The 72,089-nt window shown below is 35.9% G+C and overlaps 1 long non-coding RNA gene across 1 annotated transcript; it reads left to right on the top strand.

Annotated features, from left to right (window-relative positions):
• Positions 1-11,472: 11,472 nt before the first annotated feature.
• LOC129480420 (uncharacterized) lies at positions 11,473-56,085 on the top strand. The gene is made up of 3 exons (XR_008657035.2): positions 11,473-11,570; positions 36,259-36,337; positions 55,568-56,085. It is a non-coding gene; the product is annotated as an uncharacterized lncRNA (long non-coding RNA).
• Positions 56,086-72,089: the final 16,004 nt, after the last annotated feature.

The following is a 72,089-nucleotide window of genomic DNA, read 5'->3' as shown; positions in this document are numbered from 1 at the left end:
TGTGCTTGGAGCATCTTATGATGCCAGAAATAAAGTACTCTGAAAAAATCAAAGAAAGAAAGAAAAGAAAAAGGGTAGGTAATGAAAAGACACAGGAAACAACCTGAACCAGCTTCCAATGGTCAAGATCATTAAAACAAAAAGCAAGGATAGAATGAGAAACTATCACGAAATTATCACAGGTTGTACAAGCCCAAGAAGATATGAAAATGAAATGCAATGTACTATCCTAGATTTGTATTAAATCCTAGATAGATAAGGAACTTAACTTAGAAAACATTGTGAAATCTGAGTAAAGTCTGTAGTTTAGTCAATAATTTTGTACTAATGTTAAATTTTTAGTTTTAACAAATGTACTGAGGCTATGTAAAATGTTAACTTTAGGGGAAGCTGGATGAAGGGCATGTGGAAATTCGATTCCATTTTTACAATTTTTCCATAAACATAACATTGTTCCAAAATAAAAAGTTAAAAATCATTCAGCTTTTTTTTCTTGCTTATTTCTGCCTAAATGACGCATGATTCTAATCAACAGATTATCCACACTCTCATTCAATGGAAGACTGTGCCCTCACATTGGAGAATTTTATTGCCCACCATCCTGAAAACACAATCTCAAATACTCTGAGTGTTTAACCTAATGTTGGTTTATGGAACTGGTGGAAAAAAGATATAGGTTGTTTCCTGAATGCTATGTGGACTGAGTCTACGGAATTTTAAACATAGGTATTTCTAGCTTCCCTAAGGCATCCGTCAAACATAACATCCTGCTGTAGAGGAACTCATTGTAATAGTACATAAAATAAAAGAAAGTCAAATTTTAAATACTTAAATTTCTCACACAATTAATATTTATGAAGCATTTGTTATGTTCCAGGTACTCTACTAGAGAGTAGGAATATAGTGTTAAGTGAAGCAGACATTGTTTCTATCTTTAAGCAGTTTACTGTAAATAGAATGACTGTGAAATACCCTTCCCTTTAGTCTCCAAGGCCAGAAGCTATTTTGTTTATGACTGTTGCACTCCTCTTATCTTTAACTGAGAGTCCAAAATCTATTTAATATTAATCAATTTAAAGGCAGAACTAGAAATGTGAGGGACCTACCTGCAAGGTTGAGTCAATCTTTTCTTCATTACCTTTCCCATAATATTGCTGATTCACTGTTTACTAATGCCAACCCAGCTAATTTCGTTAAAAATGTTACTCCTGCTGCTGCTTCAAAAAGTATGGGGAGCAAAGTTCATGAGACTGTAGAAAAAATTTAAATGTTAAAAGTTAGGTTTCACTTTCAAGGAGAAAGTTCAATAAGAGGAAAATCTGATGCCAAGTATAGAATTTCTTTAATAAAGTTTCATTTAAACTACATACTTCTTTCTAAGATAATAATTTCAGTGGTTATTAAACATATATAATTGGCTTAATTCTAAAAAGTTTAGCTTGTATAGCCATGCTATTATTTCTATATGATTGTATATGCCTTTTACAATCTTCTGGTTTTTATAAAAAGTTAAATTTTTAATTATTTTGGGTACATATAGTTGCATTTATGAGGTAGGTGTGATGTTTAGATACAGGCATGTAAATAAGGATAATTGGGTTATTCATCATTTCAAGCATTTATCATATCTTTGTGTTACAAACATTCCAATTCCACTATTAGTTATTTTACAATACACAATAAATTATTGTTAACTATAGTCACCCTATTCTGCTGCCAAATACTAGATCTTATTTATTCTAACTATATTTTTCTACCCATTAACCATCCCTGCTGTATTTCCCCATCTCCCTACAATTCTCAGCCTCTGGTAACTGTCATTCTATTCTCTATCTCCACAAGTTCAATTTTTAAAACTTTTCATTGCCACACATGAGTGAGAACATGTGAAATTTCTCTTTCTGTGCCTTCCTTATTTGACTTAATGTCTTCCAGTTCCATCCAGGTTGCAAATGATAAAATTTTATTCTTTTTAGGGCTAAATAATAGTTTTTTGTGTATATGCACCACATTTTCTTTATCCATTCATCTGTTAATGGATATTTAGGTTGATCCTATACACGGACTATTGTGAATAGTGCTGAAATATTAAGGAAATGCAGATATCTCTACAATAAACTGAATTTTTTCTTTTGAATTTCTTTTGGCCCAGCAGTGGGATTGCTGGATCATATGGTAGTTCTATTTTTAGTTGTTTTAGAAACCTTGATGCTGTCCTCCATGGTGGCTGTACAAATTTAATTCCTACCAACAGTATACAAGGGATCCACTTTCTCCACATTCTCATCAGCATTAATTACTTGTCTTTTGGATAAAAGCCATTTTAAATGGGGTGAGAGGATATGTCATTGTAGTTTTGATTTGCATATCTCTGGTGATAAGTTATGTTGAACATTTTCTAATATACCTGTTCGCCATTTTGAGAAATATCTATTCAAATCTATTGCCCATTTTAAAATATGATTATTAGATTGTTTTCCTATTGAGTTGTTTGAGTTCCTTTTATTTTCTGGTTATTAATCTTTTGACACATGGGTGGTTTACAAATAATTTATCACATTCTCTAGGTTGTTTCTTCATTCTATTGGGTTTTTTTCCTTATTATGTGAAGCATTTTAGCTTGATGTGATCCCATTTGTCCATTTTTACTTTGATTGCCAAGGCTTTTGAAGTCTTACTTAAGAAACATTTGCCCAGACCGATGTGCTGGAGTGTTTCCCCAGGGTTTTCTTCTAGTAGTTTAATAGTTTAGGTGTTAGACAGTATTAGATTTAAGTCTTTAATCCATTTTGTTTTATATATATATATATAATATTGTATATATTATATATAACATATATTATATAATATTGTATATATTATATATAACATATATTATATATAAAATATATATTTAATCCATTTTGTTTTATATATATAACAAAATGGATTAAAGATATATATATATATATAATATACATATTTCAAGAGATAGAGATCTAGTTTCGTTATTGTACATTTGGATATCCAGTTTTCCCAGCACCATTTATCGAAAAGACCGTCCTTTTCCCAATTTATGTTCTTGGCATCATTGTCAAAAATGAGTTCACTGCAAATGTGTGGATTTATGTATGTGTTCTCTATTGTGTTTCATTGGTCTATGTGTCTTGGTTTTTTTTTTGGCAGTACCATGCTATTTTTGTGACTACAGTTTTATAGTATGATTCGATGTCAGGTAATGTGACTCTTCCAGTTTTGTTCTTTTTGCTCAGGATGGCTTTGGCTAATTCTGGCTCCTTTGTGATTTCATATAAGTTTTAGGATTTTTTTTATTTGAAGAATGTAATAGGTATTTTCATAGGGATTGCATTGAATGTGTAGATTGATTTGGGTCATATGGACATTTTGACAATATTGATTCCTCCAATCCATAAACATAGACCATCTTTTCATTTATCGTATGTATCCTCTTAAATTTCTTTCATCAGTATTGTATAGTCTTCATTATAGAGATATTTTACTACTTTCTTAAGTTTATTTCTAGATATTTTATTTTATCGCTATTGTAAATGGGATTATTGTGGGGGTCAGATTGTTTGCAGTTTGGATATAGAAATACTATTTTTTGTATGTTTATTTTGTAGCCTGCAACTTTACTAAATTTATTTAACATTTCAAATTGTTTTTTGAAGGAGTCTTTAGGTTTTCCTAAATGTAAGATCACACTGCCTGCAAACAAGAATAATTTGAGTTTTTTTTTTCTTTCCAATTTGGATTCTGTTTATTTCTTTCTCATGTCTAATTGCTTCATCTAGGACTTTCTGTACCATGTTGAATAACAGGGGTTAAAGTGTCCATCCTTGTCATGTTTCAGTTCTTAGAGGAAAGGCTTTCAGTTTTCCCCCATTTTGTATGATATTAGCTGTGGATCTGAGGTATATGGTTTTTATCATGATGAGGTATGTTTCTTCTGTACTCAGTTTTTCGAGAGCTTTTAACCATAAAGAGATATTGAATTTTATTGAGTGCTTTTTTAGCATCAGTTGAAATGATCTTATGGTTTTTGCCCATCATTCTGTTGACGTTATGTTTTATGTATCACATTTGCTGATCTGCATGTGTTGAGCCATGCTTGCATTCCTGGGATAAATCTGACTTGTTCATGATGAATTATTGTTTTAATGTTTGTTGAATTAAGTTTGCTAGTATTTTGATGGAGATTTTTTGTCTATGTGGACTCAGTTGCCGTTAATAAAAGCATAGGTTAGATGTCTCACATTTAAGCCCAATTTTTAAAAAAAGAGGGAGGGTGGAATTTGTCATAATAATATTTGAATGTCTCATATAATCAAGTAATAATATCTGGTCTTCAGGACCTCTATACCTTTCTGCATGTCTTCTTTATCACTCTCTCTAATCATGGCTACCAGTGGCTTCAAACTTGGGTTTGAACATGGTGCTGCCATTTATCAGCTTTTTCCCCTCGAAAAAGTTATTTAATTTCTCAGTACTTAATTTTGTTAATGTATAAAACGGGTTTGAAAATAGTAGCACTTACTTGATTGGGTTATTGCAAAGACTGAATCGGTTGCTGTATATAAAACACATAGAACAGTTGCCTGGCATAGCAAGCATTCTAGAAGTGTTAGTAATTGTTATTTGTATTCCAAGATCGCCACCAAAATTTTACTCATAGCCATTAACTTTTAAAATAAGAAAAATAATGATTTTCCTGAAATAGTTCACTAAAGGATGAAGATTACCACAATAATTTTTACTATCTAATTTAATTAGCAAATTAAAGCAACATTTTATTTTTAAAAAAATTGATGAAGGCTCTAGAATGTGGACAGAGTCATTCTACATTGTTAGGTCAATGTTTTGCCATACTAAACATCTTCATACAGCTGTCTGGATCACAGTAACCTTGGGACAACCTTGAGTGGCTATGAAAAATCGGTGCTACAGCATACACTAGAAGTTAACTAAGTGAATGAGAACAAATAGAAGGCAAGAACAGGAATGTAATAGATGCCTCACCTGCCACCTATGTGCAAACTATGGCCACAAATTCTAAAATGGGGCATCAGGAAATATGGAAAAACAAAAATTGATATTTTGTTCTGCTTTTTGTCCTTGTTTTCTTCCCAGGGTTCTGTCTTACTGAATTTGATCCTTTACTTAGCCCATTAAATAACTCTGAAGGAGAGGCAATAGGGCCTCTTAGATTATCTTATGTCCAGTCTTATGTACATTGTCAAACCTTGCATTTTACTGTATTTCTTGACCATTAGTTTAAATGTGAATATTTCAAGTATAGCAAAAATAATGAACAAGCAAAATAAAGAGGCTGAATGAACAAGTCAAAAAAAAAGGGATTTCAATAGTGGGTACATTAAGGAATGACAGAGTTAAAAGAAAAATTCAGGTTGAGAAAAGGAGACAAAAAGAGAACATTATAGTGGTTGAAGGATGCTTGCTACTTAATTCAAATGTTTTATAGGGTTTGATACACCTAGGATTTGGAGGGAAAGTTATAAAGCTAGCCACATGTACTGGCACTTACAATGTCAAAGTACTCTTCTACCAGCTTCATATGTACCAATTTATTTTATTCTCATTACTTTATGCATAATAACTCATTCCCACTACAATTGAGGAAGATAAGCCCAGAATAGCTAGGTAAGTTTTATAAAGTCACACAGCTAGTAAGAAACAGAGCCAGGACTTGAAAATTTGATAATATATAGGAAGCCCAAGGCCTTTAAATCTATCTTTTATTATTCTACTTTGAAAAATAACTAGATTGGAAGCTGAATACTATCAAGCAAAACTCAAGAGCTAAACTAAAAGCATGAGAATAAAGGGAGCCAAAAATTGCTCGTATTTATGGCCAATAATTACGAAACGGAGGGTGAGGAGATATTAATAAACAAAAGCTTATATTTTGTTCTATTTTGTTTTTGTCCTTATATTCTTCCAAGGACACATTTAAATGAATGCTATTGAGGTTTTTAAAGAAAGTCCTATATGAGAATGAGAGTATGACCTCTATGATTACATTTGCCAGCATAAGAAAAGACATAACTAGGTATTATTATAGTACTATTTTACAAGGTCTTGGATTTAAAAATAGAATTCTCTTAAAAAGAACAGAATTTTTTCTTATCTTGTTTAGAAAAACACTATGGAATATTTTTAGCTTTTGAGAATCATGGATTCAACTAAACAGAAAACTCAGAGACAATTGAATAAATGAAAACAAGATATTTGCATGATTCATTTCAAGTTTCAATTTTAAATAAAAACAGCAAAGACTTAAGGAGAAAAATAACATTATATTACCAATAGGCAGAATTTACCCCCTGGTATAGAAATATGGATTAAAATTCGAAGGTACAGAATATTAATATGTGAAAGTATTTTTAAAAATCATATGATAGTCATAATATATGCCACAAGTTATTTGGTAAGATCCAATATTCATGACTAAAAACAATTGCTAAATATTATAAATGAAAACATATTTTAGCATGTTAAGAATTCATGTTTAAAACCAATAATCAGCATTCTTCCTAATAAAGAAAATACTAAGAATGTGATGAAGCACTTAATATTGTTTTAAAATCAGGAAGAACAACAAAATGCCCATGGTGTTGTGAAATAGAAACTAGTCATATGATTGTTGATAACTGATATGGTTTGGATTTGTGTTCCCACACAAATCTCATTGAATTGTAGGAGGGGCCCTGATTAGATCATAGGTATGAATTTCCCCCTTGCTCTTCTCATTATAATGAGTGAGTTCTCATGAAATCTGATGGTTTAAAAGTGTGCAGCACTTCCCTCTTAGCATTCTCATTATCCTGATGCCATGTGAACAAAGTGCTAGCTTACGCTTCACCTTCCAACATGATTGTTAAGTTTCCTGAGGACTCCCAGCCATGCTTCCTGTTAAGTCTATGGAACTGTGAGTCAATCAAACCTCTTTTCTTCGTAAATTACCCAGCTTCAGGTAACTCTTTATAGCAGTGTGAGAATAGACTAATTCAGAAAATTGACACCAGAAGAATGGGGCACTGCTATAAAGATACCTGAAGATGTGGAAGGGACTTTGGAACTGAGTATTGGGCAGAGCTTGGAACAGTTTGGAGGGCTCAGAAGAAGACAGGAAGATATGGGAAAGTCTGGAACTTCCTAGAGACTTGTTGAATGGTTTTGATCAAAATGCTGATAGTGATATGGACAACGAAGTCTAGGGTGAGGTGATCTCAGATAGAGATGAGGAACTTATTGGGAAATGGAGTAAAGGTCACTCTTCCTATGCTTTTTAGCAAAGAGATGGGTGGCATTTTGTCCCTGCCCTAGAGATCTGTGGAAACTTGAACTTAAGAAATATGATTTAGAGTACCTGGTGGAAGAAATTTCTAAGCACCAAAGCACTCAAGATGTGACCTGGCTGTTTCTAAAAGTGTTCACTTATATGTGTGGACGAAGAGAGGATCTAAAACTGAAACCTACATTTAAAAGGGAAGCAGAGCATAGAAGTTTAGAAAATGTGCAGCCTTGTCATGTTGTGGAAAAGAAAAACTTGTTTTCTGGAAAGAAATTCAAGCCTGCTGCAGAGATTTGCATAAGTAAGGAGGAGAGGAATATTAACAGCCATGACAATAGGGAAAATGTCTCCAGGCCATTTGAGAGACCAGCAGCCCCTACCATCACAGATCCAGAGGCCTATGAGAAAAAAATAGTTTTATGGGCCAGGCCCAGGACCCAGCAGCTCTATGCAGCCTCAGGACATGGCACCCTGCATCCCTGCCATTCCAGGTCTAGCCTTGGCTAAAAAGGGGCCAAGGTACACCTTGGGTCCCAAGGCTTGGCAGCTTTGGGTGTTGGGTGTTGGGTGTTGGTGCAAGGTTTGGGAGCCTCCTCTTAAATTTCAGAGGATGTATGGAAATGCCTGGATGTCCAGGCAGAAGTTTTCTGCAGGGACAGAGCCGTCATGGAGAACCTCTAGTAGGCCAGTGTGGAGGAGAAATGTGGGGTTGGAGGTACCACACAGAGCCTCCACTGGGATACTTCCTAATGGAGCTGTCAGAAGAGGGCCACCATCCTCCAGACCCCAGAATGGTAGAATCACTGAGAGCTTACACTGTGCCCCTGGAAATGACTCAGGCACTCAATGTCAACCCATGAAAGCAGCCACATAGGCTATATTCTGCAGAGTAACAGGGACAGAGATGCGCAAGGCCTTGGGAGCCCATCTCTTGCATCAGTGTGCCCTGGATGTGACACCTGGAGTCAAAGGAGATTGTTTTGTAATTTTAAGATTTAATTACTACCCTGAGGGTTTTCAGACTTGTACAGGAACTGTAGCCCCTTTGTTTTAGTGGATTTCTCCTATTTGGAATAGGGGCATTTACCCAATTCCTGTACCTTCCTTGTATTTTGGAAGCTACTAAATTGTTTTTTATTTTGCAGGCTCATAGGTGGAAGGGACTTACTTTGTCTCAGAAGAGACTTTGGACTATGGAGTTAATTTTTTGAGTTAATGCTGAAATGAGTCAAGACTGGGGGACTGTTGAGAAGAGATATTTGTATTTTGCAATATGATGACATGAGCTTTGAGAGGGTCCAGGGGCAGAATGATATAGTTTGGATCTGTGTCCCTGCCCAATTCTCATGTCGAATTTGAGGAGAGGCCTGGTGGAGGGTGATTGGATCATGGGGGTAATTTCCCCCTTTCTGTTCCCATGATAGTGACTGAGTTCTCATGAGATCTGCTGGCTTAAGAGTGTGTAACACTTCCCACTTCGTGATCTCTCTCTCTCTCCTTCCACCACATGAAGAAGGTGTTAGCTTCTCCTTCACCTTCCACCATGAAATTTTTTATAGCAGTGTGGGAACAAACTAATACAATAACTATAGACATAAATACACTAGAACTTCACCATTGCCCACTAAACCTCATTAAAATGTTTAGAGCTAATAAAATAATTTGGTAAATTATCTGGTTATAATATACAAATATCAATAGCTATCTTCTGTATCAACAACAATTGATACGACCTATTTCGCATTGGCAACCATAATCCTAAATCATCTAAAAATTAGCTTTCCTTAGAGGCTGGTAGGGAGAAAACTATAAAAGTCTACTGCAAGAGATAGAGCACTTTAATAATTGGAGGCATATGCCAAGATCCTAGAGAGTAAGTTTGAATATTTTGAAGATATTATTTTACCAAATTAATTTTATGTTTAATATGAGTCTAATAAAAATTCCAATGGGATTGTTTTCGGTCTTGATGAAATGCTTCAAAAGTTCCTATGCCACAAGAATGGACAAGATTTTCTAAAATATTTTTAAAAGATAAGTAACTAGGGGGAACTAGCTTATAGCTATTAAAGATACTGGAAATCTACATTGTCTTTGATGGCTGCTCTGTTTTTGATATTTAGTGATAATTCACATATTTTATAGTAAAGTTTTGTTCATAAAAATAATACTGTGTATACAATTTTGTCTAAATTACTTACATATATTAAAATAAAGTGACCAAAGAGTTAACACACAGAAAATTAGTATTTCAGGCATTATAGACTCCCATTGATTTGAAATATATGCCACTTAGGAATAGTATATAGAAATGCGTCATAGCTGTTTTTGCTACTGCCCAAATTCAGGTACCTTTCATCTCTCCCCTGACTATTGAAATAATTTTTTACCTGCTCTACTCAGTTTCTGCAATACATCATTCACAGAGCTGAGAAAGTTACCTGTACAAAAATAAATAACACACTTCTTCCAACCATTGGTGTTTCCCTGTTAGCCACTCAGCTTACATCTGTCAGTATGGCTCATTGCACAGCTCTAACCGCATTCCCTCCACCTTTCTGCTATGAACTTATGTCCCAGCTGCCCAGAACATCTTATCCACATTCTTTTATTTATATCATGGTCACTGTTCTTTGCACATAACTTTCCTTCTGACTAGAATGCTATTGCAATATTCTATTCAAACACATCCCAATACTGTGAGTCTTAATTTAGATATCCAATTTTTCATTATTTTTATTTTTGCTATTTCATGGAAGGTCTATGAAGGCAGTGGCTAGGTGGCCTCCCTCTCCATCTCCAATACCTAGACCAGGGCCTGCCACATAGTAGAAGCTCAATAAATATCTGTTACGTGAATGAACATCTACTACAGCTGTATCACATTTTTTATAATTATTTGCTTAATTTTTTTACGCTATTTGAGAATAAGAATGTGTTTGGAGGGTTTCTTCTTTTAAGTTTGTTCTCAATGCCTGAGCACATGGTCAACTATTGCTGAAGTGGAGCAGGTAGTCTTAAAAAAAGGTTAAATGACTAAATAAATAAATTTAAAAATATAATAGTACAACAAAGAATACAGGCATTACAACTAGCACAAACTAAATGGTAACTATTTGTTAAAAGAGCCAGTGAATATGAATATATATGTATATATATACATATATATCAGTAATATATAGTTATATATATAGTTATTTATATATTATTTTATAATTACTTGATATTTGTTGCTACTGCAGGCAAATATGCTTAGATATTTTCACAGTCAGCATTCTTTTTATATATTACATTATAACAAAATGACAATTATGACTCTTCAGCAGTCATTTTCTACTGTACTGCAAGTGTTAAGCACTGATGCTGTTTCATCACTTGCATTACCCATTTTAACCTAATAAGGACTTTCTGGAGAGCAGCCTTTCTTAAGGGTCCCTTTATTGTACAGAATCTTGAGCTTCAGTGCTAATTTTGTAATATCTTTTTGTCAAACACTTAGCATTACTTGTATATCACTCCCCAGGGAATTGTTTTCTGAGTAAACAAAAATGCAAATTAACACTCAAGAAAAATGCTAAAAATAACATTTTTGAGCACTCTCAACAATATCTCATATATATGTGTGTATATATATATATCAGTCTAATTACAAACCCCACATATATCTTTTATAAAAATTTTATTAAGATATCTCTGTACAGAAAAATAAATATATTCGCTTTCTATCTGTATAGTTATTTGGGGGCAATAAGTCTGACAGTTTTTTAAAGAATTCTGTCATTAAAAAAACCAAACACCACATGTTCTCACTCATAGGTGGGAATTGAACAATGAGAACTCATGGACACAAGAAGGGGAACATCACACTCCGGGGACTGTTATGGGGTGGGGGGAGGGGGGAGGGACAGCATTAGGAGATATACCTAATGCTAAACGACGAGTTAATGGGTGCAGCACACCAACATGGCACATGGATACATATGTAACAAACCTGCACATTGCGCACATGTACCCTAAAACCTAAAGTATAATAAAAAAAATTGTCTTTAATTCAGATTATTCAAATCAGCCTAAATTACCAATATTTGTTTTATAGACATACCTTGTTTTATTGTGCTTTGCTTTATTGTACTTTGCAGATATTGTGTTTTTTACAAATTGAAGGTTTGTCACAATCCTGTGTCAGCAAGACTTTCCTGTCTAAGTGCCATTCTTCCAACAGCATGTGTTCATTTCATGACTCTGTCATATTTTGGTAAGTCTTGTAATATTTTAAACTTTTTCACTATTACTGTATCTGTTATAATGATATGTGATCAGCGATCTTTGAAGTTACTATTGTAATTGTAATTTTGGTGCACCACAAACCGTGCCCATATAATCAATAAATGTATGTGTTCTGAGTACTCCATTGACCAGCCTTTCCTCTATCTCTCTCCCACTACTCATGCCTCCTTATTCCCTCTAAAACAACAGTATTGAACTTAGCCCAATAAATAATTCTACCACGGCCTCTAAGTGTTCAAGTGAAAGGAAGAGTTGCATATCATTTACTTAAAATAAAAAGCTAGAAATAATTAAGCTTAGTGAGGAGCACATGTTGAAAACCAAGATAGCCAAGAGACTCTTGAAGGAAATTAAAAGTGCTACTCCAGTGAAGCCATGAATGATAAAAAAAAAAATTGAAATAGCCTATTACCAATATGGAGAAAGTTTTAGCAGTCTTGGTAGAAGATCAAACCAGCTGCAACATGTCCTTAAGCCATAGTTTAATCCACTGCAAGACTCTAACTCTCTTCGATTCTATGAAAGCAAAAAGAGGTGAGGAAACTGAAGAAAAGTTTCAAGCTAGCAGAGGTTAGTATATGAGGTTGAAGAAAAGAAGCCATCTCCATAACATAAAAATGCAAGGTGAAGCAGCAAAGTTGCAGCAAGTTATGAAGAAGATCTAGTTAAGATAATTGATCATTGAAGTTGGGTACACTAAACAACAAATTTCCCATTGCAGATGAAACAGTGTTATATTAGAAAAAGGTGTTATCTAGGATTTTCATGGCTCAAGAGGAGAAGTCAATGCTTGGCTTCATAGCTTCAAAGGACAGCCTGACTTTCTTGTTATAGGCTAATGTATCTAATGACTTGAAGTTGAAGCCAATGCTCATTTATCATTCTGAAAACTCTAAGAGCCTTAAGAATTATGCTAAAACTACTCTGCCTATGCCCTAGAAATGAAACAACAATGCTTGGATAACAGAGCATCTGTTTACAGCATGGTTTACTGAATAGTTACAGCTCATTGTTGAAACCTAATGCTAAAAAACAAAGATTCCTTTCAAAATACTACTGTTCATTGAAAATGTACTAGGTCACCCAAGAGCTCTGATGAAGATGTACATAGAGATTAATGTTGTTTCCAAGCCTGCAAACACAAGGTCCATTCTGAAGCCCATAGATCAAGAAATAATTTTAACTTTCAAATCCTATTATTTAAGAATTACATTTTGCCAGGCTAGAGCTGCCATAGACAATGATTCCTCTGATGTAGCTGGACAAAGGAAATTGGAAATCTTCTGGAAAAGATTTGCTATTCTAGATGCCATTAAGAACATGTGTGATTCATGGGAGGAGATCAAAATATCATTACAGGAGTTTGGAAGAACTGGATTCCAACCTTCATGAATGACTTTGAGGGGTCCAAGACTTCAGTGGAGGAAAATAACTGCAGATGTGGTAGGAACAGTAAGACAAGTAGAATTAGAAGTGGAGCTTTGAAGATGTGACTGAATTGATGCAATCTCATGATACAGCTTGAATGATGAGGTGTTGCCTCTTACAGATGAGCAAAGAAAGTGGTTTATTGAAATAGAATCTATTCCTGGTAAAGATGCTATGAATGTTGTTGAAATGACAACGAAAGATTTAGAATATCACATAAAGTTAGTTTACAAAGCAATGGCAGTGTTTGGGGGGACTGACCCCAACTTTAAAAAAAGTTCTACTGTGGATAAAATGCTGCCAAACATCCTTACATGCTACAGAGAACACTTCTGAGAAAGAGTCAATCAATGCAGAAAAGTTCATCGTTATCTTATTTTAAGAAATCGTCATTACCACCTCAATCTTCAGCAACCACCATTCTGATCAGTTAGCTGGCAGCCATCAACATCAAAGCAAGACCCTCCATAAGCAACAAGATTATGACTCTCTGAAGTGTCAGACATTCATTAGCATATTTAGCAATAAATAATTTTTAACTCAAGGTATGCACACAGTTTTTTAAGATATAATACTATTGCACGCTTAATAAACTATAAACGTAACTTATGTATGTACTAAGAGACCAAACAATTTGTATGATTTTCTTTATAATGATACTTACTTTATTGCAGTTGTCTGGAACCAAACCCACAATATCTCCAAGGTTTGCCTGTATTTACAGGATTCAGGTAGCTTATCACTCTTTGTTACAAATTGTTTTTTCATGTGGCAAACTGTTCTGTTAATGAGCAGATTTATACATCTAGATTTTCTTTTTTTTTTCTTTGAGACGTTGTCTCGCTCTGTTGCCCAGGCTGGAGTGCAGTGGCGCGATCTCAGCTCACTGCAAGCCCTGCCTCCCGGGTTCATGCCATTCTCGTGTCTCAGCCTCCCCAGTAACTGGGACTACAGGCGCCCACCACCACGCCAGTTTAATTTTTTGTATTTTTAGTAGAGACGGGGTTTCACCGTGTTAGTCAGGATGGTATTGATCTCCTGACCTTGTGATCCACCTGCCTTGGCCTCCCAAAGTGCTGGGATTACAGGCGTGAGCCACCGCACCCGGCCTAGATTTTTTTTACTTAAAAAAATATTTTAAAGAGAGACACGACTATAACACGAGTTTGAATTTGGGATTAAGTTTGCTCATACTGAAGTAAATAGAAAGCAAATAAACAGAAAACGTCACACAACATTCAAATAAAAATAGAATGAGAGTATACATTTGGATATTTACCTTCCTTTATCTCAGATTAATATGGAATCTCATTTGACAGTTCTCTGATTATAATCAGTAAAACATTCCCAAATCATTACCATCAATTTATACCACTTTCTCACGTAAAGCCTAAGAAGGTGGTGCTTAGTAAAATGAAGAGAGAGAGAGAGAGAGAGAAAAAGACTTTCTAAAAGTAGCTCATATATAAGAAAATATATAAAGGAATGTAGCATGGTATCCAGCAAAACTCTTTGAGAACACAAATTATTTATTTATATATCCTTATATTTATTTAGTTTTATTAATTTATAAAATATTTACTTGGTTTAAAATGTGAATTAAACAACTAGAGGATCGAACTTACCTATATTCATTACAGTAACACAAACCAATTTTGTCCTTTTTTCTAGTCATATAATTAGATTTAGCATGAGCACACACACTTAAACAGACACCAGTGGCTACAGAAAATGCTTAAACTGAGAACAATTTCACTCAAGGCCCCTGTTTTCTTTTTAAAAGTACAAAATGTCACAGAAATTGAGTGTTTCAAATGTCGCTAATGACACACAGCGGTTCAATTATTAATCTCTTGAAGAAAATGCAAAGTACTAGGCCTTTTATCTTCTGAAATTATGAAAGGCCATCTCCGCCTTTCCCTGGTGTTCTATGCCCTGGCCTTTAATCTTATTGCCTGAAGAGATTGCTGTACCTCACGTAATGGATCACTTTAGCATAGAGGAAAAACAAAAGCTACCAGTAGCTACCCAAACAAGAAGCCCTGGAGACAAATTATAAAAATGCAATTGTTAATTATCAAAGAACAACTTCTACCATTATGCCAAAATATGGTAAATGTTTCCTTTGCTTTATGTCTCTTTTTTTATTTATTATTTATTTATTTATTTGTCTATGGTAGCCAAATTCCCTAATTGGGTTGTCTGCTTGGAAAGAGTTAAAGTCTGATGTGTTTGTATCTGCCTTAATTCTGCTTCCATGCTCATGGATAGGAAGAATCAATATCATGAAAATGGCAATACTGCCCAAGGTAATGTATAGATTCAATGCCATCCCCATCAAGCTGCCAATGATTTTCTTCACAGAATTGGGAAAAACAACTTTAAAGTTCATCTGGAACCAAAAAAGAGCCCACATTGCCAAGAGAATCTTAAGCCAAAAGAACAAAGCCAGAGGCATCACGTTACCTGACTTCCAACTACACTACAAGGCTACAGTAACCAAAACAGCATGATACTGGTACCACAACAGAGACATAGACCAATGGAACAGAACGGAGCCCTCAGAAATAATACCACACATGTACAACCATCTGATCTTTGACAAACCTGACAAAAACAAGCAATGGGGAAAGGATTCCCTATTTAATAAATGGTGCTGGGAAAACTGGCTAGCCATATGTAGAAAGCTGAAACTGGATCCCTTCCTTACACCTTACATAAAAATTAATTCAAGATGGATTAAAGACTTACATGTTGGACCTAAAACCATATAAACCCTAGAAGAAAACCTAGGCAATACCATTCAGGACATAGGCATGGGCAAGGACTTCATGTCTAAAACACCAAAAGCAATGGCAACAAAAGCCAAAATTGACAAATGGGATCTAATTAAACTAAAGAGCTTCTGCACAGCAAAAGAAACTACCATCAGAGTGAACAGGCAACCTACAGAATGGGAGAAGATTTTTACAATCTACCCGTCTGACAGAGGGCTAATATCCAGAATCTACAAAGAACTTAAGCAAATTTACAAGAAAAAATCAAACAACCCCATCAAAAAGTGGGCAAAGGATATGAACAGATACTTCTCAAAAGAAGACGCTCATGCAGCCAACAGACCCATGAAAAAATGTTCATCACCACTGGCCATCAGAGAAATGCAAATCAAAACCACAATGAGATACCATCTCACACCAGTTCGAATGGTGATCATTAAAAAGTCAGGAAACAACAGGTGCTGGAGAAGATGTGGAGAAATAGTAACACTTTTAAGTCAACCATTGTGGAAGACAGTGTGGCGATTCTTCAAGGATCTAGAACTAGAAATACCATTTGACCCAGCCATCCCATTACTGGGTATATACCCAAAGGACTATAAATCATGCTGCTGTAAAGACACATGCACATGTATGTTTATTGTGGCACTATTCACAATAGCAAAGACTGGAAACCAACCCAAATGTCCATCAATGATAGACTGGATTAAGAAAATGTGGCACATACACACCATGGAATACTATGTAGCCGTAAAAAAGGATGAGTTCATGTCCTTTGTAGGGACATGGATGAAGCTGGAAACCATCATTCTGAGCAAACTATCAGAAGGACAGAACACCAAACACCGCATGTTCTCACTCACAGGTGGGAACTGAACAATGAAAACACTTGGACACAGGATGGTGAACATTACATACCGGGGCCTATGGTTGGGTGGGGGGAGGGGGAGGGATAGCATTAAGAGATATACCTAATGTAAATGACGAGTTAATGGATGCAGCACACCACAAACCTGCACGTTGTGCACATGTACCCTAGAACTTAAAGTATAAAAAAAAATATTTGCTTAGCTTCTCAAAAGTAAAACTGGTAAACACAAAGATAATGCAATACTTGTTACATTGATGAACTGTATTGATTTCAAATGTTGCCAAAGGGGACAGAAACAAGAGAGCAAGTGAAAGCATCCAGATCAAGCTGATAGGATAGATGAAACTGCTTCTGGGAATGGGTTGCATACTCAGGACTTATTTGTGCTGAGACCAGGTGTTTTGCCTCAGTTCTGTTATGGAAGAGCTAAGACAGCTTAGGATTGCTTCAACTGGAGCCTACACACTGCAATGCCGTGACCACAAACCCCTGTACCAGTTTTGAACAGTGGCAAATTAGCAGGTTTCAGATTAGGCTAAGGACTAAGTTATCATACCAGCTCATTCAAGATTTACATCAGAACTCAAACTTTGTAAAAATCAGATTTAACCTCTTCCAAAAGAACCTTTAGCATGTAATAATAGCTGCCTCTAAAGACCGAAAAATAAAGTGCCTGGACACAGCTTCTGAAGTAGCTGATGAGCATCAATGTTGCTACCAGTGAAAGCCCAGCAACTTGAATTTGGCAAATAACTTTGTTGAGAAAATAAGCATTGCCAAAAAGGGATTTTGGCTGCTGATTAAATTTTTTCCCTTTGCACTTGATACACTTTGAAAATAGACATAGAAAGCCCTTGGTTGAACCCAATAAAATCTGTACATATCAGATTATTGGTCTCATGTGTGACTTCTGGGTATATTTTTGAGGATAGCATCCACCTTAAGGCATTTTTCAATTAGGGCTTTTCCATGAATGTGGTAAAAATGGAATTTATAACAAGGTCACTAATAGAATGTACTTGCATGACTCATTTATCCTTTTATAGGACATGCATGGCCAGACACAAGGGTGTTATCTACAGAGTTTCTAAAATTACCTCTCTGGAACTTTCTTCCAGCCCTAAGAAACTTCAAAGTAAGAGTAAGAGAGATATATTTCTCTTGGGTAAATTTAAAAACAAGTAAATGATTTTTAAATGAAAGAAAGAGAATCTCTTGGGTGCTGTGTGCATGAATCCACACTTTAACAAGCACTTGAAGTGGCAATAACAGAAAAATTGTGGAAAAATCAAATTCAAATGGAAACTTTAAAATTTTAAGAATACAAAACAGTTTTTACGTATTAAAGAATATAAGGCAATGTTTCTTCAATATTGTATGTTTTTATGATAACTATAACCTGAAAACAAGACAAAAATAAAATAAAAACTTTGATTTTAAGGAAGAAGCAATTTGAGTTAGCAATGGCTCTATAATGGAGCAATTTCTCCCCCTCCCAGATACTGAGTGATAAGAAAAACCTTGGGCCAAACAGGTAAACTTTCTGCAGGCTACTTGAACATTTTTAAATGTCTTATTTATTTATTTATTTATTTATTTATTTATTTATTTAGAGACAGTCTCACTCTGTCACCCATGCTAGAGTGCAATGGCACGACCTCAGCTCACTGCAACCTCCACCTCCCAGGTTCAAGTGATTCTCCTGCCTCAGCCTCCTAAGTAGCTGGAACTATAGGCGCCTGCCACCAAGCCTGGCTAATTTTTTGTATTTTTAGTAGACACAGGGTTTCACCACATTACCCAGGATGGTCTCAATCTCCTGACCTCGTGATCTGCCTGCCTCGGCCTCCCAAAGTGCTGGGATTACAGGCGTGAGCCGCCATAATTTTACAACCATATATATAAAAAAATAAGATAGCCAGCCTTATGGCATTGGTGCATTAACACTTCAGGTGTAATACTATTCTTTCTCTGCTTGTCTTTGTAAGTTTTAATTATTATGGTATCAGAGCTAAAAAAAGAAATAAATAACTCATGGAGACAGAGAGTAGAATAATGGTTACTAGAGGCTAGAAAGGGTAGTTGGAGCGGGGGATAAAAAGGGAATGGTTAATGGGTAAAAGTATACAGTCAGAGAGAAGGAATAAGATATAGAGTTTCGTTCCACAATAGGGTGACTATAGTTAGGAATAATTTATTGCATATTTAAAAATAACTAAAAAGTGGAATTAGAATGTTCCCTTTGCATTTTGAAATTTCATTTGCTGTTGGGCATTCAGTCATCATCAACACGGGTCCTACCTATTATCAATCAAATGTAGAGAATTAATTCATTGAGCAAATTATGGAAGAGCCCATGCAAACTGCTTATTTTCTTCATCAAGTTAGGGATTATATTTTATTTCCTTCCAAGTATGAAATTTCTGCTGGTTTCTGGTTATTTGAAGCTTGAGGTAGGAAGCCACATAGAAAATTTTTTAAAGTGAAGTTGACTGTCAAGCTCAAGGGCAGCTTTACTTCAAAAGGAGTTGGGCATGAGCCTCGGGCTCTGAGACATCTGAGAAGCCTCTGATAAGGAACACTGGTCCTCCCAGTTCCTGACTCCTTGAGCAGTTCCCATAGTTCTGAGCAACCTTGACAGGCTGAGGTCACAGGGAAAGAAGGAGCTGTATTTAGCCTCACCTCCACAGCCTGGAAGAAAAACCAAGACCCTGGAGCATGTTTCTTTCCAAAAATAAAAGAACATACAAAAATTAGAATGATAGTAGATAATCCTACAAAATGCAGGAGGCAAAAGGCAGGGCCGTGCACCGTCTGAAGGTCCTCCTTCTGTGTAGGCCCAAAGTCAATCTCCAGATCTTTATATTATCAAATCTGCCATCTGCAGTTCTAGGATCTAAGGCCTACAACACAGCCTTTCATCCATAACAGAGAATTTTGGTACACCTGTCTCGGGAAGTCAGCTCAGACATAGCCTGCTATTCAGTCTTTGCCTGAAACTTGGTTGAAATATTTGATATTTGAAAGAGCTGCTACAAAGGATAGGTTAAATATCCATTTCTCCGGCTTTATCTCTGTTTTAAGTTATATCATAAGAAAGTCATGTTGCTACACTATATTATCTTAGCTCCTTGCAGAAATGCCTTCTAAAGGTTAAGATTTAATGTTATGCCCTCAGCTTTTATAAAGGTACAATCAAAACCTTGGACATTTAACTGGCTACTCATTGTCCCGTTTGTAAGAATCTCCATAATAAATTCCTTCTAAAATTCATCAGGGAAAGTTTTTTCTTCAGATGGATTTTAATGCTACTTTTTATTGGTCAGAGAGAAACTGAATAAATCATTTTGTTTTTCTTTTTAAATTGCCTGCCAAATCCACAGTGAAGCTACAATAACTCAGCCATCTTAATTTCCCATTGTAATGAGCTAGCTCACTCTCCCTCTCCATATCCAATCAGTGTTACTTATACTTGAGCTCTGTAAATTACTTATTTCAAAATTACCTAGAAGGTCTTTGAAAAATACAGGTCCCTGAGCCACAACCCAGAGATTCTGATATAGTCCCTTGAAAGGGGCAGAGGAACATACACTTTATTCAAGCAAGTTTCATACTTAATAGGCACTCTTGAATTTGAAACTAGTCTAAGTGGTTCCAAATGGTCTTTTAGTGGTGTTAAGGGATTCACATTTTACTTGCTTTAATTGAATACTATGGCTGATATAAAATATTCACACACATAAGCCTGCTCTCTTTTGGTCAAAGAAGTAAGACGATAAAGTAACACATGACCAGAGAGAAAGAATAAACAAGAAGACCTTACACTGTTGACATGGTTAAAACTCACACATAGGTGTGTTGCCCACCATTAAGATCATATTAAGAAAAAAAAAGCGCAGGAAGAAACCAAAAAATTCTGCAACGAAACCTAGCAAGTATTTTTGCAGAAAGGGATAAAACTTCAGAGTTCTAGTTTCCAGGTACTTAAGCACAGGATCTCATATTATTTGTAGGGTTTTTTTCGTTCAAGCTTTTTAATGCAAAAGGTTTTGTTTGGGTTGTAAACTAATTGCAGGAGTTTGATTACTAGATTTTTTTTAAATTGCCTCTGCAAATGGTTTTTACAAACATTAAAACCAGGGTATAGCTACTTTACAATGAATGTAATTGGTAGAAATCTTAGACATTTATAAAACAGCATTTTTTTTCTAGCACAACTGTTGATTCTGTCCAGTGTAGACACAAGCTAAAGGTATAGAAAGTTAGCATATAATTCAGTTTACCCCAGCAAATTAAAAAATAAGTTATACAAAGCATTGTTTTCAATAAATCATGGGTGCTTTATAGCATACTCAAAATTACACAATAGGTAATATAGACTAAATTTATTTTTAAAGCTATGTGAATACAATCTGATATATTCTTTATCAAATGAATCTTTCCTTTTTGTAGAGTTTACATAGTGAAGTATCTTACTCATTTCCATGAAGAATTATAAAAAACAAATGCCACTCACTTGTGGTCACAACCTGTCAAGTTAGTTTGAAAATTCATACAAAATAAGAAGGTGGTAGTTAATTGTTTTAAAATCTCCATTTAGTCTTTTGAAAAATATGGCAGGATGAGCACAAATATCTGACATCCTTCTGTTATAACTAACAGAAATAACCAAAATAGTACAAACATAGTAATAACTATTTTTTAAAAAAAATTCCAGTGGCACTGAAAACTAGGTAAGCTGACTCCCATAGGGCATAAAGCTCAAGCAATGTCTGCTTTGTATAGTACAAGTGGAATCAGGAAGAAAGGAGCTATTTGGAGGCAACTCAAAACTTCTTTTCCTAAGAAAGCAATACAGCTTCACAGAAAAACAGTAGACATATTAGGAGAAGCTCATTTATATTTCCTATTTTTAAGAAGCAAAGGTTAGAGAGCCCTGAAATAGGGAAGAATTGCTAGCACTGCTATAAATCAGAATCAGCTGAGGAAGAAACAGCTCAACCACGTCCAGCTATGCCTAAAGGAAAGCCAGCTACTTGCTGGTTTGGTCAATGAATTTTATAGTTGGATGAGGCCTTTATCTGAAACAGAAAGAGCTAAAACCTATAATCAGAGGATATTTAGAAAAAAATAATAAAAAATACTTCACATAAAAATGTTGAGATGCAGCCAAAACTACTCTCCAAAAAGACATATTAATTTTTACTATTTTAGTGGCTGAACAGGAAGAAATACAAATAAATTAACTAAATATCCAACTCAATAAATTACAACTAGAACAAGAAAATAAACCAGGATCAGCAGGAGAAATAAATAAAGGTTAATATTTGAGTTTTTACTTTTCTACTTTTTTGCATGAAGAATTTCACTTAATCCTACTTACTACTCAATGAAACAGATACTATTGATAATATTATTTTATAGATGAGGAAACTGAGATGCACAGAGTTCAGTTTAAAAATGCAAAAGTGGAACAATTGATAAAACAATACTTAGCAAAAATTAAAAACAGAAAAAGATTTTAAACATGTTATTAGGAATGCAAAAGATGATATGACTACAGATATAAAGATATTCATAAAGTTAAAAAGTGTATTATATTTGGCTCTCTTATGGAACATTGGAAATATCAAAAGGAATTGATGAGCTCTCCTGAAGCCATAAAAAACGATGAGTTCATATCCTTTGTAGGGTCATGGATGAAGCTGGAAACCATCATTCTCAGCAAACTATCGCAAGGTCAAAAAACCAAACACCACATGTTCTCACTCATAGGTGGGAATTGAAGCACTTGCTGTCAGCTGACAACCCACCCAGACACACTAGCCTCCCAGTCAGCCTCTCTGTTGTTTTATTCCTAAAATTTTAATGAGTAATCCACAATGACCAGATATTTGAAGAAAGCCAGCAACATGAAAAGGAAAGACTGATCCTAAGCCAAAAGAACAAAGCTGGAGGCATCACGCTACCTGACTTTAAACTATACTACAAGGCTACAGTAACCAAAACAGCATGGTACTGGTACCAAAACAGAGATATAGACCAATGGAACAGAACAGAGCCCTCAGAAATAATGCCGCATACCTACAACTATCTGATCTTTGACAAACCTGACAAAAACAAGAAATGGGGAAAGGATTCTCTATTTAATAAATGGTGCTGGGAAAACTGGCTAGCCATATGTAGAAAGCTGAAACTGGATCCCCTCCTTACACTTTATACAAAAATTAATTCAAGATTCATTAAAGACTTACATATCACACCTAAAACCATAAAAATCTTAGATGAAAACCTAGGCAATACCATTCAGGACATAGGCATGGGCAAGGACTTCATGTCTAAAACACCAAAAGCAATGGCAACAAAACCCAAAATTGACAAGTGGGATCTAATTAAACTAAAGAGCTTCTGCACAGCAAAAGAAACCACCATCAGAGTGAACAGGCAACCTACAGAATGGGAGAAAATTCTCACAACCTACTCATCTGACAAAGGGCTAATATCCAGAATCTACAATGAACTCAAACAAATTTACAAGAAAAAAACAAACAACCCCATCAAAAAGTGGGCAAAAGATATGAACAGACACTTCTCAAAAGAAGACATTTATGCAGCCAAAAAACACATGAAAAAAATGCTCATTATCACTGGCCATCAGAGAAATGCAAATCAAAACCACAGTGAGATATCATCTCACACCAGTTAGAATGGCCATCATTAAAAAGTCAGGAAACAACAGGTGCTGGAGAGGATGTGGAGAAATAGGAACACTTTTACACTGTTGGTGGGACTGTAAACTAGTTCAACCATTGTGGAAGTCAGTGTGGTGATTCCTCAGGGATCTAGAACTAGAAATACCATTTGACCCAGCCGTCCCATTACTGGGTATATACCAAAAGGATTATAAATCATGCTGCTATAAAGACACACGCACACATATGTTTATTGCGGCACTATTCACAATAGCAAAGACTTGGAACCAACCCAAATGTCCAACAATGATAGACTGGATTAAGAAAATGTGGCACATACACACCATGGAATACTGTGCAGCCATAAGAAATGATGAGTTCATGTCCTTTGTAGGAACATGGACGAAGCTGGAAACCATCATTCTCAGCAAACTATCAGAAGGACAAAAAACCAAACACCGCATGTCCTCACTCATGGGTGGGAACTGAACAATGAGAACACACAGACACAGGAAGGGGAACATCACACACCAGGGACTGTTGTGGGGTGGGGGGAGGGGGGAGGGATAGCATTAGGAGATATACCTAATGCTAAATGACGAGTTAATGGGTGCAGCACACCAACATGGCACATGGATACATATGTAACAAACCTGCACATTGTGCACATGTACCCTAAAACTTAAAGTATAATAATAATAATAAGAAGAAGAAGAAGAAGAAGAAACTGCCAAAAAAAAAAGTACAGCAGAGGAAAGGGCAGTAGATTGGAGAAAAGTAGAAAAAAAAAAAAAACTATTCTCAAAATCAGTTTCTCTCAGATTACCTATACAGGATGGGAGAAATGCTAACATTTGATAAAATTGGAATGCAGATGGTAGATTCAACAAATGCTTTGTATCAATGATAAATTTACTGAAGTTGATAGCTGTACTGCAAGAATATATAATTCTTAAGACACATATGCTGAAATATTTAGGGGCAAAGAGCTACACTATAGCTGTGTGTGTGTGTGTGTGTATACACACACACACAACCTTCTGTATCTGTTGGCTCTGCATCCATGAATTTAACCAACAATTGTTCAAAAATATAAAAAAGGATGCTTACATTAATACTGAACATGCACCCACTATTTTTCTTATTATTTCCTAAAAAATACAGTACAACAACTATTTTCCTTCCATTTACATTGTATTAAGTGTTATGTTACCTAGAGATGATTTAAAGTATGCCAGAGGATATGTATAGGTTATATGCAGATACCACACCATTTTATATAAGGATCTTGGGCTTCATTGATTTGGTTATCTGTGTGAGATTTGGGAACCAATTCCTCATGGATATCAGGGAACAGCTGTACACACAAATACACACACACACACACAGAGAGAGAGACAGAAAACAACAAATCAAAATAGTAATGGTAATAATAGATAATTCTGGATAGAGAGTATAAAAATATTCTTTGTACTTTTCTTGCCCTTGAAATTTTTCTGTAACTTTGGAATTATTTGATTGTACACAGAAGGTTTGAAATTTTAAAAAACGTACCCCCCATGCAAATTTCTCAGGAAGGTATTGGAGTATGTGCTCCCCAAAATTATGAAAGTAAACTAAGGAAAATGAAGATATGAATACAAAAGACTGGATCTGTATTATACGAGAGTGGCAAAGAAAATGATCAGATCTAGAGAAAGAAGATTACAGATTAGAGGAAGACAAAATCTCAGAAAAGAATTATTTTAAGAAATTAAAACTCATGGAATGCTTCACACATCTGAATCTATTGAGAGAAAATTTAGAAAACTTGGATAATTTGGAGTCTAACTAGTAAGTACGTATATTTAGAAAACTAAGTAAACAAAAAAAGTCCACATGATTAAAAACCACAGAGGAACAGTGTTTTGTAAAGGATACGTGATGTTAATTTCTGCATGGCTTTGTAGTGAAAAGTGTTTACATAGAAAAATAAAGTAAATGAATATTAATCTTAAAATATTGAAAAGATAAAGGGCTCATGTTATATGATGTGTGAGCAGGAGGATGAAAAGAGGCTCACTCTCTTTTATCATTTTTGGAAAGTAAAATTGGAAAAACATCATGAAGCAGCTAGATGAAGATGTTATTCAGAGATTCTTTATGTAAATATCAAAAGAATTAGACAAGAGAGTTAAAAGCCGCAGCTTACAAAATGTGAAATTAAAATGGAGGTAAGCAGTGAACTACTAGTTTGCATAAAGAACATCATAAAACTACTTGACTTTAAACTTTGTGCGTACATAACCTGAACAAAAATAAAATTAATGGAAAGACAGCTAGAGAAGGGTATGTAGGGAAAATGGGGAGAGGAAATGAGAATGATATAAGTGCTAATGTCTGTTGTATAAGAGTGGCGACTTACAGATCCTATCCACGGCTGATGGAAAAAGAAACAGAGATGTGAGTTCATGGCTGAAAATACATAGGTTCTCTAGAACAAAACATGGGCTACAGCTATGTTGAGAATATGGGGTGCTGGTAGGTAGAAGGCAGTGAATATGGCAAACTTCTCAGCAAGTCAATAGATAATATCTAAGTTAATAAATGAAGAAACAGTATTAATGAAAATGATGGAAACTTCTGGAAAGTAGAGAACAGACATAGGTAAAAGGGAATACCTCTGGAGAACAAGACTCAGAGTGAGGAAGGGTGGATAAGGACATGGTTAGATTTTATTAAAAGCCCTTCCTTAAAATTTAAATTTGTGTTGGTGCACTTGTATATTTTAATTAAAGTGAAATTTTTAAAAACCTATTTTAAAAGCATTAAACAAGATAGAAAGCCCTGTAATACATTTTGCAGCTAGAATAACCCTGATATCAATAAAGAATAATATTTAAATTACAAACAAATATGCTTATGAATATAAATGAGAAAATTCTAAATAAAATATATTACTGGTAAATTTGACTCAAAATGGTATTTTTAAAGTTAACATAGTGTGACTGTCTTAGTTCATTTTCTGTTGTTATAGCAAGATGCCATAGACTGGGTATTATACAAATTTATTTCTTATGGTGCTGGAGACTGGGAAGTCTTAGCACCTGATGCTGGCACCTGGTATGGGCCTCATTGCTGTATCATAACATGGCAGTCGAGGGCCTCGTGTGGCAAGAGGGCAAAACCATGATTGTCAGCTCAGATTTCTCTTCCTCTTCTTATAAAGCCACCAGTCCTACAATGGGGGTCCCACCGTGATTACCTTATCTAATCTTAATTACCTCCCAAAGGCCCTACCTCCAATCAACAAATAAATTTGACAATTAAGTTTATAACACAAGACATTTGGAGAACACATTCTAACCATAGCAGTTACCATGCATAACTTTTTCTAAAAATTCATTGCTGATTTAACATTTGAGAACATATTAACACAATTTATCCTATAAAGACTTCAAAAGAATAAGCCAGCAAATCATTGTGCAAGATCGTAAAATAGCATTTGCTAATACTGAATAGCCTTCTTATTAAGCAAAAAGATGTTTTAGGATAACAGAACAACTGTAGCACCCTCTAGATCAGGTTAATCATGTGCATCTACATTTGTCTAGTCGGCCAATATAACTAAGTATAATACCATGCTATGGTGCTGGATATTTAGCAATGAACAAGAAAATGTCCTTGAACTTTTTGAACTTGCCTTCTTGTGAGAAAGTTGGCAAATAAACAAAAAGTAACATAATATCTAGTTTTCCTAAGTTATAAATAAATTAAATAGAATAAGGGATAGAAAGCAATGAGATTCCTATTTTAGAGGAATTGCTGAGTGTCTTGATTTGTTGAAGCAGTGACATCTAAGGAGATAGTGTACCACGGGATTATCCAGGAACAAGCAATTCAGACAAAGGAACAGCATGAGCTCTTGGGGAATGAGTGAGAAGAGTGGTAATGAGTATATTTGTGAGAGAGAGCCAGATGCCAGATGATGTGTAGTCTTGCAGGCCACAGTCAGGACTTGCTGAATGAATTGTTCCACATGCCAAATGGCAGCATCTTGGTCCAGCTCCTCTCTTAGGTCTTTCAAAACACAATGAAAGTTTATCTTTTAAAAAATAAATAAATAATATTTTGTCTATGCTTCTGCCTTATTCTATTCCATATGTGTCCTTCACATGTGTCTCTCTAACTGTGCCTGTTACCTTTTCACTGCTTCAAAGCCATCCGTGATGCTTTTCCCACTCCTACTTCTGCTCCCATCGCCAGACTGCTCAGTCTGAACACAGCTGTGCTGACACCTCTTCATGGGCATGGCATCACTGTTACCAGCTGTGGTCCTGTTCTCAAGAGGCTGCATAAAGGTTGTTGCCTTCCCTCATTAACTTCCTTAACTTATAATATTTGCACATAATACTTTCACTACATGGAAAGCCTAAGAAAATCAACCAAAAACTATTAGAATTCTCTACAAAGTAGCAACAAAGATGATCTTAAAACTTCACATTCAAAATCGATGTTTTCTTATGATAATAACTCACCATTCAAAAAATTCCATTGCCATAAACACTATAAATGATTTACAAATGAGTTCAACAATAAATATACATTTTACTAAGACCAAATAGAAGATGGGGAGAGAAGATATGCATATTCCTGCATAGAGAAGGCAAAAGTCCAAAAGTCTTTTTGAACTGAAGTGAACTTAAATTTTCTTTGAAGGAAAATAAAGTTTTTCTTCAGTAAAAATGTTTTCTGTGTTGTTCCTATGGGCAATATAGGAAAATATTCATAAAGAAGCTTGCAGAGACCAGACTTTCTCACAGCTATATATAGATGTGTGTGTGTGTGTGTGTGTGTGTGTGTGTAGACATACACACAAATACATTCATATACATGTATATAAGTATGCATTTATTATGTAATTTAGTAATTATTTAGTATTTTAAACTGCATAACTAGCAAAAGAATACATCAAAAGATCAGTGCTGTGGAATATACAACCCAAGAGGAAAACTGATAATATAAAACTTGTTAGGAGTTATTTCTAACTGGAAATAATTTGTAAACCAGAGTGTTGATCGATTGGATTTTCTGGAAAATAGACATTGTGATAGATTTAGGAGCACAAAGTAACACTTTGGAAGGAAAAAGTAGGAAGTAGGATTTGGCAGGAGAAGTTGTCAGGCCATGATAGAGACATATCTGGTTTCTGCCAGCCCAAAGGGGAGCGATGGAGCATAGACTGCTCATTAGAAGAGTCTCTACTGAGTGGAAAAAGCCAGGCACTTACACAACTGCCCTGCTCCTCATTGGCCAGGAGCCATCATCCCAAGAAGAGTGTGACCTTGGCTTGAAAGCTGAGGTGAACTCTGGAGGAGCTAAATGCTGGAGGCTGTCAGCTAACCACAATTCTCCCAGCTGAGCAGTGAATCCTCTCTGTAAGACGGATACTAACAGTGCCTATCTGTATCTGCTGAAACCAGTGTAAAAAAAAAAAAAAGTTATATTTCTACCACACTCCATAGGCTAAAATCAATTCCAGATGGAATGAAAAGCGTTAAAGGTAAAATGCAAAACAATGAAAGCAACAAATAACTGTTTTTCAAGACTTGTAAAATACTCAGCTGGGCAAAGGCATAACATGAAAAGTAGAAGTAGAAAGGGAAAATAATAAATAAATTACATAAAAATCACAAACCCCATATATCTTAAAACAACATAAACCAAATTTGAAGGCAAATGATAAGTTTGAATTAAATAACTAAAGCAAATATTAAAGATAATGGTCATTTATTTTGAATAAGGTCTTGTTGCAACTCAGTGAGAAAAAGATAAATATTCCAACAAACACAGCTAAAGATGTGAATATGTTGTTGTTAAAGAAGAAAACCAAAAGTAATAAACATGAAAAAATATAGTCACTATCATAATAAAATAATACAAATTTAAGAAAGACACATTTTCCTACCAGATTGGCACAATATATCCAGAGTTGGCAAAGACAGCAAAATGAAGACTTGCATATATCGCCTTAGAACTTTTTTTTTAACAATAAAATATCAAAATTAAAATTCTACTTTTTGGTCATAACAAAATATATTCATGAAGACAGAGTCATGTTAATTGTTTTCTGAGAGCTAATGATATATCATTGACTAAAATATATTTAAAATATAAAATAATTATACAAAGTTAATATAATAAATAATATGTAGTTTAAAAATGAACAATCCTCAAGTTTAGATTATGCTTGTAGACAATGTGGATTGTGACCTAGTGACCTAAAATAACTGATCCTAACAGGCTTTGAGAAGGCAGCAATAGATAAAGCAATAGCAAGGAGAATCGATGTTCCTCTTTGTAACCTCAGAAAGGCGAAAGAGGGTCCATAGGAATTAGCTGAGAAAAAAAAAAAATACATGATTCTTCAACAGGAAGAACTGATGCTGATGTAAAGGGAAAAGTAATAAGGCGGCAGTGTGGTACAGTGTACAAAAACACTATGGTTGCAGTCTGGCCTCCATTCTAGGACTAGGAGGCAGATTTCCTGGAGTGAATTGCTGGAGTCCTCCTGTTTCCTCAGTTATTGCCACCTAATGTCCTGATGTCCCTTCTCTTATTCTTGTCTTCCCACCAATTATTCTTCATATCACTGCTAAAAGAATCTCCTTTGATTTCTCCAAAGAAGAAACCTCCTAAGCATCTTGCATCTTTGTATCACTGTGGCTGCATGCTCTTGCCATAAAGAACTACTTACAGTTTCATTAATGTATTAGAGGCTCTCACTCTTCCTTGATTTTGCTCATGCTATTTGCTCCCCGGGATTTCTTTTCCTTACATTAGTAAACTATTAAATTTTGCTTATCCTTAAAATGCAGATCATGTATCACATCTGCCTCAGAACCGAGACGTTTCCTTTATGAGTTTTTAATAACACTTGTGCGTGATTTGGGGATCAATTATATACTTAATTAACCTATCGAAATCCAGTTATATGCATGCAATCAAGAGAGGGAAAGAATTTAAATAGTGCAACTAAGTGAGCCACCTATCATTCTATTCTACAAGTATCAGCCACAGAGTGACAATAACATGGAAAACCCGAATCTGTTCTTCTTCAGTGGGTCTCAGAACCTAGATATTGCTTACAGGTTGGACAGCCTGCATTGCTGAATGTGGTGCTATTTTTAAATGGGCATATTTCATAAAATCTGGCAATGGATACAAATTAACTTCATCTGATGCTCAACTGAAAAAAAAAAACTATCTGTTCTAAATGCTTGAGGAAAAGCAGGCTGGTTGTTTAAATTCACTGCAAAAAGGTATGTAAGTCACCAACCTAACATCTTCTGTCGTGTTTTTAAGGATAATTTTGTTTACATAAACTTTTTGACTTATGTGTTAACTTTATATTCTAACCCTACTGAAGATGTGACTTTTCTTTACCAATTTTATAGTTTTTTTCCATCATACTGAATTTTTTATTTATATGGTTATGAGCTCATTGAGGAATCTGTCCAGAATACACCAGGTGTTCAATAAATGTTTGTAAAGTGAATGAACAAATTGTGTGGCTTATGATCTCAAGGACTGGCCCTCTGCTAGAAAACAGCTACGTAACCTGACAAGTATATATGTCAAGACGTGAAATAATGCCAAGCAGTGCTCTTTAGGAAGCTCTCAGATAACAGAAGCTTTCAAAAGACATGTCCCCCAAATTGTGATCATGTCAAATTATTGTGTCATGGCAAAAATATTTAGAATAATGAAGGTCCGAGCTCTCTTTAATTCAAACAGAACAAATATTCACTTATTTTTCCCAGTCTTAGGCCAAGCTATACAAGCTGTTCATAAATAATAACACTGATCTTTCAAAGCATTTAACTTATCATTTAATAAAAAGTTTATTTGCAACTGTACTGACAGCTCTGTATGAATGGCAGTATGGATGTTTTAGAATTTTTCAAAGGAGTTGAAAATTTTATTTATTTTATACTTATTTTATGTATGTAACAGTAAATCCACCCAGGACTGCATAGATGTATAATATGATGAATTAACTTTAAAATATATGGATGTATTACATATGGAGGAATTTGTTAATACTAGAAAAAGAAAATGATCATGACATTAAGTTGAAAAGTAATTATCCAATTCACCAAGAAATGTAAAATAAATCATTTCTGCACATCAAGTCATACTTACCTCCCAGGGTTCTTGTGAGGGTTTAGTTAATATTTGTGTGTATTATAACATCTATAAATGCTTAGAACATATTGTTATGGACATTATTAGCATTGTAACGAACAGTTATCTGCTTTATAAATATAGAAAGGACTAGAGTTTGGTTTTTTCTGTTTTCTTTTTAAACGCCTGTCAATCAAATAGTCATTTGTTCTGCATGAAACCATTTAGGGATTTTTACATTTGAGATTCTAACTGCCAAACTACAGGGTATACTTTATGATATGTTTCTTTAGCCACAGAAGAAAGAGGTTATGCCTTCCAAAAGTGCTGTTTATTTGTTCTATTTAAACTTCATTAAAACACTTCTTTCTCACTATGCCATTGTTCCATCAAAATTGTTACAGAGAATATTATGCATACTAGTTTGAAGGAAAGCTAGCAATTTTATGCAGTTTTCTAGAATATTAAATATGTATTATAAAAAGGAAAGAGAAGAGTCAGTCACAAAAGATTATTTTGAAATATGAGAAAGGCATATTTAACAATAAAGAAAATTGAACTTAAAGTAAGGCCTGAGGGTCACTCTTGTTGAGACACCTTGTAGTCCATACTGAAGGATTCATATGCTGAACAATCACGAGAGTGACTACTATGCCCAGAATGTAAAATTTGATGTTCCTCATATCAAATTTTACTTTGATATGGCTTGCTTTGCCCCTCTACAAACTGACCTGGTCATTAACTCCCCTGTGATCACAGCTGTAAAAAATATTATTTGTAAATTGCTTCTAAAGATATTCCTTATACTTGAAACAGTTAAGAAAGTGTCTAGTTGTCCTACTCTTGTATATTTAAAGGATATCACCTTTGTGAACTTTCCTAGAATAAGACAAGTCTTCTTTTACAGTCCAGAGGCACCTGCTAACTTATTTTATGGAATAAAAGGAAATCACTAATTTAACCTCTAGAAGGGCAACCCATTCTACATTTACGGGGCATAAGTTCAGAGATTATGTAGATGGCCTTGGCCCTTGTACTATTTGAAAAAGGATGGTATAACAAAAATAATGATGGTAGTAGGAGGATGGTCAATTCGATGGGGATGGTAGGGATTGGTCCCCACAGCTGTGAGAGGGCATTCATGGGTTTTTTTTTTTTCTATTTTTCAAATGTTCTCCCTAGGGGAAGAAAATGCTATTTTTATTTAGTTGTCAAACAAACTGAGCCAACAAATTGTGCTGGTTATACATATATTTATTTGTACAGCTATATTTCTTGTGTTGTGGGAATTGCTACACACTTTCTAAAATATCATGATGTGATGTCACAAGAAGATTAGGACAAGTTGTGGTATGTGTATTTGTGTGTAGGAGGGAGGTCATTATAGTGAAGGGGAAGGATGGAAACATACTTCCCATTACACCTAAAACTATGCATTTAGTGACAATGCTATTTCTTTCTTTTACATAATGGCCCAATATGTAAATGATATTATAATATTAGGTTGGTACAAATGTAACTGTGGTTCTTGCCATTAAAAGTAATGGCCATTAAACTTAATTAAAACTTTAATGTCTTTAAAAGTAATAGCAAAAAACCACAATTGTGTTTGCACCAACTCAATACATACAAGATATTAACTAAGGAAAGAAAATATTTAGTTTTTTTTCTCTATAATACCCGGTCCTAATTGCTATTCACCATAAAAATTATTTTGTGTCTTCTTTTGCTTACACACAAATAAAATGTAATTCTATAATGATCTCCCCTCCTTTTGAAGTCTAGAAGTTCTTTGAGGTCAAGGACTAGCTTATTTATACCAATTGAATCATAGAGCTACATTGTAAACTCAATAAATGTTTACAAAAACTAGATGAAATTTAAAAACAACAATTTAAAGGTAATGGAAAGTATCCAAAAGCACACAAAATTAGAGGAAAGGTTTACTCTTAAGAAACTGTTATGTGAGAGTCAAGAACTGTGAATTTGTGGCTTTTTTTTTTCCCTCAAAAATGTTCCCCATAGAAAATTGCAAACTTACCAGCTCAAGGTGGCAGGTAACAGAGTTCATTCAGGCTAAGACTTCACACATAATACAAAGAAAGCATGAGCTCCAAAAGAAATATTTGATAAACTGGACTTCATTGGTAAATGAAAACATGTGCAACATTCATCAGGGGAATGTAAGTTAAAACACAGTGAGACACCACTAGACGCCTACTAGAATGGCAAATAAAAAACACAAAACCAACTTTTGCTAAGGATTTGGAGCAACTGGAACCCTTATAAACTTTTATTGAGACTGCAAAATGGTATTGATATTTTGGAAGGCAATTTGAGAGTTGTTGTTATATTTAAATGTAAAATAACCATATGACCCTGCAATTTCACTCCTATGTATTTACTGAAAAGAAATGTACTTTTATATAAGACTTGAAATAGAATGTTCATAGCAGCTTTCTTTACAATATTCAAAAACTAGAAAAAAGTGTCCATCCAGAAGTCAAGAGATAAACATCTGTATGATTAGATACTCTTCAGCAACATCAAGAACAAATTACTGACTAACATAACATGAATGGTGATATGGTTTGGCTTTGTGTCCCCATTCAAATCTCATTTTGAATTGTAATGCCACAATCCCCACATGTCCTTGGAGGGACCCAGGGGGAGGTAATTGAATCATGGGTGCAGTTTCTCCAATGCTGTTCTCACGATAGTAAGTTCTTATGAGATCTGATGGTTTTATAAGCATATGGCATTTCCCCTGCTGGCACTCATTGTCTCTCCTGCCACCAAGTTTGCTTCCTCTTCTGCCAAGATTGTAAGTTTCCTGAGGCCTCCCAAGCCCTGCAGAACTGTGAGTCAATTAAACCTATTTTCTTCAGAAATTACTCACTCTTGGGCAGTTCTTTATAGCAACATGAGAATAAACTAATATAGTAAATAGTTACTGGTAGAGTGGGGCACTGCCATAAGGATACCTGAAAATGTGGAAACAACTTTGGAACTGGGTAATAGGCAGAGGCTGGAACAGCTTGTAGGGCTCAGAAGAAGACAGGAAAATATGGGAAAGTTTGAAACTTCCTAGAGACTTGGAGGGCTCAGAAGACAGAAAGATGTGGGAAAGTTTGGAACTTCCTAGACAGTTGTTGAATGGCTTTGACCAAAATGATGGTAGTGATATGAGCAATGAAGTCAGGCTGAGGTTGTCTCAGATGGAGATGAGGAACTTGTTGAGAACAGGAATAAATGTGATTCTTGTTTTGCTTCAGCAACGAAACTGTTGGCATTTTCCCCCTGCCCTAGAGATCTGTGGAACTTTGAACTTGAGATAAATGATTTAGAGCATCTGGTGGAAGAAATATCTAAGCAGCAAAGGATTCAAGAGGCACAAAGGATAAAAGTTTGGAAAATTTGCAGCCATTTTCTGGGGAGAAATTCTAGCTCAATGCAGAAATTTGCATAATTAACAAGGAACCAAATGTTAACCACCAAGAAAATGGAGAAAATGTCTCCAGGGCATGTCAGAGATCTTCATAGCATCCCATCCCATCACAAACCCAGAGTCCTAGCAGGGAAAAATGTTTTCCTGAACAGGGCCCAGGACATCCCTGCTCTGTACAGCCTTGGGACATGGTGCCCTGCATCCCAGCTGCTTCAGCTCCAGCTGTGGAGGGGCCAAGGTACAGCTTGGTCCATTGCTTCAAGGGATGAAAGCTCCACTAGGCAACTTCTATCTAGTGTTGAGCCTGCAGGTACACAGAAGTCAAGAATTGAGGTTTGGGAACGTCAGCCTAGATTTCAGAAGATGTATGAAAATGTCTGTATGTCCAGGCAGAAGTTTGCTGCAGGGGCAGAGCCCTCAGGAAGAATCTCTGCTAGGGCAGTGCAGAAGGGAAATGTGGGATCAGCGCTGCCACACAGAGTCTCCACCAGGGCACTGCCTAGTGCATCTGTGAGAAAAGTCCACCATCCTCCAGATCCCAGAATAATAGATCCACCAACAGCTTGCACTGTGCACCTAGAAAAGCTGCAGACACTCAGTGCCAGCCTGTGAAAGCAGCCAGGAGGGGTGCTGTATCCTGCAAAGCCACAGGGGCAAAGTTGCCCAAGGTTGTGGGAGCCCACCTCTTGCATCAGCATGACCCGGATGTCAGCCATGAAGTCAAAGGAGATCATTTTGAAATTTTAAGGTTTAGTGACTCCCCTATTGGATTTTAAACTTGCATGGGGACTGTAGCCCCTTTGTTTTGGCCAATTTCTTCCATTTGAAGTGGGTGTATTTACCCAATGCCTGTACCTCCATTGTATCTAGGAAGTAACTAACTTCCTTTTAATTTTGCATGCTCAGAGGCAGGAGGAACTTTCCTTGTCTCAGGTGAGACTTTGGACTTGGGCTTTTGGGTTAATGGTAGAATTAGTTAAAATTTGGGGGGACTGTTGGAAGGGCATGACTGTCTTTTGAAATGTGAGGATATGAGATTTATGATGGGCCAGAGGTAGAATAATGGTTAAGCTTTGTTCCCCCACCCAAATTTCATCTTGAATTGTAATCCCATAATCCCCACATGTCATGGGAGGGACGTGGTGGGAGGTAATTGAATCATGAGGGAAGTTTCTCCCATGCTTTTCTCATGATGGTGAGTGAGTTTTCACAAGATCTGTGGTTTTATAAGCATCTGTCATTTCCCTTGCTGGCACTCATTCTCTCTCCTGCAGCCATGTGAAGAAAGATGCGTTTGCTACTACTTTCACCATGATTGTAAATTTCCTGAGGACTCTCCAGCCCTGAGGAACTGTGAGTCAATTAAACCTTTTTCCTTTATATTCAATCTCAGCCAGTTCTTTATAAGAGCATGAGAATGGACTAATACAAATGGATTTAAAAGTCATACTGAGTAAAATAAACCACATGCAAAAGAGTACATACTGTCAGGTTCCCTTTGCATGAAGTTCTAGAAAATGCAAAGTAAATCTTAATGAGAGAACGTAGATCACCATAGATTACTGGAACCCTAGAGTTCAGGGGGTGAGGTTGGAGTAACCAGGTGTGTGGAGAGGTGGTGGGGGTGCGTAGGACTATCAATTCCCAGGTATACTGGAGAGCTTTTATGGTGATGAAAATCTACACTTGATTGTGATGATGTTTACATGATTACCTTTGTCCAAGCTCATTTTACTGTATACTTAAAGTGTGTGCAGTTTATTGTATATAAACTATACATCAGCATATTTTTTTTTGAGACAAGGTCTCACTCCGTCACCCAGGCTGGAGTGCAGTAGCATACCTTCCAATGGATGTTAAATAGAATCCCAAGAGCTGGAATTCCAGGGCCCTGGGTATAACCTTTACAACCAAGCCCATAAACCTACCTCCATCTCTTATCCTGCTTAAGAGATAGTTGGCAAAAGTCAGGTGACAATTCTGTCTGCTGCTGGCCAGGCAAATGTTTGTTGTTGTTGTTGTTTGTTGTTTTTCCGTTTTTCCTCGCAAATATGGAAGACTTAGACATAAAGTCAAGGAAAGACATCCAGATTTTGGCCTCAGACCTAAGCTAATTTCCCCAGTCTAGCTTTACCAGTTAAACAAATAAACAAATAAGGCAGATGCTTAACTGAAGCCTGAGTCTATGTGAACTATTTAAAAGTCATGGGGAGTCATGGGGTGTGATATGTGCCAACTTCACTGAATCATGGGGTGCCCAGGTATTTGGTTAAATATTATTCTGGCATGCCTGTGGGGTGTTTTTGATGATATTAACATTTGAATCCATAGACTAAGTAAGGCAGATTGCCCTCCCCAATGTGATAGGTAGCATATAATCCGTGAAAGGACTAAATGGAACAAAAGATTGAGTAAGGGAGAACATGGTCTCTCTGCCTGACTGTCTTTGAGCTGAGACATTGTTTTTTCTCCTGCCTTTGGACTCAGAGCAAGACTGGAATTTATACCATCAGTTCTCCTGCATCACCAGCTTGCAGACTGCATATCTTAGGACTTCTCAGCCTCCATGACTTTGTGTGTATGTGTGTGTTTGTGTGTGTGTGTGTGTGTGTGTGTGTGTGTGTTTGCAAATAAACAGTATTGTTCTGTTTGTCTGGAGAATTCAGACTAATACGTGGAATAAAGTAGTATAAACACCTGCCATGCCCGCCCCTCCCCACTACACCACTGAGGCCTGGAAACCCTATTCACATCTAATGCATACACAAATTGAAAATCAGTGGCTGGGGTAAAGTGCACTCAGGTCTCCATCCACAACAATTATTCATATTCTGCATTTGATACTTTTTGATATAGATGCTGAGCAAATAGAACTTTCAATAATATGAACGGACAGTCATTTGGAGTCCTAAAACCAAAAGAAATACCTGCCTTCATGTTGGGCTTATTCCATTCCTCAGGAATAAGTCATATTTAGAATAATTTTAAATTCAGGAATATAAGTATTTCAGACAGTCAAGATTTGCTCTAACCAAAGTGCCATTTAAAAAAAGAGAATGTCATAGTCGCAATTTTAAGCTCTTCAACACTATGTGGTAAACTGATTGATCTTTCTCTTTTCTGCTCCCCCACCAACCTACTTCACCTATACTATGTGAGGTAAAATTACCAATTTCAAATTATTTTCTATATAGTTCCCATTTTTCCTTTGTGGGTGCCCTTATCTTTTAATACACTGCAAAAAAAAAAAAAAAAAGGAGTGACATTCAAAACAAAAAGCATCATGAATTAGTCTATCTAAAAGAATAAACCTGAGCTTTGAGGCATATGTATATTTTGCTCAAAATGTGTAAAATAAATTAGGAAGCCTTTATGTTGGTCTATTCTGTTCTAAAAGCATTACCATGCCATAAAAATATATAACTAAGTTATATATTTTGATTATTTAACTATCCTAGGGAGTATATCTTATGTAATACTTAAATCAAGTTTAAAGTTTAGTAAGAATTGTAAGAAATGTCTCTGTCATTCAATATTCCTTTTCTAAAAGGCATTGATGCAATAGTCTGTCTGATGATTGACAGCCAATTGCAAAGGGGCCGTACGTGTTGAGATGCTGGGCCTTTAAAGGACTCTCTTAGGCTCTACATCTTTTCTGTTAACATTCGTGAAACTGGATAATAGCTCCTTCTAACATCCCTTCTTGGTGGCCAAGGGGACTGTTTTTATTGGTAAATTCAGAAATAGTAATAAAATAGAAGATTTGAAAATCCTCAAAGAGAACCAGAGTGAACAGTCTCCCTGATTCAACCACTGTTTGCAAATATTTATTTTTCATCTCTAAACCTCAGAGTGTGTTTGATTTGAAGCACTAAAACAGAAATTGCTCTGACCCACAGAAAATTTTTATGCTGAATAAACCACCTCATAAACTGAAGCTTAAACATTTACTGTGGATGCCTTCACACAGTGTTTCTCCTGTGAAGCATCTGGAATTCTGGCTTTCAATTGACTTAATTGTCATGTCACTTTGGAAAATTTCCAAAGACCTTAAGGAATTTAGGCTTTACATTATTGTAGCAAAATTTTCCTAATTTTTATTTATTAAAAACACAGTATCTCCCTTATCATCAAATTCACATGCTAAAGCTGGAAGAGACCTTGGAGATCATCTCATTTCATCTTTTTATTTGATACGCGTTTTTTGTAGGAAGAGATCTGGGTATGTTTTAGTAACATACTTAGCTTGACTCAGTGAAGGAAATTCTTTCCTCTAAATGAGAGGCTCCAAATATTTCAGAGTATAGGCAAGTAACGGATCAAAGTTTTTGAATGAATATCATAAATTCTTCCATCCACATCCTAGTTCTCTCCCTACTCCTTGACAGAATCATAGTCTCACCACCCTAAAGAATTTTAACTCAGTTTTATCCCCCAAAGGCTGTACTGTGAAGATGTTTATTTTCTTTCTCTTTTCTTTTTTAAAATTATTTTATATTGACACATAATAATTGTACATATTTATGAAGTATATGTGGTATTTCGATATATGCATACAATGTATAATGAAGAAATCAGGATATTCAGGATATCTATCATCTCAAACATTTATCTTTTCTTTGTGCTGAGAATATTTCACAAATTCTAACCATTTTGAAATACAACTATAAATTAACTATAGTGACTCTACTGTGCTATTGAACACTAGAACTTCTGTCTAACTATCTGTTTTTACCAATTAACTGATCTATTTTCATCTCACCCTCCTCACTCTTTCCAGCACCTGGTAATCAACATTCTATTATTCTACTCTCTACCTCCATAAGATCATCATTATTTCTGTTTGTTTGTTTTAATTTAGAAACTAGGTCTTGCTATGTTGCCCAGATTGGCCTCAAATGCCTGGGCTCAAGAAATCCTCCTGCCTCAGCCTCATGAGTAGCTGGGACTATAGGTGCCACCACATCTGACAAAAAGAATGTTTTTGGCTCCCACATATGACTGAAAATATGTGATATTTGTCTTTCTGTGCCTGGCCTTTTTCACTTAACATAATGACCTCAAGTTCCATTCATGTTGCTGCAAATGACGTTTCATTCCTTTTTGTAGTCAAATAGTATTCCATTGCATAAATGGCACATTTTCTTTATCCATTCATCTACTGATGGACATTTAGGTTGATTTTATATCTTTGCTATTGTGAATAGTGCTGCAATAAACATGTGAATGCAAATACACCTTTAGTATACTAACTTCTTTTCCTCTGGATAAATATCCTGTAATGGGATTGTCATATCATATGGTAGTCTGATTTTCAGATTTTAAAGACATCTCCATACTGTTTTCTGTAGAGACTGTATTGATTTACATTCCCACCAACAACGCATGTGTTCCTTTTTCTCCACATCTCAGCTAATTCATCAGTGATGTATAGAAACATTACTGATTTTTGTCTCTTTCTATCAGTCATTTTACCTGGAGTAAGATGACATATCATTGTGGTTTTGATTTGAATTTCCATGATGATTTGTGATATTGAGCATGTTTGTATGTTTTCTTTTGAGAAATGTCTACTCAAATCCTTTGGCCATTTTTTAGTGGGATTATTAATTTTTTTACTGTTGTTTAGTATCTTGCATATTCTGCATATTAGTCCCTTTTCAAATGATTCGTTTTTCAAATATTTTCCCCCATTCAACAGGTTGTTTCTTCACTCTCTTTTCTTGCTATGCAGAAGCCTTTGTAGTTAATATGGTCCAATTTATCTATTTTAGTTTTTGTTGTCTGTGTTTTTGAGGTCTTAGCCATAAAATCTTTGCCAAGACCAATATCTTGAAGTGCTTCTACAATGTTTTCTTCTAGTAGTTTTATAGTTTCAGTTCTTAGGTTTAAGTCTTTAATCCATCTTAAGTTGATTTTTGTATACGGCCAGAGTTAGGGGTCCAGTTTTATTCTTCTGCATTCCACAATTTTCCCGGCACCATTTACTGAAGAGGGTGTCCTTACTCCAACGGATGTTCTTGGCGCCTTTGTTGAAAATCAGTTCACTGTAAACATATGGATTTATTTCTGGCTTCTCTATTCTGTTCCATTTGTAAGTGTGTCTGTTTTTATACCAGTAACATTTTATTTTGGTTACTAATTCCTTGTAATATATTTTGAGGTAAGGAAGTGTGATTCTTTGTTCTTTTTGCTCTAGATGGCTTTGGCTACCTGGGCTCTTTATCGGTTCTATGCAAATTTTAAAATACCTTTTTCTTTTTCTGTGAAACATGATATTGGTATTTTGACAGAGATTGCATTGACTCTTCAGATTGTTTTGAGTAGTTATTTTAAAGATATTAATTTCTCTGATTTATGAGCATGGGGTGTCTTTCCATTTTTTGTGTCCTCTTCATTTTCTATGATCAGAGTTTCATAATTTTGCTTGTAGAAATCTTTCACCTCCTTGGTTAAATTTATTCCTAGGTTTTTTTTAATTTAGGGAGCTATTTTAAATGAAATTTCCTTTTGAATTTTCTCTCAGCTAATTCATCAGTGATGTATAGAGACACTACTGATTTTTGTATGTCGATTTGATATTCTGCAACTGTACTGGATTTGCTTATCAGATCTAATAGTTTTTTGGTAGAGTCTTTAGATTTTTATAGAAATAAGATTATATCATTGGCAAAAAGATACAATTTGATTTCCTGTTTCCAATGCAGATATATTTTTTTCTCTGTCTGATTTCTGTTACAAGGACTTTCAGTATTATGATGAGTAACAGTGGTGAAAGAGGGCATCCTTGTGTTGTCCTAGTTCTTAGAGAAAGTTCTTTCACCTTTTCCTCATTCAATAGGATGTTACTTGTGGGTTTGTCATATATGGCCTTTATTATGTTGAGGCATTATTCTTCTATGCCTAATTTGTTGAGAGTTTTTATCATAAGAAGATGTTGAATTTTATAGAATGTGTTTTCTGCATCTACTGAGATAAATATATGGTCTTTGTACATCATTCTGTTCATGTAATGTATCACATTTATTCATTTGTGTATGTTGAACCATCCTAGCATCCCTGAAATAAATCCCACTTAATCATGGTGTATTTTTTTATGTGCTGTTGAAATTGGTTTCCTACTATTTTGTTCAATTATTTTGCATTTATATTCATCAGGAATATTGGCATTTAGTGCTTTTTCTTTCTTTCTCTTTTTTTTGTCATTCTTGTCTCATTTTAGTGTCAGGGTAATGTTGGCATTGTGAAATTAGGTAGGGAGACTTCTCTCCTATTCAATTGTTAGGAATAGTTTGAGGAAAATGATGTTAGTTATTCTTTGAAAATTTGGTAGAATTTAGCGATGAAGCCATCTGGTCCTGCACTTTTCTTTCTTAGGAGACTTATTATTACTGACTGAATTTTATTACTCATTATTGGCCTGTTCAGGTTATCTATTTCTTCCTGATTCCATATTGGTAGGTTGTATGTGTCCAGAAATGTGTCCATTTCCTCTAGGTTTTCTAATTTGTTAGTGTATGGTTGTTCATAATACTATTTTATTATCTTTTTATTTCAGTGATATCAGTTGTAATGTTTCCTTTTTCATTTCTAATTTGTATATTTACATCTTCTTTCTATTTTCTTGGTTAGTCTAGCAAGTAGTTTATCAATTTGTTTACCTTTGAAAATAACCAATTTTTGTTTGATTGATCTTTTGTATTTATTTAGCTTTGCTCTGATCTTTATTATTTATTTTACTAATTTTGAGTCTGGTTTGTTCTTGTGTATCTAGCTTATAGAGTTGCATTTTTAGATTGTTTATTTGAAATCTTACTATTGTTTTCATGTAGGCATTTATTGCTGTAAACTTTCCTTCTTTTCTACATCCCATAGGTTTTGGTATGTTGTGTTTCAATTTTCATTTGTTGAAAGAATTTTTTTGATTTTCTCCTTACTTTTGTCCTTAACCCAATGATCATTCAAGAGCATGTTGTTTAGTTTCCATGTATTTATAGTTTCTCAAGTTTCTCTTGTTATTGACTTTGAGCTTTATTGCACTGTCGTCTGAGAAAATACTTTATAAAATTTTGACTTTTAATATTTGTTGAGATACTTGTTTTGTGTCCTAATGCATGGTCTATCCTACAGAATCCCATGCGATGATGAGAAAAAAATGTGTATTCTGTAGCTGTTGAATTAAATGTCCTGTAAATGTCTGTTATCTCCAATTGGTCTAACATGCAGCTTATTTTATTTATTTATTTATTTATTTGTGTATTTGTATAAATTTAAGGGGTACTAGTACAATGTGGTTACATGGATATATTGCACAGTGGTGAAGTCTGGGTTCTTTGTGTGTCTAATATCTGAATAATGTACAGTGTACCCATAAAGTAATTTATTATCACCAACCCCTCCCACCATTCCACCCCTCCTAGTCTCCAGTGTTTATTATTCTACACCCTATCTCCACTCACACACATTATTTAGCTCCCACTTGCAATTGAGAACATGTTGTATTTTACTTTTTTTTTTAGTTCTTTCATTTAAGATAATGGCTTCCAGTTATATACATGTTGCTGCAAAAGACATTTTTCCTTTATTATGGCTGAATATTATCCCATTGTGTATATATACCATATTTTCTTTAGCCAACCACCCATTAATCAACACTTAGGTTGATTTCCTGTCTTTTCTATTGTAAATACTGCTGTGATAAACATACAAGCGAAGATATATTTTGATATAATGATTTGTTTTCCTTTGGGTAGATACTCAATAATAGGATTGCTGGGTTGAATTGTAGTTCTATCTGTAGTCCTTTGAGAAATCTCCATACTGTTTCCATACTGTTGTACAAAGTTACATTCTCCTAGTGTATAAGTACTCCTTTTTCTCTGCATCCTTGCCAGCATATGTTAATTTTGACTTTTTAATAGTAGTCATTCTGACTAGTATAAGATGGTATCTCTTTATGGTCTTAATTTGCATTTCTCTGATGATTAGTGATGTTGAGCGTTTTTTCATATGTTCATTGATGATTTGTATGTCTTCTCTTTAAAAATTTTTATTCATGTTATTTGACTTCCTTTTATTATTTGTTGGGAGTTATTTGCTGTTTTTTTGTGGTTGAGTTCCTCATAAATTCTGGATATTAGTTTCTTGTCAGCTTTATAGTTTGAATATAACATCTTCCATTCTGCAGTTTGTCTGTTCACTCTATTGATTATTTCTTTTGCCATGCATAAGATTTTTAGTTAAAGTAAGTCTATTTTTAGTTTGTATATTTTAGGGTTTTTTGCAGGAGCTTTTGAGGTCTTAATTATGAATTCTTTGCTTAGGCCAATGTCCAGAGGAGTCTTCCCTAGATTTTCTTCTAGTATGTTTGTAATTTCAGATTTTACATTTAAGTTTTTTATCTTTCTTGAATCCATTTATGTTTATAGTGACTGATAGGGGTTCTGTTTCATTCTTCTGCATATGGCATTCCAATTTTCCCAGCACTATATATTGAAAGGTGTACCATTTTCCCAATGTATGTTTTTGTCATTTTTGTTAAAGATTAGTTGGCAGCAGATACGTGACTTTATTTCTGGATTCTCTATTCTCTCTATAAGGATTGCATTGAATAAATTCAATGTTTTTTTGTTAATTTTGTATCCAATTGATCTCTCTAATGCTGACAGTGTTAAAGTCCACAGCTATGACTGTATTGAAGTGTATCTCTACTGTCACATTAATAGTATTTTATTTAAATATCTAGATGCTCGGGTGTCAGGTATATTTAGAATTGTTATATCCTCTTGCTGAAGTGATCACTTTATCATTATATGTCATTATATATAAACCTTTTTGTCTCTTTTGCTGTTTTTGATTTAAAAGTCTCTTTTATCTGATATAAGTATAGCCGCTCCTGCTTTTTTCTTGTTCTCTTTACATGGAATATCTTTTTCCATCCTTTTACTTTCAGTCTGTGTCTTTACAGATAAGATGAGCTTCTTATTCATACACAGTGTATAATTGGGTCATTTTTTTAATCTTTTCTGCCAATCTATATTCTTTACATGGAAAATTTAATCAATTTACATTCAAGGTAATTATTGATGTATGAGGGCTTATTTCTGTCATTTTATTAGTTAGCTTCTGGTTGTTTTGTATATTGTTTGTTCCTTTCTTTCTTTTTGTTTTTCATTGTGAGTTGGTTGTTTCCTGTAGTGGTAATCTTTGAGTCTTTTATCTTTCTTTATGTGTTCATTCTATCAGTGGTTTTTATTTTTGTGTGTTTTAATGATGATAGATACTGTCCTTTCACTTTATTGGCACATATTTTTAGGACTGGTTCAGTGATAATGAATTCCCTCAGCTGCTGCTTATCTGAAAAAGACTTTATTTATCTTTCATTTATGAAGGATAACATTTCTGGGTATAGTATTCTTGGCTGATAGTTTTTTCTTTCAGCATTTTGAAAATATAATTCCGTTCTCTCTTGGTCTGTAAGGTTCTGCCCAGAAATCCACTGTTAATCTGATAGGGGTTCCTTTATAAGTAACTAGATAGTTTTCTCTTGCTGTTTTTAGAATTTTTTTCCCTGTTTGTGACTTTTGATAGTTTTACTATAATGTGCCATGCAGAAGGCCTTTTTATATTGCATTTATTTGGGAATCTATAAGCCTCCTGTATCTGGATGTCTAACTCTCTTGCCAGATTCAGGAAATTTTTATCTATTATTTTGTTAAATAGAATTTCTAATTCTTTCATTTCTCATTGCCTTCTGGGACACTGCAAATGTGAATATTTGATAACTTTCTGGTGTTGTCCTGTATGTCATCTAGGTTTTGCTCACTCTTTTTTAATCTTTATGTTCATCTGATTTAGTTACTTCAAAAGTCCTGGTGTCAAGTTCTGATATTCTTTCTTCTGCTTGATGTAGTCTATTGTTGAATCTTTTGAATGTATTTTGTATTTTATTCAATGAATACTTCAGTTCCAGAATTTCTGTTTGCTTCTCTTTTTGATGTCTTTTTGCTAATTTCTTATTTTTATCATGAATTGTTTTTCTAATTTATTATATTATTCGTATTCTCTTGTATCTCACTGAGCTTCTTAAATATCAGTAATTTTTTTTTCTGGATTTCAAACATTTCTTTTTAACTGGGCTCTGTGGCTGAAGATTATTGTATTTTTTGTTAAGTGTCATATTTCCTTTCTTTTTCATCTTTCCTTTGCCCTTACATTAATATCTCCATATCTGGGTTTAACGGCTGCTTCTTCTAAATTTTGAATTTGCTTTCATAGGGAAAACATTTTCATGAAGATATATCTAAGGTGTTGGTTGAGTAGGGCACTTTGGCTTTTATTCTAGGTACATGCAGTAGTGTAGTCTGTATGATTTCTTCAGTTGTAAATAGTATCATTGGTGGCTTTGATTTCCTTGGTGATTTAACATGATTGTTAGTGAAGGCTATGGTCAAACTTTGCTGAGGATTGTGACATCAGGTATGCTATTCTTTGGGTCTCCTTGGTGGCAGTGGTTGGCTGAGTGAGCATTTCCTTAAGTCCCAATGTAGGGAGACTCCCTGAAATTATTGCTACGGAATAAAAGATGAAATGCTCCTGATTGTTGTAAATACAAAATTGCATACAGGATTGTGTAAAGACAATGCCAGGCTGGACTGCCAGAATGAGCCAACAGCACGTGAAGTGCTTCCCCCTCCAGAGAGCCTATGAATGGACGTGCAGTCAGGGAGGTTTCACATCACCAAGATTCCTATCCCAGAAAAGCAGAGGTTTATAGCTCTGGGAATGGAATGCAACCTTTGTGGAGAGCCTATAAATGGACGCATGGGGGGTGCCTGCCCATATGGATAAGATAGGGCTATAAACGCCCTCATCTTGCCATGGCTCTTCTAGACCTCTTTAGGGTTAAGGCATACTCCCTTCTGAGAATTTCTGGTCTAACCGGTTTCCTAGCTTCATGTCCTGTTTCTATGGATTGTTCGTAACCAGCTTTTGCTGCAACTGTTACTGCTGATTAATATCTTGCTAATCATAGGTTATGGAAAGACTGTGTTTCTGTTTTAAGGCTCTGTTAGAAATTACTGATGCCCACACTATATTGTAAATTCTTATCCCTGTATACTGTACTTCTGCCTACAGATGTTAAAGAATTACTTCATCCCCATGTGATCATCTCACCTCATAATCAAATGACCCTAAATCCATCACTAACCTACCCCCGCCCTCACTAAACTTAGTAATAAATGCCGGTATATCCAGTGCACTGTTGGCACTGCGGGACCAGAAGGCAGTGACCCCCTGGACCCAGTTTTCACTGTCTTGTGTGTCTATTATTTCTCGACCTGCCGATCTGCCTGGGAACAGAGAGAGAGCCCTGCTGCATTGCGGGTGCTGGCCAGATCCCGCAATACCCCAGGGCAGTGTATACTTGTACCAGTGTTGACGGGTCTAGGCAGAAAAATTACTGGGTCTCCAGGTGGCTTGCTCAGGCATCAGGAATGGCAGGGGTGGGCCAGTGGGTAGGTAGGTTCTTGAGCCCCTGGGCAGTAGGTGTGGCATGGCCAGTAGCAGTAGTGTGGCAGGCCAGGTATCACTAACTCAGGCCTCCATTACAACTGTCCCAGCACTTACTAAGTAGCTAGGTTAAACATTAAAAGCTGATTGAACCAGTGTCTTTATATAAAGGCTGGAATGTAACAAAAGACCATAGAAAGTTGTGCCTAGGCATTTCCTGGGCCTTAAAGCATGACAAAATAACAGGAATTCTTAACAGGACTCATTTAGGATTAAACAAGTTTCATTAGGCATCTGAAGAAACTCCCCAGGCCCCCACAAACAAGTTTATTGGAGATCTGAAGGAACTCCCCAAAGCTCCATGATTTAGCAGGAGTCAAGATAAGGGTAATCACCCCAGCACCTGGATGCGTTTAGATTAAGTAAACTTATTGAGGATCCAGAAGAATGTCTTCAGGGCTCTGGCCTTAGTTACAGATTAAAAGAAGTTAATCACTTATGTCTTTAGAAGAATGCACACTTACGCATAGACGTATAACTTAGAAGGTATATGAGCTCTGGAGAACTTTGTTATTTTGAGTTGGTCTGGTGATAATTTCCAGGCCTTTTCCCTGTAACCGGTTACGGAAATAAAAACTGCCTTCCTTCCCAGTTCATCTGCATCTCATTATTGGGCCACAAGAAACAGCAGCCCCACCCTCAGTTTGGTCCGGGAACAGTAGCAGTGGTAGGATAATCCTCTGGGGCCCAAGTAGTCTGCTCTGGTGTTGTCAGTGGCTGTGATAGGCTGTGTGGGCCAGTCCCAATTCTGTGGGTGGCATGTGTGTGTAGGTGTCAGCTGTGGATACACACAGGTTGTATGAATCTGATCTCAGACCTTGGGATGAGTTCTCAGGTGCCAATGGTGGTGGACTTGGCTGGGCCATCCTCAGGGCCCTGGATGGCATGTTCTGCTACTAGGGGGTGCAGAGCCAGGCCAGGTAGACCTGCCTTCAGGATTCCAGGTGGTACCTGCAGGCAGGCACTAGCTGTGATAGGCAGGAGTGAAGTGATCCCCAGGCTTCTGGTGGAAGCAGCAGTGGCTGTGCTGTGGCCCTGCTACCAGTGCTACCAGGAAGGGCAGAGTTTTCTTAAGTGGGAGCAGCCATGGGCAGGCCGCTATAGGGCCAGCACTTCACTTGCACCTCAGCCCCACAGAATCTTGAATTTTTTCCTCAGGGCATGTAAAAATGCATGGCTGTCCCTCTGCTGAGGGGGGTGGGGTCACTGCCAGTGGCTCCTGCCTCATCGCTGTTGCAGTAGCTGTGGGTGGAGAATGTTCATGGGGATCCAGGGATGTGGAGATTCAGGACAGGTTGGAACCCAGGATAGGAGGCAGTCTGATGAAAGCTGGGCTCTTACAATGGTGCTGTGCTGCAGCTGCTCCAGACTCTGGGATTTGTGGGACTCAGCCTGAGCTCCCTCTCTGGAGCAATGCCATTGCACAATCTTCAGGCAGCTGCCTATGATAGTCTCAGGGCCTGCAAGGGTTGGGGGGATCTCCCCTGGCTAAAATCATGGGAATCTGCAGTGAGAATGTAGACCACTTATACCCCCTTCTTACATTAGGGATCCTTTCCAGGCTCTCAGCTGATCCTGGTCAAACAAGTTGCCTTATTTCCCTCTCCTTCCTTGTAGGCCTTACATCTTTAAGGTGCAGTTTCTTATGAAACAAAGAGTATTATGAGATTTCTCTAGGATGAAATATGAAGTGTTTGCTCCTTTCTGAGTTAATTTGAAAGGGGAATGCAGAATGCTGGTACCTACTGGATATACCATGTCTCTTTATGTATAAAAGATAAGGAAAAAGCTGGACTAGTCTCTCTACCTCAATTTACTTCACAAAAATAAAAAAATAAATAAATAAAATTAATCTCCAAAAGAAGAAACAAAATTTAAAGAAATTACAGTATTTTGAAAGCAATTCTTATATAGCAGTGAGCATAAATTATATATTTCCTGACTAAAAGATTAAATCCATTATTAAGCTGAACCAAGTGTCATAGTAGAGTGATCCCTCTCTGAACATTTTCTGTATTGCCTTTTTTTTGGCTCCTAGAAACAAGATAATTCTTCCCAAATAGTCCTTGGATATCACTGAAAATTTGACAATTTATTATTAAAGCACAAAAGCTAATACTCTGCTGATGTTGTGTCAAGAAAATCAACACAATGAATAATTCCAGCTCTAAAACTGTATTATATCCTGCTAGTATGTGATAAGGCTAAAGATCTAGAAGAATCTAGGACAAATTGCAAGTAAATCCCCACCCAACCACTTTCCTCCACCCATTTCCCATAAACCCTGCCCCAGGAACACTTGTCCATTTTTCTTCAAATCATTTGTCAGATCCCCCAGTGAACTCCTGAGTATTTGAATACTCAAACATGAGAAAGATTAAGCAAATGTGGTTTTAATATTGGCTTGGCAAATCACATATGAAGAAAAATAGAAAGGGTCATTCTGAAAATTAATCACAGATTATTGGGTGATAAACAGTACAATGCCACACTTACTTTAGTTGAGCCAGACAGAGCAAAAATATTTGACTTTTTAAATCTACAGTGATACAGAGACTAGAGATATATGGAAGAAAAATTGCTCCGTTTTCGGTCCTCTTTTTTTTTCCTACTATTGCTGTCAGGGTAGACACTGGTGATTTATTTTAAGCTGAATTTCACTCAATCAGCAAGAAGCCATAAACTAATGTTAAGATAATACACACTATGCTGAGCAAATTACTTTCAAATCAATGAGATCAATGAGTATGTTGTAACTGATATGTTTTAATTATCAATATTTCTGTTCATGTCTCAGTTTTCCATTACATACCACATATCCTATTTCAAACCAAATGCATCTTAAATCAAGCTAAAAATATTTAAATATTTTAGGATAGATGTTCTCCACAGACTTTTAAGTTACAGGCACTGAAAACCAAAAGAAGCAAGTCTATGTGTACTATGACTACATATTTGATATAGCTTATGGCAAAAACTAAATATTTTCTGATTAGGCCATTACGTTTTTTATTTTCAAGTTTCTTTATATCCTAAGCCAGCTCTTCCAAGATGTTGAATATTTCCAAAGTTACTATAGGCATGCTCTTCTGTGAAAGTATTTCTTTCCTATAAAATGAGCCAATAGTGATTCTTTAATCTTTCATGATGAAAGCAGCACTGAGAACCACTATTTACAACCTGTCTCCTACAAGAGAAGAGAGAAAAGATAAGAGAGAAAGCTATTAGAGTTCTGTAAACCAAATATTCTTTTATGATGTGTTTTATTCAGCATCAGTTAAGCGAAACTCACACTGAAGACTACCAACGGGAAAAGAAAGCATTCTAGTTGCCTGGAAGTGAAGCTATCTTATGCCAGATGTATGAGGAATGTATTCTCTACCAGGAGAAAAACAAACTCAGAAATTCACAAGTCATTATTGGTACCTAACTTTACAATGGATTTCAATTCTTCCTAAGAAGGATGTGTTCTTTGTATCCTCACATATTCAGTCAGATTTATTCCCACTGAGTCTGTAGTAGCCAAATCTTGCCTTTTGAACTTCTAAAATAGTTTCTTATAAGTATTTTTCATCTTCCTTAACTGCAGAATTTCCTTTTCAAATGCTAGAATGTTCCCATTTTAGGATTGCGTGCTACTCTATCTTCACTGATAGTAGTTCAAAATAAAAACTTATTAATTGTCTACAGTCTTTGACTAAAGAAGAAGAAATATCGAGAAAAGAGTATTTGCATCTGACATCACCAAATTATTAAAGGCCAACATTTGTATCTGTTAGATAACTCATTTATCTTTCACTTACATATTACTGTAAGCGAAATATATCAACACATGTTTGATCAGGAGATTGAGAAATATTTACTTTACTGGGATAATTCAGGGTAAATAATCTTTGAGTAAAATATTGGCTCAAAAACATGTATATTGGAATAGTTCCAGATTTTGGAGAAAATTAATTTATCAGAGAATATCCATGCTTTCTCAGGTACAGATTTTCATGAGGAGAAATTTAATATATTCCAAGAGCTTTTGTCCCCTATTAAGACTTACATGTTAGCATCAGGTTTCATGGGCCCTCCTCAACACACACAAACAGGCAAACAGTTATGAGACCCTTGTATCACTTAGTAGTTACTCAGTGAGGTTAGAGCTGATTATTCTCTTCCTCAAAGAGGAGATTAAACTCTTTTACAGATAAAAAGCCACAATGACAAAAAAAATCTATATATAAGCAACGTTACACAGTCTTAGAGCTCTTTACAACAGTAAGCTTTAATGTCAACCCCTTTCAAAAAAAAAGCGGGGGGGGTTAAATTTCTTACCTGCTCAGTTCACTTTGTTTAATGCTAAATTCCCACCATTTAATCTAAAATGATATAGTTGCAGTTCTTTTTATTTAGTGAAAATCTTAATTGGTTCCCATTAGAAATTTATATATGTGTATGTATTAACACCTAAACTACAATTTTCCTTTATTGTTTCCAAACTACTTCCTTATTTGTGACATAATTCCTCCTGCTTCCTTTTGGTATGAATAAGAAGACACTGGTAGCAAGGCCCTAGGCCAGAGCCTCATGTTTCTGAATGGACTCAGCCCTGAGCACTGTGGGAGACATAATCTGGCATGGTACCAAATACCTTGGGAAAAGTTGTTAACCATGGACAGGGAACAAGGACTACTTGGGTTTCACACAGGCATCCAGTAAATCATTATTAAAACCCGCTGGTACAAAGAACTTAAAATTTTTAATTTATGCCCTAGTTTGACCCTATTAATTTACAAATATGGGCATGTCACCTGTCTCCATTCTTCTGTTTCTTCATTTTTCAATGACAAAGACATGTGTTCTGCCTGCGCCCTGTAGACATTCGGCATACCTGGGCCCCTGTTGCAACCTCTGGGCTGTTGTTAACATATAAGGAGATCATGTTCCCGAAAGTATTTGGAAAATAATTAAGTGCTATACCAGTGCAAGTGGGATTGTTTCCCACAAGTCACTGTGCTAGGTGCTATGATGGATACAAGGAATTCACAACCTAGCAAGGAAGATAATGCATGTATTGAGGGGGTGATTCAAAATAATTAGCAGTACATGGGAACCAACCAGTCCTAGAGTGCCAGGGAATACCACCTAATTATCAGTCCTAAATGTCATATCAAAACAATGTATTATAAAGCACAAAGAGAAAGATCTTGATTCTTATTATGTTCATACTCTTTGTGATCTACTCTTTCATAAGTTATACATTGTCACTTCTATATTATAATGGCTGAATTCAGGCTTGCAGACAAAGTGTAAAGAACTAGTCTTTGTAGCTCACACATGCTAGTCAATGGTCCAATTCAGCAGTATTCCATCTCTGTTTGTATAGCAATGTCTATTTGTGTAGTTAATAAAATATTTAACTGCATTTTGACTTACTGTTTTATACAAGTGGTAAAATATATAAAGAGAAACTAAACTTGGGAAGTATTGGGCCAGGTGCGGTGGCTCACGCCTGTAATCCCAGCACTTTGGGAGGCCGAAGCAGGCAGATCACGAGGTCAGGAGATTGAGACCATCCTCGCTAACACAGTGAAACTCCGTCTCTACTAAAAATACAAAAACATTAGTTGGGCGTGGTGGCGGGCGCCTGTAGTCCCAGCTTCTCAGGAGGCTGAGGCAGGAGAATGGTGTGAACCCCGGAGGCAGAGCTTGCAGTGAGCCAAGATCACGCCACTGCACTCCAGCCTAGGTGACAGAGGGAGACTCTGTCTCAAAATAAATAAATACATAAAAATAAAAGAAGTATTGGTCTCACATTCAATAAAATTGATGAAAATACATTATCACATGTGCAAAAATTTTAAATTATAGTTTAGATGTCTATAAAATAAACTGTCTTAGAAAATTAAGACAATAAACCAGATACTCAACTGTTAAATAAAAGAATAACATGCTTGGAAAATATTATCAAGATCATCATGTACTAAAGAGTGAAGTACATATTCAAATTTTACTATTTATAATATAGTTGGCACATTGGGAATGAAACATTTAATCCTGTTTTTTGACTTCTAGTACCATTGATTTTTTAACATGTTTTCAATAACGCATTGTGTGTAAAAGTAGGAGAAAACTGATAGAAAAGTGTTGTGACAATTGGCAACAGAAATACATTTATAGATGGGAGGATAAAAGCTGAGTCTCAGAAAAGAACTAGAATTCGAACTTACGAAAATGGGGAGGACATTCTAGGTGGAGAGAACTACTTAATCAAAAGCTTTAAGGTGGAAAAATACAGGGCATATATGAGGAACAGGCAGTCCCTGTTCCTGACAAGAGAAGGTGATGCTCTCTGGAACAAATCAAAAATAGAAAATTATAGTTGAGAAGTTAGAAATAGTTGCAAAATAGCAAATAAGATTTCAGAAACTCATCGTATCTTTTGCAACCATTCTTTTCATTCCTGCCTACATATGTATCTTTTCCCACAGCAAAAGACATTGACCATCAAAACACATGCTCAGATGTTCACTTTCAGCTTAGAAATACAATACTTAATATGAGCAAGAGAAATTTAGGGGACTCAAGTCCAAAACACTGGGACCAGCATCAAATTACTCTGAGTATTAATGCATAAACACTTGCCATTTGTAAAATAAGTAAATTGTGAATCTTAATTCTGAACTGGCTCCTGCAAGTTGGGTCTCAATGGTAACATGAACCTGTCTTATTCCATGGTCAGAGTCACTTTTTTGATTACTTTCCTACCATAACATGAATAGTGCTCCAAACCACTGGAACAGAGTTAGAATAGAGTTGTGTTTTTCCCTTTGTGCAGCTCAGCAATTTAGATCCTGCTACATGAATCACGGTTTTTATAGTACCAACTGCCTTTCTGTACCCAAGGATCTCTGACTATCACAGACTCTTAGGTTCCCATAGCTTTTCTTTGCAAATTTGTTGACACCCAGTTGTTCTCACTTGCTTGGTCACTGTGACCATTGCCTGGTCCTGAAGCTACCATATTCTTTCTGTTCTGGCCTTTTTTCTGGGGACGATCACAGTTAATTCAGTCCAGTACTAGGTCTTACTGCCCTAAACTGCTACAGTTAATAGGGGTCATTTTCAGCCATGAACTAACAGATGATATATGTCTTCCTCCCTTTTTCTAACTTGTTTGTATTTAAAAAAATATATAGTGAACACATTGTACCTTTTTTTGACGCTTCCTTGATAAACTACTAACCTCTTGCTATTTTTAGGAAAGGCACTAAAATTACACTTACCCTTTAAAAAAAGTTGTTGAGATGTGAACAAATGTATATCATTCAAACAAATGTATATCAATAAAAGAATCAGAAGCTGGGTTTTCAGATCACTGCCACTGGATGGCACATTGCTCTGTCAGCGACAGGACAGTTTCTGCACTTGTGTTTCCAGGGACAGTCCTTACTCAGAGTGCAGAGGTGGACATCATTGATTGCATGTGTTTTACAAGTCCATGATCATACTGCAGGGAGTGAGGGTGAGTCAGCTGCTTGACCAAATTGCTCTAGCTGAAGGACAGAGAGTAGGCACTAAAAGCACAGCAAAGGGAGTAAGACACACTGCCTCCTTCCACAAACATTCAAGAGCTGTGATTGGCAATCCTGGAGGAGGATCAAGGTTAGATTGGAAGCTTTTAAAAGCAACAGATGCTCAGGCCATAACCCCAGAGTCTTGGAGTAAGGGTAGAAATTGTGACAATAAGTCAGAGTTGAGATTCATTGCTCTATGGTCAAATTGGGGAGTAAGCAAAGATTTACGTAATCAACAGTCAAAGACAGGTTAATATGCACACCAGCCTGCAATGTTTGGTTTTAACAAAAACAAAACATGTGGGAGTTTAGGGAATTCTACTGTATAGATTGTCATTTGTTGTTCTTCATATCAGTTCAGAATTATCCAAACATTATATAAATTAATAAATTCCAAAAAAACAAAATTTTAAAAACCTCAATTTTTTTTAATTACAAATTTCAGAGCCCTACCGTGGCCTCACTGCACCACAATTTTCAAGAAAAGACCCTGGGAAGCTGAATTTTAACAAATGTCCCAAGTGATTCTTATCATCAAGGAAGACTGGAAAACACTGATCTGGATACTGAAGATGTTGGACTTTGAATGGTCTGTGATATGGGGCTTGCACGCAGGTGACAAGCACATCATGACCCATATAATCATGAGTGGCATACCTGAGCATGAAGCTCTTCCATCACCTGTACTGCAGTCACCCAGACCCCTCACACTCCGTTGACTATTCCAATCCCATTCCTACTTCAGGGACTTTGCACTTGCTCTTGCCCAGTCAGCAAACTCTTTTCCTAACTCTTCGAGTGATTAAATTCTATTCATCTTTTGCTACATTCTCAAGATAGTCTTCCCAGCTCTGCTCAGTTAAACCAGGTTTCCTGTTAAAGTCTCTTTGCACTTTTTACTTTTCTTTATAATAATCATTGCTTTTGTGGTTATCATAATCTTGTGATAATGTTTTGGTATCTGTCTCCTGCACTAAACAGTAAGTTCCTTTGTGTTAGGGCATTATTCAGATGTTCACAACAGTATCCCCAGTTTATTGCCACAGCCAGTCTCATTAAAGACCTTATAAGAATTTGTTGAGTATATGAATAAACAAACGTGTACATCAACAAATGAATACATGAATGAATAAAAGTACTCAGTGGAAGCATGTAAAGATAGAGCAAGGTAGGAGGGTGAGATTTACTGAAATGATGGAGATGAATATGTGCAGAGGTGAAAAGCCACTCATGGAGTGACAAAGATTGTGCTGGGCCCCAAAGCAAACAGCAAGGAGACTGGCACAGCAGAGAGGAGCAGAAACATGCCAGGTGGGCAGCAGTCTCTGCAGATACCCTGGAGAAGTGAGACAGAATATGTGTGCCTGAACAAGGAGCCAGCCAGCTTGAATTAAGCAGACAGAACAATCAGGCTATGATGAATGTGGAGGACACTTAGATAAAGAGTGACTCATATCAGTTTTGATTTGACGTAAGCAGAAACTCAGAGATCCCACAGGGTTCAGAGAAGGAGAGAGATGATCAAAACAATGCTTACAGAGGATGACTCATACCCTTTGTGTAGAACTGAATGAAGGGACAGGACTAAGATATGTGAAACCAGCTAAGTGGCTATAGCCATCAAGTTGCAGTGCAATTGGGAATCAAAATGTGTGCTCTGTTTTATTTGGATACATCCTGCCTAGTGTCACAAGTTTGATGCACCTGGGTAGAAACATGACAATAGTTTAGACTAGAGGAAGAGCAGGGGTCTAATGAAAGAATCAGTTAGATTTGGACTGACTTTCATAGAGGAAGAGGGAAGTGAATTAATGAAGATATTAATTTGTACACCCAAAAGTCTGCATGCTGCGGAATGAGATGAAGAATTACAAACTCAGAGAAGTCTCAGAGTGGGAGAAAATAATGAATTTTGTTCTTAGCATGAAGTCATAGTATGACATTTAAGGAAGCTTATCCTCTGTTCCATGAGAATTACAGGACATTATAAGGGCTGAGAATAAGGAAACCTCAGTTACCCAATGACTACAACCTCTGAAACATGAAGAGACACCCACAGCTATGTGGTGCCAGAGGGGATAGGAATGAATCTCCTAACTGGTCTCCCTACTCCTAATCTCCTGCCTTTCCATTTCATATTCGTCTAGCAGGCAAAGTGCTCTTTTGTCATTCAGATATTAACTATGTCTGTCTCATGCCTAAAATCTTTAAGCAATTCCTTACAACATTCTGGATGAAGGGCAGGTAGATTCACTAGTACAAAAGGTCTTTGAGAATGTATCTCCTGTACTTCTCTTCTTTGTCTCTCCCGATAGGCAACTTGTGCTTTTCACTCCAGTCACACCAGTAATTTTTTTATTTCCCCGAATGAGACATGTTCTTTTATGCCCTTCTACCTTTGTAAGTGGTGTTCCCTCTAGCTATCTTATCTTTATCAGCCTTTTGTTGCCTGGTGACTTTTATACTGTCTTCAAAACTTCAATCATCATCCCCTCTACAAAGTCTTCCCTGGATTCCCTCTGCATCTGCCTTATGTGATCCAATAGCTTACTCTAGCCTGTCCCCAGCAGAGAACCCAAATTTGTGTGCTTGCTTTTTTTTTCACTCTAACTAAAATATTATCTTCTTGTAGGCAAGGGTGGAATCTGGCACACTTGTATTTTCTATGCTTAGTACAATGCCTGACACATTATGGAAACTGATATACTCTTTGAAGAAGGAAAGAAGGAAGGGAAAGAGAAAGGAAGGGAAAGTGAAGAAGTTGAAAGGAAGAGAGCAAGAGATGAAGGAATGAAACAAGGTAGAGAGAACGGAAGGGGTAGCTTCCTCTCCCTCCAAAGAACAGTTCTTCCAAAATACTGGGAAAAACGAAGGAGAGAGATAGCAAACCCAAGCCAACAGGTATAACCCAAATTGAAGAAGATTTAGTGAATTAAATGAGTTTGGCATCTCACAAACAGCATAAAATATTTTTTGTAACTCCTCATCCTTTCAACAATTACTTGTGGAGCCCTGCATTGATGCCAGGTATTGTGCTGGTGAAGGGAGGTGGTACAAAAAAAGGACACATTGAGACACATGGAGGACACATTGAGACAAACATTGCATCAATGCCTGACCAAGACACAATGCATTACAGAGGACAGAGCAGCCAAACATACTTTAGGAGTGCAGTTTATGGAGGTTCCCTAAAGGATATGACTCAAAAAGAATAAGTAGGAATGTGCTAGGTGTGAAAAGAGGGATAGATCATTCCAGAAAAAGAATCAAGTATCTTTGGGCAATAGCAGAGAGTTTTGAATGACTGAACTCAACCAAATACTTGTTATTGTTATTTTTCGTGGTTTGGGAGTAGAAAGAGATTAACAGATTAATTTTATCTCCTTCCTCACATATCCTCAGACATGTCGGTTCTGCCACCTTCTCCACCTTTTGCAATGACACCTGCTGCCCTACTCTGCTTTCCCCACATTGTGGTCATCTGTTGGGCTGAGCAATTCTGCCTCTTAATTATTCCTGATTCTCCTCACTGCAGTAAAGGCCTTGCACTTAATTATTCTTCTACCTCTTGAAGACAGTTCATAACTACTATGAACTTAATTACTTAATTACTCTGCTACCTCTAGAAGACAGTTCAATCTACTCCGATTGGAACATGTACGAGAAATGTGGCAGTAGTCTCACTATTCTTTAAACCAAGCTTGTCCATCCCACGGCCAGTGGGCTGCATGTGGCCCAGAATGCCTTTGAATGTGACCCAACACAAATTTGTAAACATTCTTCATTTTTTTCCCACAATGTCTTTTTGCAATCTTTTTTTTTTGGCTCATCAGCTATCGTTAGTGTTAGTGTATTTTATGTGTGGTCCAAGACAATTGTTCTTCCAATGTGGGTGAGGGAAGCCAAAAGATTGGACACCTCTGCTTTAAACCCTTCTTGTACACTCAACCTGAGGAGCATTCTGGTAAACAGTTTTTTCTGTTATATTGTTACATAATTCATCATAATTTCTCATTGGTACTAAAGGACTCTTCTAGTCATTCTAAAAAGAAAAATGCATGCCAATTTAACTGCTGGGACAACCTGGTCAGATGATCTTAATATTTTTCTACCTTTTACCATCTAAATGGGATGTTTGGAAAGGGAGAAAATAATGCTGCGGCACATCCCTAGAAATATTACCCTGAGCTTCTCTTGGGCACATTGAGTTTTGGGCAGGTCAACGGTCAGAAACAGCCTCTGGCTGCTCATGTTGGAAGGTCCTAGAGACCCTTTTGTGGGGGACTACATGGACCTAACATTGGGTGAGCAACTAATATGCACCAAGCTCTGTGCCCAATATCCTTATTATTATACTTAATCCCGTAGTCAAAGAAGAAATGCATGGATATCATTCCTGTTTTTCACATGAGCTATCATAGGGAATATAACTTAATTTTTTCACATGAAGTAACCAGCTCTTCATAAATAACTGCATTAGCTAACATTTGCATATATGCATATGATGACAAGGATGCTATTTTCCTGGTAAGTTTGTAGCCATTTTTGTTTTTCTGCCCAGCAAACATGACAAATAAATCATGGCAGTGTTTCCATGGTTGAAGGCAGAAGTAGACACATTATAAGAACAGTGCTCCATATTACTCCACCAACTGATAGGAGTCATCCAGGCTTGATATGATTGCTTTCTAGTCATTGTTTCAGCCTTACCAACTCATCTGTAGTATAGAAATAAGAAGTTCAAGTGAGCAAGAAAGTCGATGTATCTGCTTCTGCTTTAGGGACTTCTCAGCCTAAAGTGAAACAGATACAAATGGTTTCATCTCTTTAGAAAAGTGGTCCTCCTACTAGTCACATATTCTTATACTGTTCACATTTTTCATCTTGTCTCTCTCAGATTTAGTCATATAATTATGAGCTGCTTATGTGGCAACGCAAAATTGCCAATTGTTACTCCTACCTTAAAGTAGCATTTTAGTCGCTCCTTTTCAGAAGCCATTTATTCAGACATACTAACTTTGTGTTTGAGAATAATTGCTTTAGCAATCTAACTACTCCTGTTTACTTCTTTGCCCTTTTCTTTTATTATGGAAGATGTGTATGAAGAAAAAAAGAAGTGGTAGATTACAACATTTCTATTTACTAGAGTGATTTTTTTCATCTGAGAATTCCAGAAGCCTTTCTTTAATAACAATGAGGGTTTGACACACATGGTGCTGCAAGTTAAATGCTCACACATGGACATGCTTATTTCATTCTCATAACAACCCTTGTAAGGTTGGTGCTGTTAATACCTTCATAACACAGATGAGAAAATCTAAGCTTCATATAGGCAAAGGGATTTGTCCCCAAATCACAAAATTAACCAAGGAATGGTGTCAGGATTTGAACCTGGAAAGTCTGTCTCCAGTCTTTGTAAGTAGCACATTGTACTGTCTTCCTCTCATTACCACATATTTCCCATTCTATTTCTTACTAAAACACTTACTGCCTAGCACACAATGTGGCCACAAACAGTAAAGGAGGCTGCTACTAGGACAGAAAGACTTGAATTATTAAGTAATTCAGAGTCACTTGAAGTCCCAGCCCAGCTATACAGCCTCCCTATTACCCACTGTGTAGAGATCATGCTCTGTAGCCAAAGCATAAGTAAATCTGCCTCATGGGGTCCTTTTGGTCCTTTGGCAACCAAATCCCCTTCTAGGTCCAAGAAAGGCAGGATGTACACAAATCTCCTTCCCTCTTAGATTTGATGCTCTCTTTTCATTGCACACTCTGGACTAGCCCTGTTCATGACTGGGTTTTTAGGTGCTTTTTCCTGGCTTGATTCCCTGGCTGCATTCTGAGATTCTGCTTTGCCCTCGTGTTTTACATTAGATCTGTAGCTTTTCTCATAGCCGCCATTGCAGCAGGGATTGTTCTGAATAACACTTCCAGATCAGGTCTGTAGCTCATTTATCTGTAAGACTGGTTCCATTTCTAAACATCTCTAAGACCATAACAGACAATAATCTAAGCGGATATGGTTATATTTTGATATCATAGTGGAGCTAACCAAGAATTTTTGTTATCCTACACTAATGCTATTTTATCCTTAGTAATTTTTCAATATTAAAAGTTAACAATAACATTTTTTTTTTTTTTTTTTTTTTTTTTTTTTTTTTGAGACGGAGTCTCGCTCTGTCGCCCAGGCTCTGGAGTGCAGTGGCGCAATCTCGGCTCACTGCAAGCTCCGCCTCCCGGGTTCACGCCATTCTCCTGCCTCAGCCTCTCCGAGTAGCTGGGACTACAGGCACCCGCCACCACGCCCGGCTAATTTTTTGTCTTTTTTAGTAGAGACGGGGTTTCACCGTGGTCTCGATCTCCTGACCTCGTGATCCGCCCGCCTCGGCCTCCCAAAGTGCTGGGATTACAAGCGTGAGCCACCGCGCCCGGCCAACAATAACATTTTAACACCTAAACTTCAGATAAATATGAGAATAGGTTCATAAATATTAGATTGTAATAATACATGGTTTAGATTGCAGTCATACAAATTATAATTAGGGTAAAATTGGCTACTATTGGTACAATAAGCAACAAGATAATTTATTATGTATATGTAATATTAATAACCCAAATTCGAAATATTTGTTTTTCTGATCTGTATATTTGTCTAGTTTTTATCACCAAAACTTCCATATTCCACTCTCTAGGCAATGAACTACAGGGTCAAATAGTTATTCTATCGCTACGAAAAATCCCCTAAACCTTAGGAAACTCAAAATTCCTAGCATGTTTCATTTGTTGGAGGAAGTTTTCATTCATAGATTGCTTTACTGTGGCAAGGCTCCATGAAGGAAAATACACTGTATTTCATAATTGGGAATGCAAGTTGACTCCATCCTGTCTAAGGATTCACTGTATGAGTGTGGCCTTGTCCACTCCCAGTGATTTAGGCTCCCATCCAGCCATCTATAGACAATGGATTCTAAATGAACTCCATTAATAACCAACCCTTAATAGTAGCTAGCATCTTAATTATCAGTTAACACCTTAAAGGAACACCATAGGAGAACTCCTGTAAAGTTTGTTTACAACTCCTCTGACTCCAAAAGAAGGAGCTGCCATTATCAAAAGTAGCAGAAAATCAAAGACTAATTCACCTACTTTATAAACTTGCCTGTGGCTTCCCTGTCTATGGAGCTCCATGTCATCTCCAGCATGAATGACTCACATTTCTAACCACCTGACTTTACATAAAGAAGCAGAGAATGGCATCAGACTTATGCCATCTGGTATTATTGTTCCTTTTTTGTGAAGACTAAGAATAAAATTAAAATGTAGGAAGGAAAACAATAAAAATTGTAGTTGGGGGAAAATGAAACACACATTTTGATGTTTATTCCACCGGTCTCATGAGGCTAACTTTGTAACAAACAAAGGGATGCAGTAGATTAAACACTAGCATTAAAATAAAGACATAGAGAAAGTAATCAAGTATTTAGACATGGAAATATACAGATCTTCAACTTTAGTTTGTACAGCTGTTTGCTTTTAAAGCATAGAACTGTTCACTAAAATAAAGTTATGAACCAAAATTGCCTTAGAAACCCATGGAATTCTTCTTTTAAAATGGCTCCATTTTCTTGGTCAAGGCTAAAATTATTCTGATCACAATTGTTTGTCTTGGATAATATTGGTTCAGTTGGATTATCTAATGATTTTTGCCATCTCACAGAATTTATTTTGTAATTTTCTCACAATTTAGAAGAATTTTTTAATGCCCATAGTATTGCTTATAAAGATAAAGGTCAACAACATTTTTACAATTGCTCAAAACAAAGATTATCTTTTCAAGGAAAGAGCTATGGGTTCTAATCCTGGCAAATCTACAGAAAATTTCTGGTAATCCGAGAGGATCCTTTGACCTTTCCCTATCTTCCTAAAATGTTGTAATAAACAAAGAAGACAGGTTGGCACTTGACCTTCCTATGGTCCGAATGTGTGTGTTCCCTCAAAATTCATATGTTGAAATCCTAATTCCCAAGGTGATGGAATTAGAAGGTGGGGACTTTGGGGGTGATTAAATCATGAGGGCAGAGCCCTCAAGAATGGGATTACTGCCCTTATAAAAGAGGCTTGAAGGAGCTTGTTCTCCTCTTTGGTCATGTGAGGATACAACGATAAGATGTCTTGTTTGAAGCAGAAAGTGAAGTCTCACCAAAAGCCGATTTTGCCTATGCCTTGATCTTGGACTTCCCAGGCTCCAGAGCTATAAAAAATAAATGTCTGTTGTTTATAAGCTACCAAGTTTATGGTATTTTGTTATAACAGCTCAAATGGACTAAAACCTATGAAAGAACAAATAACACATTTAAAAGAATAAAACCTGAACAATACAGTACTCAAGTTCCACGGGGTTTTGTAGAACCTGATGGAAATTTAAAGAGAGGGCTTCAGAAAGAAGGCAAAAATGACATTTCTCTGCACACTTCTAAATAATTATTTGTTTACTTATCATTTATTTATAATGAAGAAGAAAGATAATACCTTCTTCTCAACAGTTTTAGAGAACAAAATAAAACATCTTGTGAGGCTGGGTTGACAAAGTCTCAGATTAGGGCAAAAAAAAAAAAAAAGTGTCAAAGTAGTTAATTGCATTCCTCGCTGATTTTAAAGAGAATCAGAGTGGTTTATGAAGGTCCTTCAGGAAGTGAAAGTAAAACTCTGCATTTGATTTAACTCTGGTGTATATATATATATATATATATATATATATATATATATATCACGCACACACTCACATATATATATAAAACTTGTGCAAAGATTGGCCCAAATCAAAAAGTTATTTGAAAACAAGGACTTTAAAAAACAAAGTGGAAGCCGGGTGTGGTGGCTCACGCCTATAATCCCAGCACTTTGGGAGGCCTAAGCCGGTGGATCACGAGGTCAGAAGATCGAGACCATTTTGGCTAACACAGTGAAACCCCGTCTCTACTAAAAATACAAAAAATTAGCCGGGCGTGGTGGCAGGTGCCTGTAGTCCCAGCTACTCGGGAGGCTGAGGCAGGAGAATGGCGTGAACCCCGAAGGCGGAGCTTGCAGTGAGCAGAGATCGTGCCACTGCACTCCAGCCTGGGAGACAGAGCGAGACTCCATCTCAAAAAAAAAAAAAAAAAAAAGTGGAAAATATTATTTTTGTTTTTATCATTGACCATAGACCTCTGGGGGGTGGAACAGAAGAATATTCTGCATTAAAATCTTATTAGTGATTTATAAGGCTCATCCTTGTGAAGAAAGTACGTGCATCCAATCTACACTAGGGGCTCTTTAATTAGTAATAATTTTTGAATTTCCTTGCAAGGTTCAATTAGTTACTTGAAAAGAGACTAAATGCAGCATTTCATGGATCTAGAACTTAAAATAAAGGGAGGTGGAAGGTAAGAAACTCATTTTTATGATAACCCAAGAAGAAATGTATACTATCAACATAGTTTTTTAATAAAGATATCCTAAGTGTATGAAATTATGGAAAAGAGGAAGGTCACAAGTTGAATATATATTTTGTTCTTTGAAAATAAAAAGCCAACAAATGCTATTCAAGCATGAGTTTAGTTTGTGGATTACAGTCTGCAACTGAGTATTTAAGTAAATAAAATAAGGTATTGATAATTGTGAGTAAAATTAAACAATATCACATTGATAATAGTATCGAGATTAATACATTAAATTCTTCTCAATCTTGCTATAGCTAAAAAACAAACATATTTTTCTATTAAAAGGAACATGACAACACTTTAAGTATTTTGCACAGCCTTAATGTGAGCAGAGGCCAAAGAAAACATAAATTGAGGGAATTGCCAACACCGAAGTTTCAAATCCTATTAAAAAGAAAACAATGGTGTTGAAAATTTCATGGCTTGAGACACAATGATGCATCCAATTGCTTTATTTCATAAAGTGTAATTAAATTGGAATTACCAAGATATATTTTGGCTTCCAAATAATCTGATAAATACTAAAGACCTTGAAATGTCAATCATTTCAAGTAAAATTAGTTATGTAGAAGTTATTTCCAGAAAAAAAACAATATTCATTCGATTGTATTTCTTACACTCAACCTACTTTGGAAAAGCTGCCTTAAATGGCAACAGTCCCTTCAACCTGACTGCCTTTCACTTATAAAACAAAGTACATATGCAATCATTTGATTGTTTGGGCTTTTAAACTAGGCCTTGAGTCCTTTGGAGTATGACAGCTTTATGGGAAATTCAGTTAAAGTAATTCCTTCAATCTCCAAACACTCACCAGATAAACCACATTCCCTTCCTTCACTTCCTTTCTGTGCAGCTCCACAAATTTTGTTCTGATGGCATTGAATGTTACAGATTTTAGCAGCTTGACAAGAAAGAATCATTTGTCATCTATTTTCTTCACTTTGTTCATCTGCAACAATGATTATCAACCTTGGCTGATTATTAGAATCACCTGGGGAGCTTTTTAAAAAGCTTCCCTTTCTCAAAAGATTCTGATTTAAAAGGACTGAACGTAAGCCCAAACCTCAGTGTTTTTTTTTTTTTTTTTAACTTTCCAGGTAATTTTAATGTATAAACAAAATTGAGAAGTACTTGTTTACAAGGAGCTAGAATGTAAAGCTGAAGTAGGACTAGAAGTGTGGCTGGGAGTGGCTTCCGGACAACTAATCAGGAAATTGAGAGTCCCCTTGGCGAGCCAATCATGCTTGTCTGCATGTAATAGATTGTAAGATGGATCTCCAACTTGAATGTGCACAGGAGTCACTGCGCCATCTTATTAAAATACAGATTCTGATTCAGTGGGTCTGCACTGGGCCTGAGATTCTTTATCACAAACTATTTCTAAAATTTCATTTCAAAAGTTTTTGGGGAACAGGTGGTTTTTGGTTACATAGATAAGTTCATTAGTGGTGATATCTGAGATTTAGGTGCACATGTCACCTGAGCACTGTACACTGTAACCAGTGTGTACCCTTTTATCCCTCATCCCCTCATTCCACCCTGCCCTGCAAGTCCCCAAAGTCCATTATATCATTCTCATGATTTGCATCCTCATAACTTAGCTCCCATTTATAAGTAAGAATATACAGTATTTGGTTTTCAATTCCTAAGTTACTTCACTTAGAATAATGGTCTTCAACTCCATGCATGGTGTTGCAAATGCCATGATTTCATTCCTTTTTATGGCTGAGTAGTATTCCATTGTATATATATATATATATATATATATATATATATATATATCATGATTTCCTTATTCACTCATTGGTTGATAGGCATTTATGTTGATTCTATAATTTTTTAATTGTGAACTGTGCTGCTACAAACATGAGTGTGCAAGGTCTTTCTTGTATAATAACTTTTTTTCCTTTAGGTAGTTACCCAGTAGTGGGATTGCTGGATCAAATGGTAGTTCTTTTAGTTCTTTAAGGAATCTCCACACTGTTATCCATAGTAGTTGTACTAGTTTACATTCCCAGTAGCTGTATAAAAGTGTTTCCTTTTCACTACATCCACACCAATATCTTTTTTGAAAGAATTGTTTAATTATGGCCATTCTTGTAGGAATAAGCTGGTATTGCATTGTGGCTTTAATTTGCATTTCCCTGATAATTAGTGATGTTAAGCATTTTTTTCCATATGTTTGTTGGCCATTTGTACATCTTTTAAGAGCTGTCTATTCACATCCTTTGCCAACTTTTTGATGGAATTATTTTTTTTCTTTTTTGCTGATTTGTTTCAGTTCCTTGTAGATTCTGGATATTAGTCCTTTTTCAGATGCATACTTTGTGAATATTTACTCCCAATCTGTGGGTTGTCTGTTTACTTTGATGATTATTTCTTTTGCTGTGCTTAAGCTTTTCAGTTTCATTAGGTCCTAATGTTTTTGTTGCATTTGCTTCTGGGTTCTTGGTTATGAATTATTTGCCTAAGACAATGATTAGAAGAGGTTTTCCAATGTTATCTTCTACAATTTGGATGGTTTCAGGTCATAGATTTAAGTCTTTGATCCACCTTGAGTTGATTTTTGTACAAGGTGAGAGATGCAAATCCAGTTTCATTCTTCTACATGTAGCTTGTCAATTATTCCAACACCATTTGTTGAATAGGGTGTCCTTTCCTCACTTTATGTTTTTGTATGCTTTGTGAAAGATTAGTTGGCTATAAGAATTTGACTCTATATATGGTTTCTCTATTCTGTTCCATTGGATTATATGCTTATTTTTATATCAGTACCATGCTGTTTTGGTAACTATAGCCTTGTAGTATAGTTTGAAGTCATGTAATGTGATGCCTCCATGTTTGTTCTTTTTGCTTAGTATTGCTTTGGCTATGTAGGCTCTATTTTGGTTCTGTATGAATTTTTTTATTTTTTTTTCTGTTTTCGTGAAGAATGATGGTGGTATTTTGATGAGGACCGCATTGAATCTGTATATTGCTTTTGGCAGTATGGTCATTTTCACAATATTGATTCTACCCATCCATGAACATGGGATGGGATACAGCAAAAGTGGTGCTAAGAGGAAAGTTCACAGCTTTAAATGCCTACATCAAAAGGTCTGAAAGAGCACAAATAGACATCTTAGGTCACACCTCAAGGAACTGGAGAAACAAGTACAAACCAAGCCCAAACCCAGCAGAAAAGAAGAAATAACAAAGATCAGAGCAGAACTAAATGAAATGGAAACAAACAAAAAAAGATAAATGAAACAAAAAGTGTGTTGTTTGAAAAGATAAAGAAGATTGATAGACCATTAGTGAGATTAACCAAGAAAAGAAGAAAGAAGATACAAATAAACTCAATTAAAAATGAAACAAGAGATATTACAACCAATACCACAGAAATACAAAAGATCATTCAAGGCTACCATGAACATCTTTATACACACAAGCTAGAAAATCTAGAGGAGTTGGATAAATTTTTGGTAATATATAACCTTATAGATTAAATCAGGAAAAATTGGAAACTCTTTACTGGCTAATAACAAGTAGTGAGATTGAAATAATAATAAAAAAATTGCCAACAAAAAAAGTCCAGGACCAGATGGATTCACAGCTGAATTCTATCAGCCATTTAAAGAAGAATTGGTATATTTCCTACTGAAATTATTCCAAAAGATAGAGAAAGGAAATCCTCTCTAAATCATTCTGTGAAGCCAGTATCACCCTAATACCAAAACCAGGAAAGGACATAACAAAAAAAGAAAACTACAGACCAACATCCCTGATGAACATAGATACAAAAATCCTCAACAAAATACTATCTAACCAAATCCAACAGCATATCAAAAAGATAATACATCATTATCAAGTGAGTTTTATACCAGGAATATAGGGATAGTTTAACATACAAAAATTAATAAATGTGATACATCATGTAAACAGAATTAAAAACAAAAATTGCATGATCATCTCAACAGATGCAGAAAAAGCATTTGATAAAATCCAGCACCCATTTATGATAACCCTCAGAAAAATTGGCATAGAAGGAACATATCTCAAGGTAATAAAAGCCATCTAAGACAAACCCAAAGCCAACATCAAACTGCACTGGAAAAAGGTGAAAGCATTCCCCCTGATAACTGGAACAAGCCAAGGATGTCCACTTTCACTATTTCTATTCAACACAGTACTACAAGTCCTAGCCAGAGCAATCAGACAAAAGCAAAAAATACAGGCCATCCAAATCAGAAAGGAGAAAGTTGAACTGTTGCTGCTAGCCAATATGATCATATACCTAGAAAACCCTAAAGACTCATCCAGAAAGCTCCTAGATCTGATAAATGAATTCAGTAAAGTTTCAGGATACAAAATAGTATACACAAATTAGTATCACTGTTATATACCAACAATGACCAAGCTGAGAATCAAATTTAGAATTCAATCCCTTTTACAAAAGCTACAAAAAAATAAAATAAAATACTTAGGAATATATTTAGCCAAGGAGGTGAAAAATCTCTACAAGTAAAACTATAAAACACTGGTGAAAGAAATCATAGAGTCCATATTTCTAACTGGCTTCCAAGGAATGCTGTAGCTATTTTCTACAGACCATACTTTCAGTAGCAAGTACATAAATATGGTCTCATGATTAAAATGTGGTCAGGTTTCTTTCAAAAGTTATATAAAAGGTAATACTGATACAGAGGTATTCAACACACAGTCATTTATAATAGTGAAAACCTAAAAATATTCTAAATGCCTAACAACAGAGCTAATTTGAAGGGATAATATTTGATATAACTGTATATTTTCAGAGTTTCTAATTTCATGGAAAAATCACTAAAATATACAATGAAAAAGTACGTTATGAAATTATACACAAACTACACAGGAATACCCCAATTATATTAAGATGGATAAAAATAGACTAAATGTGATGCAGAATGTTTACTGTGATTATGACAGATTTTGTGATTTTGAGCAAATTTAATTTCTTTATATATTTTTGTATTTTTTATTTTATATATTTAATATTTTTGCCTTTATAATAAGATAAAGTTTACTAAGCAAAATAATGTGTTGTATCTGATCACGTACGCCTTTCTAATATTTGTGTCAGGGCACATCTATAAGATTTAATTCCCATTAGTTTAACCTTGAAATTCCTTACTTTATAAAAAAAAAAATTTAATAAAGATTTATATGTGTATTTCCCACAACATCTTATGATGAATTTCATGTCCTCATTGCTCCTTATGTATATGCAGAGTAGTACCTTCTTTAATTTGTCCAAAAAGCAACATAGCTCTCTGTCTCTCTCTCTCTCTCTCTCTCTCTATATATATACACATATATATATATAAAATACATATCACACACATATGTATATATAAAATCATGCATAATGATGAAGCTGTACTTATTCTAGAGATGCAGGTTGGTTTAGTATTTTTAAAACCATAATAAAATGATGTGATTCTCCATGAGATAGGGTCTAACAAGGCAAATTCCCTAACACCATGACAAATTATTTGTAATTTTAAAGTAAAAGCCTTCACTCCTCCCCTCCACTGATCCGTGTTAAAATCGCCTCAAAATCCTTGTCCTTATCCACTAAGGATTCATTCAATAAAATAGAACACATGTTCCCTAGGAAATTAAACTTATAGAGAATAAACTGACAACGTCCACTTTTTGAGTCGTAAATCCATGTGAAAGTTGTACGCAAAAATATGTGAATGGATGAGGAGTCAGCTGGCTCATTAGAAAACGGACCTTTCTAAAGACATTTGGAATGGAATGAAGGATTTATCCTCTCAGGAGCGTGCTACCAGGTGTGGTCAAGATCTATCCAAGGCAAAGAACAACTTTAATTAAGATAAATCCTTTCTAGAGCAGAAAACACTCAGGGATCTCCCTGTTGGGATACCAAAAATTTCAACCAAACTTGCTTTTTTTGTGTGTATTCATCTGGAGAACTCCTTAGCTCAATCGTACTCAGTCTTTTGACACCACCAAAGAATTTTAGTCTGATGCTTTTACTCAGATGCCCACAAGTACTCCATCCAATGCTGTGACAAACTAATACTCAATCCTGACTACATATAAAAATTACCTGCTGAACTTTAAAAAAATATTTGATGTTTGGCCCTATTTAGAAAAAACTGAATTAAGTCTCTGAACATGGATTCAGGACATTGTCATTTTTATAAAAAGTCGCCAGAGAATTCAAATCTGTAGCGAGGGTTGAATTTCACTGTAATAACCCACCAACTTCGCTCACCATTGCCTTGAACAAATTTGAGCACCTTAAGGTACTGACATTTTAATAATGATCAAAAATTTAAGCCAAGTTAATAGGATTTCAGGCACCAGTTATAGCCCAAAGAGAAGGAAGGGGAATAGAAGGAAGGGTAAAACACAGTTTTGAAAAAAATAGTAACTCCTGCCTCTAAGCATAGGCAAAATACATGGTCCTCTTCTTATCTATTTATAATGGTAATTCTCTCTTATTTTAGAGTTCTAGAATTGTAAAATCCATTTGATCCAAACTCAATAAGTATATGACTTTCTATTCTATCTAAATTTTTTTTTTTTGTTTGTTTGTTTTTGTTTTTTTTTTTTTTTTTTTTTTTTGAGACGGAGTCTCGCTCTGTCACCCAGGCTGGAGTGCAGTGGCTCAATCTCGGCTCACTGCAAGCTCCGCCTCCCGGGTTCACGCCATTCTCCTGCCTCAGCCTCTCCGAGTAGCTGGGACTACAGGCGCCCGCCACCACGCCCGGCTAATTTTTTGTATTTTTAGTAGAGACGGGGTTTCACCGTGGTCTCGATCTCCTGACCTCGTGATCCGCCCGCCTCGGCCTCCCAAAGTGCTGGGATTACAAGCGTGAGCCACCGCGCCCGGCCACAGACTGGGACTATGCTATGCTGACCAGAAAGTCTAAGACTACAGGTAGAGGGGTATATGTTTGTGACATACATTGTCCCAAATTTCCAAGAAAAAGTATCAGGTTGTCAGCATAAGCATTTTAATCCCGTCAGGTATTTTCCCCTGTTCTCTCTGTCAAATCCAGATGCCCTACAACCTTCAACTTTCCACCCACAGACAATCATCTCTTTAGCTTGCCCTCTGGTGGCCACTATTTCCTTACCAAAGCTACACTTGTTTTTCCCCTCCATTCAACTTCATTTCACTAGAGGATTTAGCAATAAAATTCAAGACTCTCAGTTAAATTTGATTTTCAGATAAAGAACAAATAATTTTGGACATACTTTCACTTAAACATTATTTATTGCTTATCTGATGTTCAAATTTAATATGAGCATCTTGTTTTGTTTCTGCTTTTGTTTTGTGTTGTGCTGCTGAATCTGGTAATCATATGGCAAATATATGCTGAAATGCAGTGAAACATTTGAAAAATTTGCTTGGCATTGGAACTATGGCAGTATTATCAGACCTCAAATTAAATTTACAATCAAACCACGAAAAGAAGACTCCCAATT

The sequence above is a fragment of the Symphalangus syndactylus genome, chromosome 4, assembly GCF_028878055.3.
Source record: "Symphalangus syndactylus isolate Jambi chromosome 4, NHGRI_mSymSyn1-v2.1_pri, whole genome shotgun sequence".
Lineage (NCBI taxonomy): Eukaryota > Metazoa > Chordata > Mammalia > Primates > Hylobatidae > Symphalangus > Symphalangus syndactylus.
This window is presented reverse-complemented; position numbering and strand designations above follow the sequence as displayed.